Source organism: Papaver somniferum, chromosome 2, assembly GCF_003573695.1.
Source record: "Papaver somniferum cultivar HN1 chromosome 2, ASM357369v1, whole genome shotgun sequence".
NCBI classification, from domain to species: domain Eukaryota; kingdom Viridiplantae; phylum Streptophyta; class Magnoliopsida; order Ranunculales; family Papaveraceae; genus Papaver; species Papaver somniferum.
Window position 1 is genome coordinate 200731730 of NC_039359.1, and position 72089 is coordinate 200803818.

General features: G+C 35.1%; 3 protein-coding genes and 1 pseudogene across 3 annotated transcripts; 3 read left to right on the plus strand and 1 right to left on the minus strand.

Annotated features, from left to right (window-relative positions):
* The first annotated feature begins 5406 nt into the window (after positions 1 to 5406).
* Positions 5407 to 6373, plus strand: LOC113350217 (monothiol glutaredoxin-S9-like). Its single transcript, XM_026594322.1, has one exon. It carries the CDS (start codon positions 5873 to 5875, stop codon positions 6176 to 6178), a length of 306 nt encoding a protein of 101 aa, XP_026450107.1. The 5' UTR covers positions 5407 to 5872; the 3' UTR covers positions 6179 to 6373.
* Positions 6374 to 17384: 11011 nt separating this feature from the next.
* Positions 17385 to 18242, plus strand: LOC113354381 (monothiol glutaredoxin-S10-like). The gene has a single exon (XM_026597728.1). It carries the CDS (start codon positions 17550 to 17552, stop codon positions 17856 to 17858), a length of 309 nt encoding a protein of 102 aa, XP_026453513.1. The 5' UTR covers positions 17385 to 17549; the 3' UTR covers positions 17859 to 18242.
* Positions 18243 to 36226: 17984 nt separating this feature from the next.
* LOC113352580 lies at positions 36227 to 37406 on the plus strand. The gene is made up of 2 exons (XM_026596389.1): positions 36227 to 36968; positions 37354 to 37406. Exons 1-2 carry the CDS (start codon positions 36227 to 36229, stop codon positions 37404 to 37406), a joined length of 795 nt encoding a protein of 264 aa, XP_026452174.1.
* An 18433-nt stretch (positions 37407 to 55839) lies between these two features.
* Positions 55840 to 55939, minus strand: LOC113354748 (annotated as a pseudogene).
* Positions 55940 to 72089: the final 16150 nt, after the last annotated feature.

A 72089-nucleotide genomic window follows, 5' to 3' on the forward strand; every position in this document is an offset into this window, starting at 1 on the left:
GTGTTGAACGAGTTTTCCTGCTCTGATACCAATTGAAAAAGCGGGATTCTAACAACACCTCCCAATATTTCGCTTAGAAATCTGTATTGACCAACTCCGAAATACTTTCTAGAGAATCAACTAGATAGTCATACTCAATCTAGGTAAAAGTATCTCAAGGAGTTAATATCTTTCTCTTGTTTTGATTTACTCAAGCTAATAGAAATCAGCGAGTCTTTAATCAAACATAAGGAATAACTTGGATGGTACCAAAGACCAATATCCAAGGATCAATCAATGAAAATCAACAACCAAAGGTTGGATTACTCTAATTGATGATCTAACGCACAACCTGTATTATTTCAATTATAAAGATAAAACAATATAATGCGGAAATTGAAATAACACAGACACCAGAAATTTTGTTAACGAGGAAACCGCAAATGCAGAAAAACCCCGGGACCTAGTCCAGATTGAACACACACTGTATTAAGCCGCTACAGAAACTAGCCTACTCCAAGATAACCTTGAACTGGAATGTAGTTGAACCCAATCAATCTCCCACTGATCCAAGGTACAGTTATGCTCCTACGCCTCTGATCCCAGCAAGATACTGCGCACTTGATTCCCTTAGCTGATCTCACCCACAACTGAGAGTTGGTACGACCCAAAATCGCAGGCTTTGATAATAAACAAATCTGTCTCACACAGACAAGTCTATCAAAGGATCAATATGTCTCCCACAGATAAACCCTAAAGGTTTTGTTCCGTCTTTTGATAATAATCAAGGTGAAAACATGAACCAATTGATAATCCGGTCTTATATTCCCGAAGAACATCATAGAGTTATCAATCAACTCACAACAATCTTAATCGTATGGTAGCGAAACAAGATGTTGCGGAATCACAAACAATGAGACGAAGATGTTTGTGACTACTTTTTATATCTTGCCTATCGGAGATATCAATTTAAATCCAATCAATATTATTGTACTCGTATGATATAAGATGCAAGATCAGATCACACAACTACGATAAAGTAGTATCGGTCTGGCTTCACAATCCCAATGAAGTCTTTAAGTCTTTAACCTGGTTTTAGAAGAAGAAAACCTAAGGTTAAAGGAGAATCGACTCTAGCACGCAAACTAGTATCACACGTAAGGTGTTGGGATTGGTTTTGTATAATACTAGATGTCTCTTTTATATAGTCTTTAAAATCAGGGTTTGCAATCAATGTTAGCTTAGTAATAAAGCATTCAATATTAACCGTTAGATGGAAACCTGATTTAGATTCAAGCTAATATTTCTCAACCGTTAGATCGAAAACTTAGCTTGTTACACACACTTGAAAATGCACGCTTCTAGGTTTGTTAACCGTACCCAAACGTATGCACTTGTTGGTTCAACAATAGTTAACCAAAAGGTTAGCCATATGAGCATTTCATATCAACCATGTTCTTCTTCCCCATAACTAGTTCAAATGACTTCAAATGAACTAGTTAGAGAGTTGTTAAATTGCAAGAAAATATTATGTACTACACAAGACACAATTGAAGCAAAGATGATTCGATTCACTTGAATCGGTTCATGAACTTTTATAGCCACGGTTTGCAAACTGCATTCCTTAGTCTTTTTAAGTTTAAGTTCAGAAATCATCTTCATATATATAACCTTCTCAAGTTCGCAGACTAGGTTCGCGGACTTAAGTTACCGGGCAGAGTTTACAAACTCCAGCAGAAATTCTCGGGTATGAGAACTTCGCCGGTTCACAGAATGGGTTCGCGGACTTAGCTTCACGCAAGTAGTTTTTCAACTCCAGCAGAAATTCTCGGGATTGAGAACTTTGGTAGTTCGCGGACTGAGTTCGCGGACTTGGCTCACGCCATTCTTCCGGTTCTCTTGATCAACAAATTTCGCAAACTTTGGTTCAAGGAATAGGATTTATACATAAATGTGTTTCCACAACAATGCTTATGTCCACCATTGGTTATGTAATCTAAACTCTCATTTCAATCATTGAAACATTCTTAGAGGATGTTATATAGTTGTTACACCATTTCTCGTCAAAGAAATTTTCAAGAAGATTGAAACATATCATAAATTTCGTCACATGGTAAAGATAAACTTGATCGAAGCGAAAAGCTTACCAACACATATTTCGATATATAGATAGGCGAGGTATACTCGGCTCGAAATACCAAATTTGTATAATCCAAGTCTATATATAGCATACGACTTCTTGTCTCAAAGAGTAGGAGATAGAGTAGATAGACTTTTGAGTGATAGATAAGTTCAAGTCTTCACATACTTTTTTGTCGATAAGTTCCAATGGTTCCTTCAGTAGTTCTTCTACTTGTATGATGAATCGCCATGAAGTCCTTGAGCTCAACTACACTTTCTATCCTAGTCCGAGACTTAGCTATAATAGACTAGAAATTAAGACTTATAGTTTTGATCACTAACATTGACAAACATGCTTGAGATAGCAACGCATGCGAGTTCGACCGAGCAATGCTCTAACAGTTACCTTTGCTCGGATCTGAGCAGATTTCTTCACTATTCCTTATTTTTTAGGTTAGTTAATAGTTTTAACTTAATTTTTATCATGTTTTCTACTTATCTACACCATTATGGTGGTTTTAATTTTTATCTACTCTTTTGAGATTCAATGGTGATTCTTGGTTATTGAGTTTGGTTTTAAGATCAATAGTGATGCTCTCAAACGATGAAATCTTCATCTTTGTTGTCTCCAGCGATGGAATCTTCATCGGTGATTTTGTTGACGTCGGAAGCTTAATCACTAGTTACAAGAGATTTGAGAAAACCACTCCTATTTTGCGAGCACATCTTTCTAAAAAAGAAAAAAAAGCTGCACGGTTGGGTTTTAATTACGAGAAAAACCATTCTTCCTCCATTTAATCGAATCGTATTAATACTTGTCTTAGTCCGATAATCTTTCTCTTTCTCTTGTCAGATTTCTCGGTATTGCACTTTTACAGTATGTTCTTGTTACTTTGTATTCTCTTATTTTCGATCTTAAAATCATTATAACCTCGAATTTCCATTACTGAAAAGGTTCCTTATTTATCAAAAAAAAAAAAACTGAATCAAAACCGACTTCTCCAAACTTTTTGAAGTTTAGAGTCTATGTTAAGAACCAATTCTTTGCCAGAAAACAACCTTGCATTTCTTTCCAACCGGATGGTCCAAAAAATCATTGCAGGAATCATATGCCATAGGTCTTGTTGATGTTTATCCAGCACTTTTTGATGCCACGACTTAGTGAGATTCTTTGCAGTGAGAGTCAAAGGAAAAACCAACCAAGTTCATTCCTAAAGAAATTCTAAAGGCCTTTAGAAACTTGGAATGAATGAGAAAGTGATCCAAAGTTTCAGGATGATTGCAGAAAGCACACGTCCCGGGTGATTTTCATACCTCTATATCCATAAAATGAAACCCGTTGTTCAATTTTTCATTAAAAATTTATTTAGCTTATTTCCATTAGCACACTCTTCGATGGATTTATTGTGCTTAGTTTTCCGTTACGGCAAAAGTGTTATATTAAGAGAGAAAGAAATATCTTCTTCTTCCTTTACTCAGATCTAGTCCTTTAGGTGCTAGATCTGAAAAAAGATTTCATTTTCTAAGTAATATCAGATATAGTTGATTTCGTTTTTGGAATTATTTTTGTTTTTTTCAATAATTTCTTCGCTATTAAAGTGGTTTTTATCTTCGTTATTTGGACGATTTTATCTACACTTTTATAGTGTTTCTTTCTAACGATTTGTTCGTGTTTGGTTTTCTTGATAAAAGTACATCGGTGATCGGCACGGGCAAAGATCAAGTTTTTCTTCACCAAAAAAGTAAATCTAGAGTTTCGGGTTAGTCATTGCACATGAAGATTTTTTGGAAAAATCATTCTTCTATCATAGGAGCATCTCTTTTCCAAGAAAAAAATCTATCAAAATGGTCGAATTATAATTTCGAATACCATTTCTTCTCAAATCTCAAAGTACAAGATTTGGGTGTTATCGTGGTAAATCGTTCTTTCTCTTCGCTATTTATTTACGTTTTGTATCTTTCTTTGTATTTGTTTCATGTATGATGCACTTGTTTCTCTTTAAAACCATCATGTAAACGTTTCTTGTCGAATGAAATACTTATATATGTTTCTCTTTGGCAATTTGGAAATATATGCCTGTTTTTTTTCTGCGTTTTTGAATATAGCCCCGTTTTTTGAACTTTTCGAATATAGGCTTGTTTTGATTCCATCCAGCTAAGTACAAGTTGGCAGTTATCTCACCAATTAAAAAGTCTTATTTACCCCTGAACTACATCTCCTTTGTGCAAGATCGATTTTCCACCAACTAAAAACCTTGAATACTATAACTTGAGAATGTTGAACCCTAAAACTTGGGAACCGTGAACCGTAAACTTGGCAATGATGAACCCTGAATTAAAAATCATGAACCCTAAACCATTAACCTTGAACTTACGAATGATGAACCCTTTTGGGGAATGATGTAACGAACCTGAAAATGGTGAAACGATCTTGAACTGACCTTAAAAGTGATGAAGAAGGTCGACGTGGCAATGAGTAAAGGGTAAATAAGTAAAAATATAATGGGACTTAACCAAAATTAATGAAAAATTTGAGACATGCCTATATTTGAAAAGTTGAATAAAACGGGTCTACATTTATAAACTTAGTTTCAAATAGGCCTATATTTCTCAATTTCTTAAAGAAATATAAGAATGAAAGAGCTAGAATTCGATCTCGGTTAAATAATTATCTGATTAATATAATTAGTAAATGAGAAGCTAGATGGCATCTTCCTAACATGAAATTGTGAACAATGGAGGCTTGTCACTTGTGCATGCCCTTAGTTCTATCTTGGCGGATCATAAACCAGAAAAAGATTCAAACTAATCGAAGATTTCCACTTTTTCTCAGACAAAAGAATTCTTACACGGATTGTGAGTAATCGTAAACACGTTAGTATTTGATTGGTAAATGAAAAAGAAACGCAGAGATAAATAAGGTGTGGTACCACAGAGAATAATGCACAACCGAAAGCTCGTTCCATTACAGAAGGTTATGCATATATCTTAACGATTACATTGGGAGAAGATAGATATTCCTTGTGAGTTTTGTGCATTCGCTATATTCTTAAGCAGAGTATCCACAAAAGAAGTAAAGTCAAATATATATATGGCTTCCAACCTAAACACGTCTAGAGAAATAAGCTTCGATTCTGTTCTACCACTACCACGCGTTTTAATCACTTAAAAACAAGAGTTGAGCGGGTTTATTTAAAGAGTTAAGATCATTAAGTCGTTTTAAACCAATAAGTTCAGCATAAAGATTCTGCTTAAAGTGAATCACAACATGGTCACATGGATAGACCTTCTCAACTTGTTGGTCTGTAAATTGTGAAACACAAGAGTCTCCATCATAAAGAAGAATCAATGGGTCTTTATGGGGGATCAGTTTGAAGCACATTCTCTTTTCCAACCCTTCTTGTATTATTGTTTAAGCATGTTTAGTTTTTCTGCCATTAATACAGTGTCTCTATAAATAAGTTGTCCAACAGAACTCAAATTCCTCACATCAGAATAGCTCAGTTTCTTTCTGTTTCCCGTTGTTCTTTACTTGTATTTTCATTTAAGTTCAAAAACTTCTCTACCATCGGATCGGAATTCGACTTAGAATTCGGTCCGATTGGTTTCGAGATTTTACGTAAAAGATGATTAATTAGTTCTGTTTCTGTTTCTGCTTTTGTTATTGTTATTGATTGTGTTAATTGGGTTTCTCTCTTTTGTCGGATTTCAGAAACATATAATACTCTATCAGCTTTTCTTTGGTCATATTAGCAGTTTGAAATTCAGAAAAATGGAAGCTATAATGAGGGTGGCATCAAAGAAAGGAGTTGTAATCTTTAGTAAGAGTTCGTGTTGTATGTGTTATGCTGTCAAGATTCTATTTCACGAGCTCGGCGTGAACCCGCTGATCCATGAACTTGATCAAGACCCCGAAGGAAGAGAAATGGAGAAAGCACTTATGAGGATGGGATGTAATACACCAGTACCATCCGTTTTCATTAATGGTGAATTTGTAGGATCCACCAATGAAGTTATGTCTCTTCACCTCGGAGGTTCATTGCTTCCGTTGCTTAGACCATATCAAGCTTTACCTTGATCAGTATACCAGCACTCCGATCACCATGTTTGAAGAATAAGCTTGGTTTAACACTACAAACCCATATTAGTCCTTCTTTCGATATCTATGTAATAGTAATTTAACTCGTATGTTTGCTTTCGAGTATTTTATGCGTGTATTATCTCCTATTTCCTAATGAAGTTGCATTGGTAGTTTACCTATCACTTCTGTTTCCAACTGTCCAGCTTTCAAGATTAGTTTTAAACTAACTCGAACTTCACATTTCCAACAGTGAAATAAATAAGTCTTACCAAGAACAACAGTACTAAGTTTCAATACTGTCTTTGAACTTAAGTAGCAGTTCAAACAGACATATAACGGTGACAGCCAAACTGGATTCAACGTGATACCTAACATTTATCGACTTCTAAATCTCGACATAAATAAAGCTATCGTTGCAGTAACACTGGTTGCACACTTCTCGTATTTCACAAATCTTTCTTCTTCTTTTTTTTCTTTTGAAAATTGCATTTCACAAAGCTGCATGTGATTCATCTTTCAAAGCTTTTATAGATAGTAATGTAGCATTTCGCTCAATGGTAAAATCGCTGGGTGATGATAATATCCGTGGGAGAAATTTTTTGTCTTTTTACCTAGCTAATTGGGCTTATAGGTAGCTGAAGAAAATATCTTTCAAAGCTTTGATCTGTTTATACTAAAAAATGAAGAACATCCAAAAATATGACAAGGATATACATCGATTATGAGCATTATGATTATAATACCCTATCAATTCTACTCTCGAAACTTCAAATGATTCAAGTACTAGCCGATAAGGGAAACTGATAAATAGCACAAATTGTATTCGCTGTACAAGATCACATTACTGTGATGGATATAAGAGATATTGGGACAACGTAATGCTCAAATAGATTGTTCTAGAATTGTTCCATACAAGTTCTAGAACTCTGCTATACATAGGAATTATTGCATCTTAGGAAACTTTGTAAAATAGGTAATACTTATGTTGTAAGTAGTTTAGAATTCTAAGAGAATGTAAAAGATATATATATAGCTCTCGTGTACACTCTGTAATATCATTCAAGGAATCAATTATTTATTCAAAATGTATTCTCGTCTCTTCTATACAGTATTCTAACCCTAACTTATTTTAAAACTCAACTTGGTATCATCCAGGTTTGATTCTCCATGTCTTCCGCAGCCTCCTTTATTTCTACTGTTTCAACCATCATTAGTTCTTCTCAATCCATGATGGCTTCATCTGTTTTCTCTCAACCTCATTACATCATAACATTCAAGCTTGATGAAACAAATTACTCTCTTTGGCGTGCTCAATTCTAACCCTGTGGTCTTGATGGTTTTTTTAATGGTGAAAACCCTGTCCTCCTGCAACTCTTGAAATTATCAAAACCCTAATCCTGAATATACTGCTTGGATGAAACAAGATAAAATTCTGCTTGCTTGGTTTCTTTCTTATCTTACCCCTGTTGTTCTTCGTCATGTTCATCGTCTCAAAACTTCAGAAGAAGTCTGGTCTTCTCTTGAGTCACTTTTTTGCTTCAAGTCGGATGCTCATATTCACCATCTCCAGTGTGAAATGCGTGCTTTGAAAAAGGGTTCTCTATCTAGGAGAGCTTATATTGATCGTGCTCGTGATATTTTTGACAATCTTGCTGCTGCTGATACAACTGTGACCAACACAGAATTGCGTCACTATATTCTTGCTGGTTTGGATTCTTCTTATGATGTTATAGTTACTTCTCTCACTACCTCCATGGGTACCATGAAACTTGAAGACTTTTATCACATACCTTCTCACTTTTCAGTTACATTTGGAACAACAGACCAAGTCTTTAACTTCTCAACATGTTGTTGCTGCTTCATCTCGTTCTTCTGCTTCAAATAATGGTCTTTTACCAAGACCTAATACTGGTAATTCACAGTTTTCTGCTGGTGGAAATAGACAAAGCACAATCTGTCAATTGTGTGACAAAGCTGGGAAGCTATCTCATCTATGTTGGAAACGTTTTGATCGCAACTTTCGTCCACAATCTCCACTTCGTTCTCAACCACAACAATAATCTGCTCCTCGTGCTTATGCTGCTGAAGCACAAAGGTCTTCCTATTTTTCTCCATGGATACCTGACAGTGGGGCTACTGATCACATCACGAATGATCTTGCCGAATTGCATCCTTATTCAGAATACACAAGACCTGATCAAGTGAAAATGGGTAATGGTTCTTTTATTCTAATTTCTCATGTTGGTTCCTCTATTTTGGGAACTCCTGATCGTAAGTTACATCTCAACAACACTTTGTTTTCTCCTCAAATTTCTCATAATTTATTATCAGTTTCATGCCTTGCCACTGATAATAATGTATTGTTTGAGTTTTATCCTGATTTTTGTCTTGTGAAGGATCGATGTACGGGGAAGGTACTTCTACGCGGCACTAGGGTTGGTGGTCTCTATGTTCTTGATGATTTAAAAACTTCTTCTACAAGTCTTGTTGGTGAACGTACTAGCTTAAAAAATTGGCACTCTAGATTAGGCCATCTCATGATGCGAACTGTGCGTCATGTCGTATCTAAGTTTTTTGTTCCTATTTCTAGTAGAAAAATTAGTTTATGTTCTTCTTGTCATGAACATCGAAGTCATCAGTTACTTTTCTCTTCTAGTAATACTATTTATTTGAATCCACTTGATTTAGTTGTCTCAGATGTTTGGGGTCCTTCTCACATTGTCTCTAATGAAGGTTATTGGTATTACATTATCATTATTGATGCATATTCTCGTTTTACATGGATGTTTCCTCTGAATCATAAATCAGATGTCTACAATATCTTTCTTGTTTTTCAAAAATATGTTAAAAATCTATTTAGTCGAATAATCAAAAAATTCCAATCTGATAATGCTCTTGAATACCATAAACTTACACCGTACCTTCAAAAAAATGGGATTTTTCATCGATTCTCTTGTCCTCACACATCTCAACATAATGGACTGGTTGAACGTAAGTAATAGACATATTTTTGTGTCTAATTTGTCCTCAATGTCCGTATTGTTGGAACTCTATTTTTGTACTAATATTGTGTTTTTATGTATTTTTAGGAAATAAACATTTTTGGAAAATTCGGCTCGAAAAGTTGATTTTGGCACCCGGAGGACAAGTGTTATTCGGACTCTCGCTTTTGGATAAGGGGTAACCTAATTACTAAGGGGCACCCCCAGGTCACCCCCAAGGAAGCTGCTATTCGCACCCCTACTCTGGATAGGGGGATACTAGTTTCTTCCCCATTTGAAACGATTTTGGCGGGAAATTTCTAAACAGTTCTGGAAGAATTTCGATCGTCAAAATGAAGGGGTTATGGGTCGATTCAATGGCTGAAATTTGGTATAGAGATGTGATATAGGTTAAGGAACATAGTATGGGTAACATGATCGATCAAATTTGGCTGGAATTTTCGGTATGATTCACACACCCAAAACAGAGCACGTGGACTGTAACACGAGCAAAATTGAAGTTCTTGTGTGCATGGGGGAGTTCCGATGGCGTTGGAAGAGTATTGAGGCGTGAATAAGTCGAATTGGAGCGTGCTGGACCAGAGAAAACGCGTGAAAAGCTAAAACAGGAAAGAAAATATCCGAAAATATTTTCTTTCACTGCCGAGGATTTGTGGAGTTATGGAGGAGATTCGATGCATGCTTCGGGTTTAAATAGAGTCCTTGGAGGTCAGAGAAAGGTTGTCGAGAGTTTGGGGTAGAGAGGAGGTCCAGAGAAGCAGAAATCAAGAGTTGATGAAACTCTGTTGCTGCTGCTGCTGCTGATGAATAACTCCAAGAACACGAAGAACGGGCTCGCGAGGACATTCGTTTTTCTACAGTAATAACGACTCACACCTGTGGGTCGTACATCAGGCAGTCTTATTTTCCACATAGTTTGTGACACAGCGGCAGCAGTCTTATTTTGTCACCGTGGGTCGTAGTTCTCTGGTTTTATTGTATTTCTCATATTCTCATCATTTGTAAACCATTTTGAGCCATAATAAATTATTTTGAGAGCATTTTTACTATGATGAGTTAAACCCCAACACTGGGACGACGGAGGAGGCCGTGCTTCATACATGGGTAATTTTATTAATTCTTTTCATGACTTTTGCATTAATTTTAATTGAAATTATGATTTAAATTAATTAGTTGTGATTTGATTTGATGGGTCATGCTTAGCTTAGATGATTTGATGTCCCATGCTTAACATTTACACCTAATATTTTGAGAATCTATCTTGGCAATAAATTAGAGTCGATATATTTAATATATTTTTCAAGCTATTATTGATAAAAGAATTATTATTTGAACCTTAAGAAATGAATTTGGCGGAATCCTAGTCCCAGTACCTCTCTACCAATTTGTCAATATTTTTGTATATATTTTTATTAAATCTAAAAATTTCATTTCCTTCACAAGTCTGAAACGAATCCTATTTACTACAACCCCACGAAAAATCTTTAATCAGTAAGCATCGTCACATTCGTGAAACAGGTCAAACATTATTATTTATGGTCTTTATACCATCTTCTTACTGGTATGATGCATATTTTTACTGCTTGTTATCTAATGAATAAAGTTCCTTCATATTCTCTAGACAAAACATCTCCGTATGAAGTTTTATTTGGGTCTTCACCTGATTACACCTCTCTTCGTGATTTTGGATGTCTTTGTTTTCCTCATTTTCGTCCTTATAGGTCTCACAGAATGGATCCATCATCCTATCCTTGTGTGTTCATTGGGTATAGTCCCCAACACAAAGGATATAAATGTCTTCATATCCCAATTGGTCGTATATATATAAGCAGGCATGTTGTATTTGATGAGACCATTTTTCCCTTTGCAGCGTCGGCAGCACCATCTCCGGCATCCACTTTTCCTGATCAGGTAATATCTCCTTTGCACATCATTCCTTCTATTCTGGTGTATATTAGTCCTACTCATGTACCTATACAGGACCAACCTTTATCAACCAATACTTTAGACATGGAATTAAATGATGTAAGCTCTCATCTGCAACAAGAGAAACTATATGAAGATAATACTTCTCAACCTACTTCTGGAGCAGTATCTTCATCAACTTGTGTTCAGGGAACTACTCAGACCCAGGGAGATTCTATATTGCCTACCAATTATAATTCACAACCTACTAATGCTCAAGTAATTGCATTTCACCATATGGTTACTCGAGCCAAAAGATGGAATTTTTAAGCCAAATACTTCCAAGTATGCTCTTATAAGTGATTCTCTTCTTGAACCAACATGTTATTCTCAAGCTCAAGATTATCCTAACTGGCGTAAAGCATCTGATGATGAGTACAATGCTTTACTTAAAAATGGTACGTGGATATTAGTACCTTATCATCCTTTCATGAATCTTGTTGGTTGTAAATGGTTATATCGAATTAAACGCAAGGCTGATGGCACAATTGAACAGTTTAAATCTCGTCTTGTGGATAAGGTGTATAATCAACAAGAAGGAGTTGATTACAGTGAAAATTATAGTCCAGTCGTGAAACCATACACTATTCGTATCATTCTTACTTTAGCATTATCACATAACTGGCATATTCATCAACTAGATGTTCAGAATGCATTTTTACATGAAAAACTTGAGAACGAAGTTCATATGAAACAACCACCAGGATACACTGATTCTAATTTTCCAACATACGTCTGAAAACTTCAAAAATCTCTTTAGGACTCAAACAGGTACCACGTACCTGGTATCATAGACTTAGTGCCTTTTTACTTCAACTTGGGTTCACTACTTCTAAGTGTGATTCTTCTTTATTTATTCGACGTGATGATACTGGAATTGTTTTCTTGTTTACGTTGACGATATCATACTCACTGGCTCAAATACTACAAGCTTGGATACTATTCGTACATCTTTACACAAGGAATTTGCAATTAAAGATCTTGGATATTTATCTTACTTCCTTGGAATTGAGGCAACTCGCAATTCTTCTGGTCTGTTTTTTACACATAAAAGGTATACTCATGATCTTCTCATTCGAGCAAAAATGGATGGTGTTAAACCAATCCAAACTCCAATTAGTATTACTGGAGACATGTCATCTGATCGTATTACATTGCTACAAGATGCTACAAGATATAGAAGTACTGTAGGGACGTTACAATACTTGACATTCACTCGTCATGACTTGGCTTATGTTGTGAATAAAGCTTGCCAATTTATGAATGCACCAACTGAATTTCATTGGGCATTGGTTAAACGCATATTGCGATATCTTAAACACACATCTACTTATTGAATTCTTCTTAAGCCAGCAGATAATCTACAATTATCATTCACTTCCTACACTGACTCAGATTGGGCAGGTTCTTTGGATGATCGTTGTTCAACCAGTAGATATTGTATCTATCTAGGTGGTATCATTGTTTTTTGGAGTGCTCGCAAACAGAAGACGGTATCTCGTTCTAGCACTGAAGCTGAGTATCGAGGTCTTGCAATTGCTACTGCTGAAATTATGTGGATTCAGTCTCTTCTTAAGGAACTACAAGTTTCTACTAAGTCTTTTCATGTTCTATGGTGTGACAATCTTGGTGCAACATATCTTATTGTCAATCCAGTTTTTCATGTACGCACGAAGCATATAGAAATTTATTATCACTTTGTTCGTGATCAGTTGCTTCTAAAATACTTGATGTTCGGTTCATATCTTCTAAAGATCAGATAGCATATATATCTATCAAACCACTTCCAAAAGATCGTTTTGCTTCACTAAGAACGAAGCGGTTCAATATGATCCGTTACGCTTGCGGGAGGGTATTAGGACAACTTAATGCTCAAGTAAATTGTTCTAGAACTATTCCTTACAAGTTGTAGAGCTCTGCTATACATAGGAATTATTGCATCTTAGGAAACTTTGTAAAATAGGTAATACTTATGTTGCATGTAAGAGAATGTAAAAGATATATATAGCTCTCGTGTACACTCTATAATATCATTCAAGGAATCAAATATTTAATCAAAACATATTCTTGTCTCTTCTCTTCTGTATTCTAACCCTAACCTATTCTAAAACTCAACTAGAGAGATATACAACGATCCATTATAACTACTTTTGTATTAACACAAAACTTCTAGTGTAATAATAAGATTTATCAACCATTAGTTCTTCCAAAAAAATCAAACTAAAGAGAAACAGTGGGAATATAATTGCAACTTTCACTTGGCACTGTAAAAGTGGGGAATATAAAAAGAAAAGATTAGAATCTTTAGCTTTTTCGGTAGATTTGTGAAACTCATTGCGATAATAAAAGCTTAAGATTCCATACTTTCATCTCTGTGACAATGAAAGCTTAAGATTCCGTAAGCTAGCTCATAAAAATCATACATGTATCAGTATCCATACGTGCATATGGAAGAACGAATCAACGGGTATATGTCTTGCAACCTATATATATATAGATGGTTTTGGAAGAACGAATCAACGGTTATATGTCTTGCAACGTGTATATAGATGGTTTTGGAACATGAATATTAACCAGTTAACTTTTGAACGTGTACGTACTTCCTAACCGATATCTGTAGGTATCATATTGATCCGATAAACACGAATATGATATGCCTAGTAACTGGCTTATCTTTTTATTTCTCTTGCTGTTCGATTGTCGATAAGTACTTGATAGATTTCATTTTGGAAAGATGATGTGCACGTACCTTGTTGTGTCCTGTTGTGTGTGTAAAACAGGTCAAAAGCTTTATGCAGAATTCCATTTTTTTCTTTTGTTTTTTTGTAAATATTCCATGATCGTTTACACACTTTATATCTACAAAATCTGATAGCCCATATCCTCCTTATACATATCATTCTAGTTATGTATGATCAAAACATGGCTACTGATATTTGCAAGAGCCAATTGATAAGGATTTTAATGCGACTCTAGCCAACTGATTTAATTTTGTGTAACTCATGAACCCAATTAATTTATTAGCTGAGTCATGGTTAATATGTACTGAAATTCGACTGAATCATTTCGAGGTATTTATGGCCTGAAAAAAAAAAAGAAAAAAAAAAGTAATGCTGCAGTAGCTAGGGATTCAGGTGACTTCTACAGGGTGCTTACTTTGAAAGGGTGAAGACGAAGACATTGGTCATTTTATTATTTGCTGCAAATTATCCTGGGCAGTTTGGAGCTATTGCGGTAGAGAAATTGGATTGAATATGGTGGTCAAGGTATTGAAAGTGTGAAGCTAAGCGTGAAGCGTTTTTCGTTTTTAGGAAGCGATGCGTTTGTCGAAGCGTGAAGCGTCGTTTCATGGTTGATGTTTGAAGCGGATATTTTCTTATAAATAAATTAGTCGTAACTAGTAATTATAAATTTATTAGGAAGATAATATCTATCTAAATTTTATATAAGTCTAATTTTTTTCAAAAACAAAGCGTGTGTACACCAGTTCAATCTAATCCAGATTTTCCTTTTAAAAGCTTTAAAAATTAGGCAAAAATTTTAAAGCTTCACGAAAAATTAGGGCTGAACATGGTTTCGGTTTTTTGTTGGAACCGGACCAAACCAGACCAATTAGGAAGAAACCAAACCGAACCATTTACTAATGGATTGGTTACGGTGTAGAAAGTGGAAAACCGATAGTGTTGGTTTTGGTTTGGTTTGACCTCTAAAACCGAACCAAAAACCATTAGAAAACCGATTAATTTTTAAACTTAGTTTCTACCGTTAATTTACAAGTAGTAGATTCTACCCATTGATTTAGAGGATAAATAGAAACCCTCTTTCTCTTTCTCCTTATCTCAGTCGCCTCCCTTTTCCACCCCCAACTACAGCCGCTGCTACTCGACTTTTTTCTTCCCGTCTTCCTTCTTTTTTATTTGTCAATAACTAAATTAAGATATATTATATATCTTCTTTTGTTCTCTAGAATTAGAGCAAGCTTTAACTATTCTTGATATTTTTTGTATTTTTTTTGTCTGTAAATTTGTGTAAACCAATAGTATCGGCAACTACGATTTTTTTATCTGTAATTTTTTTTTTTTTTTTGGTTTGACATAATTATTGGTTAACCAAAAACCACTGGGACAAACCGAAACCAACTGGAACCATTTGGAAACCAAACCAATGGTTAATGGATTGGTTTGGTTTAGTATTTTAGAAACCAATAGTATTGGTTTCGGTTTTGGTTTGGCTAGAAACCGAACCAAAACCGACCATGAACAGCCCTATGAAAGATGTCCTTCACATGACCGTTTCGGAACGAAATGCTGAAATTGGAAGCGAAGCGTACGCTTCATGAAAGATACGCTTCACATGACCGCTTTGGAGCGAAATACTGAAATTTGAAGCGAAGCGTACGCTCCGAAGCGTGAAGCATACGCTTTTAAAAACCATAATAGTGGTTGTAAATGGAGTTAAGAAGCTATTAGTTAGATGGTGGAAATGATAGGCGCAAGAAGCTCTTTAAACTCGTTTAATTGGGGGCCCCAAAAAACAATTAGGAGCCTCACCAATTTTATACCCACTCCAAATATTAAGGGGTCCAAAAAATGGTGAAAATACCATTTTACCCTTTGTACTTAAAAGCCTAATAACCCTAAACATAAGGCCCTCAATTCATTTTCAAAAACCAAAATCAGAAAACTCCTCCCTTCCCCTCCCAATTCAAGATAATCTCACCATCAACACAATGCATGTTTCTTATTTGAAGCTTCACCAAACATTATTTCCTCCACTAGAATCACTCATTTCAGATAACCCTAAATTTTCCCCCAAAAACTCAACTCTTCCTTCTCAACAACACAAAAACACAATTTTACTTTTATCGAAAAATTTATCCCTAAATATGATTTTAATCTAACTAAACTAATTAACAATTTAATTAACTTAATTAACACTAATGATTAAGAGGTAGTTTAGGCATTTAAAAAATTGGGATAAAGGATAACCACCAATTGCTATTTCATGACCCTTTTTGTCTTATAATGTGAGGCCCCTAATTGTTTTTTGGGGCCCCCAGTTAAATACTACCTCCGTCCCACTGTTAGTTGACCTAATAGCACAATTTAGAAATGATTTATCTCTCAAACTATACCACGGATATTCGTAAATTTTATACCATTGAAAAGCATGTTATAACACCTACATAACGAATATAAACATGAGTACCAAATTATATAAAATCAACTATTAATTGGACAAAATTAAAAAACAACTAGGTCATCTAATAGTGGGATGGAGGGAGTATTACTCTTTAAACTTATGCCATCATGTAGAAGTTGCGGAAAGAATGCTGCAGGGAGGTACAAAAGCGTCCAAGAGATCATCAGGAAGATCAAGAACTTGTTAATCCTTTGGGGTTTCGAGTGACAATTTGTTTGGTGGGTATTCTATTTTGCAAATTGTAAACTGGGAAGATGTTTCTAAATTGTGTTTTTAGGTTCTTTTCGATCATGTGGATGGTCGCTTGTAAATATGTTTCTTCTGAAGTAACATTTTTTTCCCAAGAAAAAAGAACAAAAGTCAAGAAGGATAGAGGAAATGATGGGTAACGTTCATGGCTCTAATGGGCTTTCAGGACAACAACATGGCTACAAACGAGAGAGGTAAAAGCAATTCTTACTACTCCTTACTTAGTGTTGCATAAACCTACGAGTACGAGTAAGTGTCCCAAAAGTAAAAACTATCAATTAGAAATAAAACAGATATAGATCCAGATTTAGATTTAGATTCGTTAATGGCAGAGTTACTAAGCTAGTAAAATGATTCAGTAGTGTGATATTTTACCATTGTTTTCATATCGAAATGCACATGTTCTTAAACACAAAGACACAATATAGAATGAAGAATGTACGTCACATATGTAACAGGTACAAAACCCATAAAAGGAAATCATTCATCGGCTAAAAAGCAAAAAGACAATATGATATTTGCAATACAAGGGGCCATTTTATCAATGTCTTTCGAAATCAACAGATTTCCGCGTAACCAAAAGGAAAAGTTGATTGATACCCATATTCTACAACTTGTTTAATCTTAAAAAAAACAAGGCCAGGGGTCACTTTAAGGGCATTTCTGGTATCCACCGAAATTTATCCAATCGGAACATTATCCTTTTTCGAAACATTATTGTGATTTAGATAAATGTAATCCCACCACCTTCACCCATTCACTATAAATAAGTGGCTATGGGGGAACACTTGAGTCATCAAACACACAGCTCACAATCACAAGTACCCTAACAACTTCATCATCTCCTATTTCCATCACATTTCTCTCTTTCAAGTTATATCTCAATATCCTCAAGCTTTTCGATCATCACGTCCATATCAGATCAGTAACTAGGTACATTTCGAATTGCAATGGACAAGGTAATGAAATTGGCGTCACAAAAGGCAGTGGTTATATTTAGTAAGAGTACATGTTGCATGTCTCATGCTATCAAGAGTCTTTTCTATGATCTTGGTGTGAGTCCAGCCATTTATGAATTAGATGAAGAATCAAGAGGGAGAGAAATGGAGAAAGCACTCCAAAGACTTGGATGTAACCCTACTGTACCAGCTGTGTTTATTGGAGGGAAACTAGTGAGCTCAACCAACACTATCATGTCCCTGCATCTCAGTGGCGCTTTAATCCCTATGCTCAAAGAAGCCGGAGCCATTTGGCTCTGACTGATTATCAAAGCAAATTTTCCTGCTCTTATACCAAGTTGACGGGGAAGATTGATAACTTCAAACGTCATGTGCCATGGGCTTTTTAATCAGTCTGTTTTGATCTAATTAATCGAGTAGCTAGCAAGTGCGGGAAAAGAGTTATATGAACAAAGTCTATAGAGCTTAACTAATAGTAACTATCAGTACGAATTTTGGTTATGCTTTGCTCGTATACCTACGACGAGTATATGTATTGTGTGTCTTCAATGGAACAATGTATTTGGTTTTTAAGTAACTAATGTTAAGGATGACGCTACTTGTTAAAGTAGTTTTTGGAAGTACTATTCCGACTTCCTGGATCATAAGCATGTTAAGGAATTTATCGATTTGAGTTTGTTGATCTTTTTCGAGAAAATTCATTTCAGCAACTTGCAAGATACTTCGCAACAAGACCGTATTTGCATATTTGCTTTAAACCAGTAAAATACATATTCCATATGCGGAAATTTAACCAAGATAATCATGCAAGACGGAGTCTGATATATTAGAACTATAATGAAGTGAATATGGACCAGGAGGACTGCAAATGTAATAATATTCATGGGCCATGGCCATATTCATTGAAAACGCTTACATGAAGACAACTAGACAAGTAGGGGTCGGCATGGGCCGGTATCGACCGATTTTCATCTCATCCGCATCCAATCCAATTCACTACGGATTTCAAATTTGACATCCGCATTCAATCCAACATCCAATGGATTTATGGATGGACGAAGTAGATGCGGATAATCCAACTGATTTGTTTTATAATTAAAATTTATGATAGATAAATAAAGTTAACAAATTTATGAATAGTTTTAGAAATAAGACTACATCACTTGAGGGCTTAATATTGGATCGAGTATAATGCTATGAATTTACTCAAAATTTGAAGAGGAAGAACAACCTGACCCCTTTAACATAAGATGTATTTGGTGTAGTATGTCCACGTATACATATATGTGTTTTGTATCTTGCAAGCTCATCAAAATATGAATATACTAACTTCGTATTTGTATCGAAGAAGTTTGATAGAAAATGAACGGGTATGGATGTCCAATGGATTTTCAAGGTTGTATCTGGGCCCAATTCATAATTACGTTGGATTTCAGATATTCTATCCGCATCCAACCCATTAACGAAACGGTTCGGATGCCCACCCATAAAAATACGGATAGTCCCGGATAAATCCGCGTATTTCCGACGGAATGCTCACCCCTAGGTCACAGAAGTCATGGTCACGGAATAGAATTAAGCAAAGTACAATCCCAAAACGACAAAGGAAGAACAAGTCCAACCAGCTCAACAGTCAAAACTCAAAACCACCACCCCACACCACATAGCATATTATGTTTCCAAATACAACCCAAAGGGTCTTTCGTGAAAAACGACCCATGAAGCCCACTCACTAACAAGCCCAAGACCCATTTCAGCTTGTATTAATTTAAAAATAATTGCTTTATGTGAACCAAGTCTAGTAAAATCTACCCACCCAAACCTTAAAATGTTTGACGAAGAACTGTTGTAACTTTGGCCACCACTAAAACTACCTTTCTAAGAAGACTAGTTTCTCATCCGTACGATGCACGGATCTGTTTATTGTTTATGGAATATTTAATATTTTTTTTAAATAGGAAATATATTACAAAATCAAATTGTGCAAGAAAATAAAATAAACAAAATTTCATAAGTTCTGATCAGAGTTATCTTTATTATAAGCTATTGTTAAACAAAAACAAAATTTAAAGCACAATTCAAAATTCTTGATAGTAATAAAAAATTATTATTTTTTTAGTTCTGCAAATAACAAAGAATTGATTGAAAATAGCAAGCAAGGTAAATTTAAACTGTTTGGTCGGGATTAAACTTCTTTTGGTTGATTGAATAAAACCATACCATTCGTATCAAACCGAAAATTCACACTTCTTTTGCCTATGGTTTCTTTGTTGTCTTTGTATGTCTCTTCTTTTCTTTTCTTTGTCTATGTGAAGTTCTTCAAGGTAGAGATAAGTTTACTTTGCCTTTTCATATTGTTCCGCTAGTCTTCTCTGTTCTTCTTTTTGTGAATTTGTTGTTTTCTGCCATTTTTGTTGTTCTTTTTTATTACCGTGTGTACGTAGTGATACTCGTACTTATATATTACGAAGCTCTTCTAGCTTTATCATTTTTTTTTTGGCTAAAGATAGCTTACACTTGGTTTTTATATACAGAAGATAATTCGGTTCTAATGTTTTTTTTCTCTCCATATTTTGTTTCCATATTTTATTTAATTTTTGGTTAAATTCTAAAGATATCTTTCGTGTTTATTTAGGGTTTCTAAATAGACATGGTTTATTTAGGGTAAGAAAGATATCGTTTTACACGTGGTTTATTTTATCCTAATCTAGAATGTAGCTGTTGAAATTAATTTACTACTTGATTTACTATTTAAAATTTATGGCAGTAAAGATCTAAACTCATGTGATAATTATCCCACACCATGTAAAGGATGATGGGAAAATTGATTACCCTACGATCAGTTTGTAAATATTCTGGAGAAAACTAATAAATTAAGGGTCAATGCGTTGGGAGGACTTCTGAGAAGCGTCATTGTTTGGCAATTCAGTCCATAAATAACAGAGAATATCTTCTATTACACGAAAAACTACTTCACAATAACGTTTCAAGTAAAATAATTTATTCTCTATTCTGAAAATGGTAGCATAAGAGCAAAACTATAAGAACTATAACATTTACAAAAAGGAAAACCATAACAAAGTTGAAATTCTTTGTGATTTCTAAAAATCCCATTTAAAAAAATCTATTCCAAAGAAAAATAAAAGCAAAACTCATTCCTAAGAAAAAATAAAATAAAATCTTTAATTAAGTACCTAAATCACTTTAACCTTTTATTCATGATTCTCATTCCTATAGGTCACTGCTTGGAGAATAATATGGTTTATAGACCCGGTATTTTCACGAATGTGTTGATGGACAATAGTTTTGGTATATCCATCTTGTAAATCATTCTTTCCATGCCACCAAAGAAGCAAAGTTTTCTTTTATTTGCATTCTACAAAACAGTGCCAAATTCTTGAATTGATTTGCAACAGATTTCAGAAAATAAACGTACAGTGGAATGAGAAAAACCAAAAATCTTAAAAATCAACAGAAATCAAGATATTTCTAATAGATTACATACCCGATAGCAGCAGCGGGCAAAAAAGAAGCAACACTAGCTGGACAAAAAAAAAAGCAATCGAATACATTTTTGAATGATACTTGCTAAAAAAAAATAGTAACAAACATCAGATGACAAAAAAAAATTGCTTCAGAAATAAAAATAAGATGACAAAACCCTAAAAGAAAATACAAAAAAAAAAGTAAAGCGAAAACAGGCACAAAACAAAAAGAGTACCATGCGCGAAAATATATTAGGAATCCCATTAGAATGACATTTGCAGCGCCAAGATTTCAAGGATACCTGCAAATTACTAGATGGCCGATTAAACAACAAAATAACATATTTGAAAAGAAAAAAAAAAAAACAAAAAACGAAGTCGTCATAGGAAGTGAGAAGCAGCATTGAAGATGCTGCTTGGCTTATGCTCTAATAATTTATATAAAGACACTTCCCATAAATAAAAGGATTTTGTTTTGAAATGAATACTAATCAATATCTAAATATATTTGAGATTTTTTTTTATTTTTGGCTAGATAATCTTTTTCCCATATTGTGTACTTTTGATTACATTTGGCAAGTTCAGACTATAAAAATCAGAGTTTACCTAATTTATGTAATATTTTATTTCCATAACTAAGTAAGTAAATATTATTTTTGGATAGTTATATCTTGTCTGAGTATTTATTTTCCAATTTTGAGTATCTTCTAGACGTCCAAAAATTCTATACCTACCAGATTCCATCTTAGACAAAAAATGCAATTTCCTAAATTTCATTTTTCCTGATAAAGTTGACGAAACAGCTTTCCTAATTTGTGGGTTTGAGAATCCTTTAGCCGTCTGTTTTGTATTTTTTTTCCTCTGTGCAAATTTTATTTTCTGGTGATTTTTATTCCTAATGATGTTGTATTATTTTTATCTATATAGGATTAAAAGAACCCTCGAAAGAATATTTCTTGACTCATGTGTGACATCCACAAATCAATTATTTTCTATTAGTCATCAATATAAATTTTGTATTTTCTTTTAATACCAACTGAAAGTGTAATTGAAATTAGTACGTTAAAAACTATAAATATTCTTATAAGGTTTATTTTGCAGGCCTGATGGAATCTCTCTCTGCAATGAGAATAGTTCCCTCTTCAAAGGAAGAGGGGCAAGATATTTTTAATAATCTTGCAGATAATCACAAGGCGATTAACATTGTATAAATTTAATGTGATTCTTTTTCTCATATCTAGCGTTAATTTGTGGACTTGCATTTTGTTTTTGTATTTGGATGTGGTGTCTCAAGTTTTTGTTGCTCCTGAGATACCATGTCCTGCAAGTTAGCTATCTTTTTTTTTTTTTGTGAGTGGGGTGGGGAGGATTTAGATGCAACCGCTTGCACTGGTCTTTTTGTTTTTCAATCTAATTATATGTAAAGAAAAAAAATACAGCTACAAATTCTTATTTTCAAAAGAAAATGATGGATTTTCTTATGAGTGGAAGAGAATAACAAAAACACCACGCACACTGCCTCCCTCCAAAAGTCAATCACGAGTATGCAAATGCGGCACTCTACAAACCCAAATACATGCCCCTCTACAAACTCAACCAATATTGTAGTTCCATTTTTGTCATAATTAATTAAATTTCCAACAAACATAGATGATACAAAACATTGAACAAATAACTAATTAAGCATATACCAGGGAAAGGAAAAACAACCCGACTAACCGCCATAGTTGTAGATGATCCGGTTAACATACAAAAACTTAGCACCAGATGGAATCCAACTTAAATTATACCCTTGGTTCTCCACACGCCTAAAATATCATCAAGAATTGCGAAAAAAAAAACAAAAAGGATGACTTCATATTTTATTATCGCAAAATTATTAAAACATAACAAAATAATAGATGAGAAGAATATGCATGTATGTATATATTACCAGCCATTATCGCACGGAGATAATGTATATGCTAGATATATAACTATAAAAGGGCAAACTAAATTTTGCAACCATAATAGATGAGTCTTCTTCGCTGCTACTTCTATCTTTCTTACATGAATCAAGATCTATATAGTTACCTGTAATAACATAAAAAGGGAAAATAAACAAACAACAATCATATATACACGATCGATAATAAAATTGATCAAAAAGCCTTAATTTCCTGATGATTTAGCAACATGTAAAGAAGTAACAACCTAAATAAACAATGGCAAGAGAAAAACACGTTTTACGCCCAAAACATATGGTGTTTAGTTTGATATCGCAAAAATATTTGCAAGAATTAATAGGGGTATACCTTGATGTTGCTTCTTTAGTAACAACTGCAACAGGTGCATGATCGAGGATACCTACAAAACAAAATGACAAATGTCATTAAAAATCCTAAATCACAGGAAAAAGAAAAGAAATAACAACAAAATTTTAAAAAGCAATGTGGAAACAAAAGGGTTTGGCTAAAAATGGAGTTTGGGTTTGTTTTATTGCTTTATATAGAGACACCGGACCCAAAAATAAAATGATTTTATTTTTTATATAATATTAATTAATATCTAAAATTATCTGGAATTTCCTTTTTATTTTGAACATAATATTAAGCAATATATGCATTTTTCCCGATTATTTCCATCTATTGTAATATTTTTGGCAACCCCAAGCAAAGAAAACCGCAAATTTACCTATTGAAGTATATTTTTTTGCAAGTCGTAGTTGAAAGTATCTTTATTAGTGCATTTAATTTAATATTTTTCTGAATAAGTAATATTAAAAAGTATAGTAATAAAATCAGGATATTCGGAAGAAAAAAAAGATATTATTTCCGCACTTATGTGCAATTTCTTTTTTTGTAGTTTTTATACTTCGGATAGCCACTATTTTTGGATACTTGCGTGTACTTGTTGCAATTTTTGGGTCTAAAAGATAGTATTTGGCATATTCTACATCTCATAATGGATTTTTTTTTGTTTGTATTTACGGAATGAATAAAATTAATGTTAAAATCATTATTATTATCGCATTTTTCTACTAAAGCTTTTGTTTTTCTACTCTAAACTTTTTATTTGATATCATGTATTGATCATCACGATTTCCTATTAATTATTTTATATCTTTAATATCCTACAGGACCAACAATTAAATGTTTAGCAAATGGGAGGAAAATTCGAATTATTGGTATGTATCCACGACTATAAACATTTTTATTTTAAATTTGGGATATTGACTCATATTTGGTTCAAACATGATTTAGCTTCATTGTTGAATTGTTTTTGTAATTTCATTTGGAGTTGTAATTGTAAATTGCAATTAGAATTAGAATTTATTTAATTATGAGTAGTTTAGAATTATAATTAAAATTAGTTTCATTGGAATAAATGTAATGGAACAATGGACATTGGACTTTTTTTTTTGTATGATTGATTTAATTTGTGATGAAATCATGATTAATAATGCATATTTTTATGTGATTTTATTTTAATTTGTTTGTTAGACTAAATTAAAATAAAATATATTATGATTAATTTTTCAATATATTTTTGGTAATTTTATACGACTTTTTCAAGATTTAGCTGTTTTCGGAAATAATTTTTAATGAATGAGATAAAATATATTGTGGGGAAAATATATCTTCTTCAATTTTATTTCCAGAACTTTTTACAATTGCCATAAAAATAAAAATGGTGGGACCAGAATCAACCAGAAGTTCCGATTAACCACGTCGCTCGAAAAAAATTTATTTTTATATAAAGAACAGGTGTCGTGGTCATCTCTACTAATTTGTTATAGAACACTGTCGTGAACCACCTGCAATCCTTCATGATTCAACCAGAAAATCAGGACAAAAAACATTAACATTGTTACACAGATAATACTGATTACACCGCTTCACGAAAGAAAATGAAGTAACAAATATGCAAAAGAGATGAGACGCTAACTCACCATTAAAACCACCAGCAATGTACAAATATAAAGATTAGAACCACCTACAAAAACAACTTCAAGAGTTGAAACCCTAGCCACCTTGCTATAATGGACGCCACCATTGACGAACACAAAATTCTCATTAAATATAACCCCTCACAATAATTTGAATAAATATCTAATAGTTTGCATAATTATTATCAATACATGTCAGTACAAATAGTAGCGTTTACCTATTGAAGATGAAACACCGAAACAACATATCCAAACTCAAATTTGGAACCATCGTAGAAAACTTATAGACAAAAATAAACCAATGAGAAAACCCTTCTAAGTTATAATACCTACTAACATTAGAAAGGACTCTAATAACAAATATATTTTTTCCATCATTTGCAAAGGACCCTTTGTCCTTGCTACACGAGTTGGCTTTAGTTGCTTGTACCATTGAGGATGAATTACGGTATGTGCTTGATCCCTTCTCAGTAGGGTACATAGGCATCCTGTAATAAGTTGCGACATTGATGGTCCAGTATGTTGTCGCTCATATCATCTAATTGCGAGATGATTGTGACATTATGGAAACTCATATCATCTGGATCGGAAAGACGATGCAAGAGATGATTATTTCCATACTTCATGTGAGAAGTTGGATTACATTCATTGGATGCTCATACTTCCTATCAAGTCGTTCGACGTATATATGCATGTACCAATGGCACATTGGGAATGGTCGAAAAGTAACTTATACTAATGTGAAAGTTAGAGGATCTTGCATATTAAGCCATTGACATCATAAAGAATATAGATTGGATTGGATTGTACGTATCCAATCCGTCCATCCATTGGATACAAATCCGTTGGATGTTGGATTGGATGTAGATGCCAAATTTGATATCCGTAATGGATTGGTTGGATGCAGATGAGGTGAAACCAGGAAATACCATCCTAGACAGAACAGAAGTACGCAAAGTACAATCCCAAAATAATAAGAAAGAATAAGTCCAAACAACTCAAGAGTCAATCCCCAAACCCTACACAGTACAAAACATATTATGTACAAGCCCAAGACCCATGAAGCCTACTCATTTACCAGCCCAAGACCCATTTCAGTTTGCATAATTTAAAAATAATTGCTTTATGTGAACCAAGTCCAGTATAGTCTACCCACCCAAACCTTAAATTCTTTTTGATGAATAACTGTTGTAACTTTGGCCACCATAAATACTATCTTTCTAAGAAGACAGGTGTCATCATCATTTCTTCTAGTTTGTTGGAGAACACTGTCCTGAATCACCTGCGATTCTTTCTGATTCTATCAGCAAATCAGCATAAACAATATTAACACTCTTACACGTAGATAATGCTGATGTCACCACTTCAAGAAAGAAAATGAAGTAAGAAATATGCAAAAAAAAAAAATGAGACCTAAGATTTATCCGTGGTGTCTCACTATTAAAACCACTAGCAATGGACAAATATAATGATTATAACCGCCCCTAAAGATCATCCAAAAACATGGATGAACAAGGATATGGAAGACTGATAAAATGAGGAAAAGAAGAGAGAGAAAATATAATAAAATAAAAGGAAATCGTGCGAGACTGAGCCCACCGTCCGGACGCCAGTCCCATGGTCGGTCCCCCGCTCCCTTTTATTTTATTTATTGATATTTTATTGTTATATGGGTTTCCTCTTTCAAGGACTTCCTCTTTCAATCAAATTCTTTTGATTTTCCATATCTTATCAAATCTTGCTCTAGGACCATGTTGTTTGTAAAACAAGTGGTCCCGCACCATTATGACTTTCCACCACAAAAAATGTTAAAATAATATTGTTCTAATATTTCCAAATACTAGTCTTTCAAGAAAAAATCTACTTCATCCTTCAAGCAAAATCAAGAGTTTCAGTCAAGATCAGACTCTTCTGGAAATACAAAATAATGCTTGACTGACCATCAGAAAATACCAAAATTCTCAGGATTGGTCCACGAATGACAAAGTGGCACAAGCACTACCATGGCAGGCCATGGTCGGTTCTTGGATATCAAAAGGTCAGTCTCATCTCCTTCATTGATTAATCACCTAATTAATCCTATGAAGTCCATATTTGGTTTAAACTCTCTTCAAAAACTTGGACCATCATCCATGCACCACTAGCTGGTCCCACTAACACCAATGGCCGGTTCTGACACCCCTTAGTCAGTCCCTCTTTCTACCATAATTAGGTTTTACTACCTAATGCTCTGCAGAGCTCAATTTTAATTATGGTTAGACACTAATTAATCATCCTTGCACCAAATGCCGGTAATTGAGTTTGATGAATGCTCAATAAAGCACTTGATATGGTCGGTGCATCACCACCAATGAAGGTTCCCCTTTCATCCGTTGGTTGATTCTGACTCAATCATTCATGAACCATCCATTGATTAAAATTAGGGTTTTGAACCTAATGCTCCACGGAGCATAATTCTGAACAGGTTCAAACATCAATAATTTTTATATTGATCCAGCAATCAATATTTTAATTAATCATTTAATTTTGTGTCCAACTACCAATACTTTATTAATATTTTAACTGATATTTTATTAATTCAACTATCAATCGCTACGCAAAGAAATATTTCCCAAATTGATTCAACTATCAATATTCGAGGAAGTTGTATTTAATACTGATCCAACTATTAGTATTTAATTGGTTCATCAATCAAAAGTTTGTTTATCAAACCAACACCTAGTTGGTTCATCTTAACCATTATTTTAATATTATAATCTCTCTGTTTGTCATTACTTACTCATTACATGTGGATCGAGGATGAATATTATGTGATCATTCAACAATAATCATGTTCATATGACTTCCTGTCAAATGCTTGACACATCAACATGATGGTTTATGATCGATCCAGTAATCTCATCAAACCAATGCTTGTCAATCCAAGCCGGCCTAATATTGTTGTTGCTCTGTCTGGCACTAGCACAATGATATGTTACTCATTAGTGACCCATCAGACTCAACGTATATATACCACAAAGCATGTTGTTATTTCAGCAGGCACTTCATGCTTCATCCATCATTATTATGAAATATGAATTACGTTCAAATCATCAGTTAAGACTCATAGTCTAAGTAGTCAACGGTTGACCATATAAAATACGTCTACGATGTGGTCTTCTGCACGTCAAAATTAATGTTACTTTCTCACTACTTATAATTTATTATGAAGAAAGGGTAAGAAATGATCGTTCCCACATAGAGGTTTAGGTTGCTATATGTTTCGATTACTTATATAAAACCGGGGGAATTTTCTGATTTTTATTAAACTAAAACTAATTTATAATCAAACCATGCAAGCAAAACAAGCAAATCAATTATATGAAAGTATTGGCCAAGGATTTCGTTTTCATTCACAAACATGTTCTTGACTTAATAATTAGAATTGATATTTAATCTCTCACTATCAAAAGCCCTATCATACCTGGATCGCAAGAATATCTCGAAAATTTCCTCTTGTCATCAACAAACACATCAAAATATGTGAATATGAATTATACCAAGAAAAAAAACCTAAGTGTAAAAGCACTACACAAGTTTAATTCTCGAGGAGCATTAAGATTTATGAAACTAGGCTAATAAATGCAACCGAACATGGAAAGCGCACTAATCTAATTTAACAAAATTTAGGGTTCACATATGATTACAAGGATATATCACTACAAGCTATAACTATACTTATGCTACTTGTATTCAAGGTGTATCATTTTTGCGTATAATAAACCATAAACTAGCAATAGATGTGAATGCATGCCACTAAACAAAACAAGAAAAATCATGTTATGAGACAAAACTAATTTATCTAAACAAAATCATGTTATATGAAATCATACTAATCTTTAACCAATAATAATAAAATTAACTACTCATATTCTTGGAGTTCCTAACAAGAAGAATGAGAAAAAATTTCATGTCAAAATCCTAGAATAAAAGTAGAGAAGAATATATCTCCGAGAGAAAAGGTCTCGTCTCTTTTATAAACTTTCTCTTGTTTTCTAATTTCTAAATCTCGGTTAAAGTTGTCCGCCTATACAATCCATAAAATGTTAAGCTCGGTTATTATTTGGTCTGTCAGTTTCAGAGAACTGACATCCTATTTTCTTTCTTGCTCAGCTGTCAGTTATAGGGAAAGGACATTTCATTTTTCACCTTCTTCCCTGCATAACCTAACATAATCTAGCATTCAAACTTCACTACATATTAATCTTCATTTTTTTTCCTGACTCTTACCATATGTTTTGGATCCGGTGAAAATGTCCAACATGTCTCGTGCAACAAGAGAGAAACATGTGAGACACGATAAAAATCATGATATTATCTTCGCAACTGCATATCTGGAAGACGACAGTACGCGACTGCACCACTGGTTCAGACAATAAGTACTTTAACATCGTATAAACGACATAAGAAGAAAGTTGGATGATACTACTTTTGACGTTGAAAATGCAGGGGTACCAAGTACACACCCAACTTTTTTGTTCGGCAACCTGTATGGACAAAATTTAATACAATTACAAGTATAAAAACTGAATGATCCTTGATAATATGTATATAGAGTTTATATCTCTAACCTCTACTCAATCAGTATGTCTATAGACACAAGGTCCGTGAACCTGATTGTTAAGAAGAGTCCTTAGACGATCTCAAAAATCAATATCCAAAATAAATATGGGAGTATCCAAATAATTCAATCGCAATTCTGCCAAGTAATTAAACTTGTTATCTATTTTTCAAGATACGAATTATATAAGAAACTAGTCTCGTAATCGATTACAACTAAGAGGACGTATCTACTTAGATTGAATGCGTACAAAGCTGTGTGAATCCAATTATAAAGATAAACGGTATAATACAGAAAATGAAAAACAAGGCACCAGAAGTTTTGTTAACGAGGAAACCGCAATAGAAGAAAAACCCCGGGACCTCGTCCAAATTAGAACACCAAACTGTACTAAGCCGCTACAGACACTGGCCTACTATCATACTTCGGACTGGAATGTAGTTGAGACCGAATCCACCCTTCAAGAGATTCAGTTACAGTCGCGCTCCTTACGTCTCTTTAACCTTGCAAGGGTCTACGCAAATGAATCCCTTAGTTGGCGTCCTTTATAGCCTAAGAGTTGCTTCAACCTAAGTGAAGAATTTTGATATTAATCTGCCTCTAACAGATAAGCCTATTTGATTTCCATTTAGATCAAAAAATCAAGGTGAGAAAATATGTTTGCAATAGACAAAGCTAGCAAACCTCATAAATCCGTAACTTACTTCCCTCGAAGAGCATCCTAGATTTTTAACCTCTCAAGAACAATCTTAAAAAGATCAATTAAGATCAGTTTTCATATATCTATCTTGAGGAATCACAAAGTCTGAGATGAAGAGAACTTTGTGATTACTCTCTATCTTGTCTGAAAGAGATTACGAAAACCTCGATTACATTTAATCAAGATTGGGACACACAAACTATCAAGGTAAAGATAGTACGACCTGGCTTCACGAATCCTCAAAGCGACGTCTTTTAGTCGTATACCTAATTATGTTTCTCAGAGAAAACCTAGGTTTATAGAGGACGACTCTAGAATCAACTAGGACACAAAGTGTCAGGGATTGATTTTCTCAGTTGAAAGAGTATCTCTAATTATTGATTTTCAACGACCATGGGTTGCTTAGAATTCAACCTAAGATAACTTGAGAATCAGACAAACACTTTAGGTCTTGAATATACAATAGAAAAATGTACACTAGCAACCGGTTCTGGAACAATATATAATGATTTTTCGGTTTGGCAGATATACCAAAGAATTAAATCAATTTGATGTTCATTTAAACACCTAAGAATTTAATAATAATGCATACACATGAGTGTTTGAGTGATCAATTAAGTCTTGGAAGTGTCTGAGAGAGTTCTAGTAATTCTAAACATATTTAAAAAAAAAAATAAGTCTTTGAGCATATACTAAAATCTTAAATGCGTACAAAGGTTCTTGAACCGTTAGGCTTGTTCACGAGTCAGGGTGCAACAGTTCGTGAACCGGGTTCCCCAACCCTACAAGACTACTGAACTCAGTTAACCACGTCTCTTGAACCGGCTTCGTCAACCGCTAGCCTTTAAAACCAACTTTGATGATTTCAGTTCATACCAGTCCGTGAACAGTCCCCAATTGAACTTGAGGTTTGTGAACTGGTTCATATCTCATATGCGTCCAATCCAATACATGGAAGATATTAAAATTGAAGTTGCATCCATTCCAACATCCAATGGATGCACGGATGGACGGATTGGATGCAGATGATCAATTAGATTTCCTATATAGTTAGAACTTTAAAACAAAAAAATAAACAACCAAAAATGTCTTGAATAATGACCAATCAAGAAAAAATAAATTCTTGATCTTTCGTTCTTCTTTCTTTTCTCTTCCCTTCACAAAAAAAAAAAACAAACCCTAGAGTCGTTTCATCTTTCTTGCTCAGAGTTCGTCCTTTTTCCAGGTCTGAGCAAGGATTTCTTTTTCTTTTCTAGTTTTAGGTAATAGTTTATTGAATAAGATGTTTTTACATCATTTTTTGTGTCTTTTGACATGTTTTTTCGTCATTTTGGGGCGAGTTCTTCAATCTTTGATGGATGGTTCGTGGCTTGTTACTCTCGATTTAAAATCACCGATGATTCAACATGAAATCGCGTTGAATCGATACTCTAGGAATTTAGGGCATCCAAGTTCATTTGGATCTACAAGTTTATGGAAAAAATACTCCTTCCTTTCAGGAACATCTCTTATCATGGAAGAATACAATCAAATCAAATGGTCCGAATAATTTCCGGAATACACCATCATCTCTCCCTTATACATAATCAAAAATTGGGTATCTCTGCAATTTATTGCTCTTTCTCTTCACAATCTACTTGTAGTTGATATCCTTATTTGTATTAGGATTTTGATTATCTTGATGTTTTTGTTAATCTTGTAAGCGAACATGTAATCACTATTTTGATTTGAATGAACTGAAACTTGTTGATTGACCAAAAAAAAAAGAATCCTAAAAGTTTGATGGAAGAAAATGATGAGGAGATAAGTTGATTATGTAGTGGACTACTAAAATTATCAAACTAACCCTGTATTTTATAACACAAATATCCTTAATTTAACGGGTGTGGATGTCCAGTGAATTTATAAGACTGCAACTGCATCCAATTCAACTTTGTTGCATCCCAAAAATTACATCCAAGTCCAATCCATTAGTGAATAGTTAGGATACCCACAAATATGATTAAACCAGATTTAATCCCCATATTTATGGCCAAATGCTCACTCCTACTTTTGAGGGGAAAATGGAGCATTATGGTGTTCGCATTATTCAGGTGTGTGATAACAAAATTATTATTATTGATATTTATTTTCTTTCGAGCCTCACCATAGGTGCAGATTGTGCAGAATCCATTGCCATGATAGAAGCAATTAGAGGGGTTACTGAGATCGGGAAAAACTATAGATATTCAAAGTAATTGTAAAGGGTAATCCAATTTACGGAGGGAGAGACTTCGAGTTGCTTGTAGAAAACAAAAGCTATTTTGTATGACCCTAGAAATGTGATGAGGAATTTTAGTAGTTACAACATAATTTATGTTTGATGTGTAATGAAAGGAAAGAAACGAATATTTTTTTCCTCCACTACAAAGAAGCTACAGAGTTATGGAATTATTTGTTTGACAATTTTGGCTTAAAATGGGTTTTGACTAGCGGTGTTAAACTAACACTTTGAGAAATGGCTAAATAAAAAGGGTTGTATAATGTCAAAAAAAGGAAACAAAAAACTCTGGAGTCTCATTCCTTTTACAATTTGATGGACAATTTGGAAGGAAAAAAATGATCAGTTTTATGGAGGGAAAAAAAAAACAGAAAATGAAAACAGTAGATAATTTCTATCAAATGTACTTTTTTCAATTGGGCTTTACCTTATAAGCTTTTGATGACTACTCTTTAAAGAATCTAATTAGTAATTGGGATGCTATAATTGCCAATAATTAATTTGTGTTTGAATTTTTTTGTATCTTTGGTAGCGGTCACTGTTCTGTTGACTATTATCGTTCTCAATATAATTGAATTTATGTTAAATAGAAGGTTGAATACTACTGCTGTCAATCTTGCCAAGTGGGCTAGGGAGAATAAGTTAGCTTTTGTAATTCAAAGTCTACTTCTTCTCAAGCGGATCTTTAGAAAGTGGGAATGTTATTTATACCCATATTATCCATGGGCTTAGCACAAATATACTTCAAGGGCATCTTTACAACAGGCTGAATATCCTTTAATGTCTAAAGCCCGGTTTTAACCTCCAAAATATTTATTGTGTCGGAACATTAATTAGATTTCGTTTATTCCGTTTTCTCGAAAATAAAAAAAAATTAGAGAGAAGAGAATTTGTAGAGAGAGCTCTCGGAGCTGAGAACTGAAACCATCTTGAATCTCCATTGAATTAATCGACATTAATTTTAAACTCAAGCTCAGATTAGAGTAAGATTTTTTTTCTCCATTGAATCGAAATCGGTGAAGCAGTTTCAGTTTATTCTCCATTGAAGAAGAAGTTTCTGATAATTGTTCTTCAATTCAACTGAAATCAGAGTTGTTTTGCATATTCGAATCATTGAATCTGAAGATCTATTTCAGATTTCGATTGCATCATCGATTATTTGAGTCTGAAGATCTACTTCAGTAAACTTCTTTCATTATTTGAGTTTGATTGAATCATCGATTGCAGATATCTACTTCAGTAAAAGAACATTTTGATTTCTTCTCGTTAACAGGTAAAATTTGCTATAATCTTTGTTTTGTTTTAACATTTTGTTTTAACATTTTGTTTTAAGATTTTAATTTACTAATTGTTTGTTGTGTTCATACCGTGCATTTGATAGGTTTGTACCTTTTGAATGAATAAATCGTTTTTTCAGTCCATGATTATCATTTTGAATCAAAATGAAATTGTTAACAATTATTCATAAATTGTTAATAAACAAATCTCATGTAGTTTCAGGTCATATTGTTTCTGAAACTGAATATTAGTTCATATTATTAGTTTTTGATGTGTATTGTTGGTGTTTCAATGTAGTTGTTGAACTTGTTACATGTTGAATCACATATCCACTAACAACAATGTAGTTTATGATGTGTATACTTCATCTTTTTCCACTGACTACACTGAACACTAGTAGAAAAATGATGATCCGTAACATTTAAAAACTGTTATTGTATTATTTCCGTAACAGTTTTATTTTTTTCTGCGGTGTTACTAAAGCCCCTATTACGGAAAGTTTATAAACCTGTTACGGAAAGGCTATTGAAAAATGACTCATAAATTCTAAAACTATTACTGTTGGTAGTTTTCAGCAACACTTTATAAAATATATGTTACTGAATAATTTCTACTGTAACTATTTTACATAAAACTGTTACCATTAGCAGTTTATTGTAACATGTTTGGGAACAAACTGTTGCCATTGTTTGAGTAACCGTAACAGTTTTTATTGAAACTGTCATAAAAACTGACAGTTTTTACTGACTACCATCACCTTCACCACTAGCGCCACCACTACCTCCACCACCAGCACTGGCACAACCATCAACACTAGCATCTCCACAACCGTCACCACCATGTCCACCGCGTCCACTACCATGATTTGGTCTTCTTGGACATGAAATATAAATTCTATAAAAGTACACTTCACAAGATTCGACCTTGAGACCTATTGCATTAATTATAACTCTTGAACCACTCTTCCATGTTTTCCTTTTGTTTAATGTTATCCAAATAAAATATTTACTCTCATTAGATAGTAAACTATACCTCCACCACCTTGTCGTCACACCACGCAACTACAACACAATTTATATTTTTAATATCCCTACATATTTTTACAACTTGTTTATTATTTTGTATTATATTCGATTTTTTCTCAAACCTTAGGTAACCATCAGTACGAGCCATGGCTAGCTCTTGTGCTTAGAACTAAATCAAGATGTTAAATTAATGTCAGTCCATAAGTAGTTATTTTTTTGAACCCGATACCCAAAAACTAGTTATACAAATAAATAATTTACAAAAATGTCACGATAATGTCAACTATGGTAACATATTAAACATGTTGCAGTAACATAGATATATAGTAACATTTAGTTTAGAAAATGTTACGATAATGCCAACTATGGTGACATATTAAATATGTTAAGGTAACATAGGTATATAATAACAGTTGGTTTGAAGAACTGTAATGGTAATGTCGACATACGAAATATGTTACAGTAACATGGGTATATAGTAACACTTACTATAAAAACAGTTACAGTATACAACCTGGATGACATTATGTAACAGTTCTTACGAAAAGTGTTACTGTTATTTAACTATCTAACATTTAGTAACAGGCATTTTACGAACTGTTACTTTATAAAAGTTTGAACTGTTACTAAATGTCACTTTTCTACTAGTGGAATATACTTATCACGAGGGGCGCAGCCCCGAGTGATTTGCGTCATGACCATATTTTAAGCTACAGGACATGCTGAATCACATATTCAATCTCAGGACATGCTATAGGCTATAATGTAGCTTGTCAACCTTCTAATATAGAATGTTGTTGTTAGTGAAAACACATATTGAATCCCAGGACAAATTGACCAAGTTTTTTCAAATTTTGAAATCAACTTGTGGTAGTTGCTTCTAGTTGTGGAAACAACTTGGGTTGGTTGCTTTCAATACTTTCTCTAAACAACCTGTGGTAATTGCTTCTAGTTGTGGAAACAACTTTGGTTGGTTTCTTTCAACTTGTATCTTATTATCCTTTGCAATTTACTGATTTTCTTCTTTTGCCAGGTAAATATGGTTGTCACAGAGATCAACTTTTGCAACTTAAGCATATCTCATGTTATCTACGAATCAACTACCTTCAAGGATATGCAAAGTCCTGTGTTACGTTCTTGGAGTATTCTTTCTAAAGTCCCTTTTGTGATTCTTTCTGATGTTAATGGTGTACTTCAAACCGTTCGGCCTGATTTAGATTTGAATTTTCTTGTTATATACTGCCAAGCTAAGGGAATATAAGTTTTGAAGTTCAATGTTCAATTCGAAACTCCTTCTTCTTCTTCCTCATGTGTTGCTTCTTCTTCATCCTCTTCAAGTTGTGTTCAACTGAATATTTGGCTATTGTTGAAGACACGACTGATGATGTTTCAATGAATCAATTATCCATAAGAGAACCAAAAAAGTGTGATGCTTGGGCTGGAATTCTTAACGGTGTTGGTCAGATGTTTGAGGGAGGGAAAGAGGAAGTTGTTGATGTCATGTTGAAGTATCAAGTGGAGAGTAGGTACAAAGTCAAGCCTGAGAAGACTGATCGGAATCGTTATACAGTTCATTGCCTTTTCAAAGAAGAAAAAGGATGTAAGTGGAGGTTCCACTCATCTTTGGCAGTCAAAGACGGCCATGCTTTTAAGTGCAAGACTTTTATATCGGAGCATTCTTGTGGTTTGGCTTGCTCTGATCCTTCAAAGCTTCGAATGACGAAGAATTTCATCAAGAACATTATAAAAGACGATATTAGAGTTTCAAGTAAGCAGAAAACATCCGCGGACATTCAAGATTTGTTTTTCAGGAAGTATCAAGTTGACCTCACCTACCATCAAGCATATCGTGGACTGAAATTTTGCAAAGAATGTATTTGGGGAGACGATATTAAGTCGCATTCTGATTTCTTGTGGTATGAAGAAGCATTCAAGCGTCATAATCCAGGAAGTGTCATTAAATTTGAGTTTAATGCTAAAAACCGACAGTTTGAGAGTTTTTTCATTTCTTTCGAAGCTTGCATCACAGGGTTCAACAAGTATTGCCGTCCTATGTTGATTATTGATGCTACGGTTCTTACTGGAAAGTTTAGGGGTGGTCTTATGGTAGCTTATGGGAAAACTGGAAACCAAGGTATTATGCATCTTCTTTACTCTTTTCTTTTTATGATGTCTTGTTTTATGACAAACATTTCGGTAGAAAACTTTGTAGCCAACTGTATGTAATTGCACAACCTCAACAAACCTTTTAGGTTTAGATTTTTGTGAACAACCTCAACAACTTGAACAATTTGGTTCCATATTTTTGGAGGCAATTTGTGCTAGTTGTTTTCATTCTTGTGGTTTGGCTTTTATATTTTGGAGGCAACTTGGTCAAGTTGCTTCCATATTATGGAGACAACTTGTTCTAGTTGATTCCATTTTTCTGGAGACAACTTGTCGTGGTTTCTTCTATTTTGTAATTCGAAACATGGTACCCATTTTTTGTATTAAATTATTTTGTTACTTTTACTTTGCAGAGATATTTCCACTTGCATTTGGGCTTGTATCTGGTGAGAATGGTGATAATTGACACTGGTTTCTGGAAAATTTGAAGGGAATTGTTGATGCTGATCGTCCATTAACCATCATATATGACCGTGGAACTGGACTTTTGAACAATGTCCTCTTGTGTTCCCGAATGCTTTTCATTCATATTTCTCGTACCATATGAAAGTTAATATTCCAGTTAGCAAGGGCAAGAGTAGACAAACTGCTATTAAGTTGTTTGAGCAATGTTATAGTGTTGTCACGAAGGAGAAATTTTTGAAGGCAGTGTCAAGCGTGCACAACTTAGTTTTTTTCTGTTATTGAGTGGATGAAGAAGATACCACTGAATAATTGGGTTGCTCATGAGTTTGAACGGGAAAGGTTTGGAGATCTTAATCCTGTTGCAACTGTAACAATAAAACACTCAAAGAAAGATGTTAGAAGCAAAATTTCTGGAAGGTAAATAAACACTCAAAAGGACGGCAAACAGAGGACAGAGTCATGTGTTCAACACGCTTTCCTTAACACAATAATTGACCGGTACGCCTCAAGAATGAGTGATGCCTATACCATGTGGTCAAGTTGTATCCAGGATAAAACTGCCTGTTGCAAGTATTGTTAGCACTACAATACTTTCCCACTCGTACAAACTCAACAACAAAGCACAGAAGAAAATAAAAAGACCACACAGAGGGAGAGAGACGAAAAGAAGAGGATAATAGCTCTTCTGGACACAAATGAAAATGAAAGTTTCGAATTCTTTTTATAGGCAAACAAAAAGGGTGAAATCAATGCATATTAATATGCAAATCAATACTGCATGCGACATAATGCTGCCATGATGTCGACATAATTATGTCATCAACATTCAAAAACCGGTAAGAAAATGTCGTCATCCATGCAAATAAATCCATTAAGAAAAATGTTTTTGGTAAGAGAATAAATTCACCCGGGTCACACGCCCCCATATTTAAGACATAATTTATTTCAAAATGATTAGGAAATAAATCAAAAGAAATTTTTCCAATAAAGGAAAGTCTTGATTGACCAAAGTCCATGCGCAAGCACGATCTCGAGCCCTAATCCCAAGCCCTTAGTGGAAAAAAAAATATTTCGCCCTACCCGTTCCACCCACATTGTTTTACTAACTATCCATAAAGGAATAGCTATATAGTGGAACTCCTCTTTAGTCATGCCCAATGTGGGACTAAAGGACCTATTTCATTCACTCATAGAAAATGAGTAAGAGCTCTTAGAGACCCAAAGGTCCTAAGTTCCATTCCCACCAAGACCATAAAATCAAAAAATTAAAATCTTATTTTCTCCAACAATCCCCCACATGAATGAAATACCGATACAAAAATCAGAAAACGGAAAGCGAGAAATACCACTTAGGCAAGAGGTGTCCATGAGGTCTTGAACCTTTGCTTAGTGAGAAATTGCCGGATTAACTTGATGGATAGTGAACGCGATGTCTTGAACTGCCATCGTGTGGTGTAATCCGCGATAATAACCACGTGTGATATCTCTCTAGGTGCTGTCAAGTTCGTGCCGTTGTGTCCTTTTTGGCTCTGGACAAATCCCGTTTCTCAAAATGCTCTAGAGAATCAACTTAATTCTCATAGGAAGCGACCCACTTCCACATTCAGGTAGGTGAGTTCCGTCAAGAGTGTTTACTGCTACACCCCACTTCAATATTAAATTGAAACTATAGAACTCATTAAGACTTAGTTAAAAGTCATCATTCACATGCAGTCACACTATCACGTCTACACCATAAGGAAGGGGCAGAGAATGAAATTATCTGATAGTGTTTACCGACCCGCCGCAAATTAGTTGTCTCATTCAAAACCTTGATCTTGGGATCTCCAGTCAGCAAGGTTGAGTATCCTTCATGGAAAGTTTATTTAATGAGCCTAAGCCCCATCCCTTTAGATGCATTACTAACTATCTCCTTGGACAGACCTTTCGTCAAAGGGTCCGCGATATTCTCCTTGGACTTAACCCAATCAATGGAAATAACGCCTTTCGAGATTAGCTTTTTCAGGGTATCGTGTCTTCTATTTATAGACTTTCCATTATAGTAGTTGTTTATAGCATTAGCTATTGCAGATTGATTATCACAATGTATAAATATAGCTGGCACAGGCCTATGCTAGAGAGGAATGTCTTCTAAAAATCATCTTAGCCAAGCGGCTTCCTTTCATGCTTTATCTAACGCAATAAACTCGGATTCCATAGTGGATCGAGCTATGCAGGTCTGTTTGGAACTCTTCCAAGAAACATCCCTACCTGCTACAGTGAAAACATATCCACTCGTAGACTTGGACTCCTCTGAGTCTGATATCCAGTTTGCATCACAAAATCCCTCAAGGACGGCAGGATACCTTTCATAATTCAAATAAAAGGTCAAAGTGTATTTCAAATACCTCAACACTCTAAAAAGTGCATCCCAATGTTCCTGCCCTAGATTACAAGTATACCTACTTAACCTACTCACAACATAAGAAATGTCTGGCCTAGTACAGTTCATCAAATACATCAGACTTCCTATAACTCGTGAGTATTCAAGTTGTGATACTCCATTACTCCTATTTTATTTGAGTTTACAATAAGGATCATACGGAGTATAAGCAGGGTTACAATCAAAATGATTGAATTTTCTAAGCAAAGATTCCACATAATGAGATTGACTAAGACTATAACCGTTATAATTTCTTCTAATTTTCATCCCTAAAATTACATCTGCGGGGCCTAAGTCTTTCATGTCTAATATGTCTCATTTGTATGTATTGTTAGTGCTCGATTTTGTATTTATTTTGTTATTTTATGTCTTTGTAGGAAATTTTAGAGAAATAAGCCCTTGCGGCGAAATGGGCTTAAAAAGTGGTGTTTTACACCCCAAGATAAAGTGTTAAAGGCACCCCAGAAATACGCTAAAAGCACCCGGAGGAGTTGTTAAAAACACCCCAAAAAATTATTATTTCCGCCTCAATTGCTAAAGGGACCCCAGGAATGGATAAAGGGGAGGTCCCTTTCTTCCAAAATTTGAAATCATAAAAAGGCGGGAAAAATGATGCATGCAACTGGCAGAAGTTTGATCGGACATTTGGACGTGATTTTGTGCGATTCAATCGCTGAAACTTTGTGGAAAGATGTGATATATCATAATAAAGATGGTATGGGTGTTTGGTTCGACCATAATTGGCTTGAATTGGCTAGGCAATCCACGAGCTGGAAAAAGGGGAATACGTGCAGGGAAGAGTTGTTCACGGGATTCAGCGTGTTTGTACGTGTTTGGATGGAGTTGGGATGCTGTAGAAACTTGTTTGGAGTGTGTTCCACATCAACAGAAGCGCGGAAGAGGAATTAAAGGAAAGAAAATCCCGTATTTCTTTGAAAAAGGAAAGAAAATATCCCGAGTAAAAGAAGATTATTTGGGATTAATTGAGGACATTCAACGCGTGTTTTTGGTTTAAATAGGTTCCATGGGAGTCCTAGAGGGGGTGTCGAGAGTTGGAGGTCGAGAGGATAGCTCAGGAGCAAGAAATCACGAGTTGATCAAACTCTGTTTCTGCTGCTGCTGATGATGAAGAACACCAAGAACACGAAGAACAGACTGGCGTAGACAGTCGTTAATCAACAGTGTCTAAGACGCACACTGGAGGATCGCAGTGCAGTCTCAACATCAACAGCACCTGTCTCTTATCGTTCTTTTTGTGACGCCTTCTGTGGGTCGTACATTCACTGTTTTACTCATTTTTATCATTTTAATCAACTTTTGAGCAACAAACATGTATTTTGAGCAAGTGATTAATATGAGAAGCTAAATCCCAACACTGGGACGACGGATGGAGCCCTATTTCACGCATGTGGTAATTTTAATAATTCTTTTTATGACTTTTGCACTTGTTTTTAATTGATTTATGGTTCGAATTAATTAGTTATCATTTTATTTGATGGGTCATGCTTGCTTAAATGTTTGATGTTCCATGCTTACGATTTATAACTAATATTTTGAGAATCTATATTGGCAAAGAATAAGAGTCCATATTTTTAATATTTGGGCTATAATTGCCTGGAATTATTATTTGAATCACATGAATGGAATTTGGTGAAATTCTTAGTCCCAGTACCTCTCACCATTGTTAATATTTTTTTTTGTATATAATTTTATTAAACCTTTAAATTTAATCTTCACAAATCTTTGAGTTCGAATCCTATTTACAACAATCACAATCAAAAATATTAATCATTTTGGCGCCGCTGCCGTGGAACGAACCGGGGTCACCCGGGTGACAGGCGAGAATACTTACCACTATTTACTACAACAACGACTCTCAAAAACTTTAATCATTTTGGCGCCGCCGACACGGATTTGTGCTTAGGTAGAATTTTTAGGTTTTTTATTATTCCATTTGTTCTTTTTACGTCTCTTTGGTTGTGTCTTTGTATTACAGGTTTGAAGTTGGATACTAAAGACCTTGGAATCAAAGCTTAAAGCTAAAAGAGAAGGAAAAAAGACAAAGCAAAAAAAAATAAACAAAAAAGGAGAGAGAATTATTATTTTATTTTTTTAAGAGACTTTCCATTTTTTTTGTAATTATTATTATTATTTTTTTTTCTTTTCTTTGGACTGGACTGGACTTTGGACAATTTATTTTAATTTTAAACCCTATGGAAGGGTTATAAAAAAAAATTAAATATAAAATGTTTGCAGGGAAGGACGACGATTACAATATCGTCTCGGCCCCTCGGGTTCGCACACTGACACCGGAGTCAGTGGCCCGAGTCGACTACAGCGGTTCTTCGCCCGTTGGTACGAGAGGTAAACTTCTAAACACCCGCGAATCTCCTGTCAGCGGGTTTACTGTCTGCCTTAAGGTGATTATATGTTGAGGACTGAACCGGCTGCTTTAATTTCCTAGTAAAGGGCAAGAACTGGCCATATAAGATAAGGGTTCGGATTTCATCACCAAGAGGGGGTGTCGAGAGTTGGAGGTCGAGAGGATAGCTCAGGAGCAAGAAATCACGAGTTGATCAAACTCTGTTTCTGCTGCTGCTGATGATGAAGAACACCAAGAACACGAAGAACAGACTGGCGTAGACAGTCGTTAATCAACAGTGTCTAAGACGCACACTGGAGGATCGCAGTGCAGTCTCAACATCAACAGCACCTGTCTCTTATCGTTCTTTTTGTGACGCCTTCTGTGGGTCGTACATTCACTGTTTTACTCATTTTTATCATTTTAATCAACTTTTGAGCAACAAACATGTATTTTGAGCAAGTGATTAATATGAGAAGCTAAATCCCAACACTGGGACGACGGATGGAGCCCTATTTCACGCATGTGGTAATTTTAATAATTCTTTTTATGACTTTTGCACTTGTTTTTAATTGATTTATGGTTCGAATTAATTAGTTATCATTTTATTTGATGGGTCATGCTTGCTTAAATGTTTGATGTTCCATGCTTACGATTTATAACTAATATTTTGAGAATCTATATTGGCAAAGAATAAGAGTCCATATTTTTAATATTTGGGCTATAATTGCCTGGAATTATTATTTGAATCACATGAATGGAATTTGGTGAAATTCTTAGTCCCAGTACCTCTCACCATTGTTAATATTTTTTTTTGTATATAATTTTATTAAACCTTTAAATTTAATCTTCACAAATCTTTGAGTTCGAATCCTATTTACAACAATCACAATCAAAAATATTAATCATTTTGGCGCCGCTGCCGTGGAACGAACCGGGGTCACCCGGGTGACAGGCGAGAATACTTACCACTATTTACTACAACAACGACTCTCAAAAACTTTAATCATTTTGGCGCCGCCGACACGGATTTGTGCTTAGGTAGAATTTTTAGGTTTTTTATTATTCCATTTGTTCTTTTTACGTCTCTTTGGTTGTGTCTTTGTATTACAGGTTTGAAGTTGGATACTAAAGACCTTGGAATCAAAGCTTAAAGCTAAAAGAGAAGGAAAAAAGACAAAGCAAAAAAAAATAAACAAAAAAGGAGAGAGAATTATTATTTTATTTTTTTAAGAGACTTTCCATTTTTTTTTGTAATTATTATTATTATTTTTTTTCTTTTCTTTGGACTGGACTGGACTTTGGACAATTTATTTTAATTTTAAACCCTATGGAAGGGTTATAAAAAAAAATTAAATATAAAATGTTTGCAGGGAAGGACGACGATTACAATATCGTCTCGGCCCCTCGGGTTCGCACACTGACACCGGAGTCAGTGGCCCGAGTCGACTACAGCGGTTCTTCGCCCGTTGGTACGGGAGGTAAACTTCTAAACACCCGCGAATCTCCTGTCAGCGGGTTTACTGTCTGCCTTAAGGTGATTATATGTTGAGGACTGAACCGGCTGCTTTAATTTCCTAGTAAAGGGCAAGAACTGGCCATATAAGATAAGGGTTCGGATTTCATCACTGTTCCCTTCTTGCCCGCCTTAGGTAAACGAAACCTAACGCGAACCCAAGCTTAAAATTTGATTAGAACGAGAAATAGGGTAACGAGCTTAGTAGGAAAGTCGTTCGAAAAATATTGGTTACTCTTTTAGCATACTTCGAAGTTCATGATGGTTTCTGTGAGTTGAATGCGTGACTGCGCCGCCTTGTGATAGCGGTGAGGCCTTGGGTATCAAATCTCCACTGAGCTTCCCTCGCCTCGATTCAACTTACATTAGCTCGGATTGATTCCAGAGGGGTGTGCTCAAATTGTAACGAATTCCTTTTCGAAGGAATAGAAGCTGGTCTAGAAAACAATCTAAGTGGAGCCATCATGCTTTTTGTTTACTAGATTCTATAGGTTTGATTTGGTCGAGTCAGCCTTGTTTGTGATTGTGTAGAATTCCCTTGCAATTAAGAATGTCGAACTGGTATGATAGAAGCCAATACAATGATTATCGATCTGAATTTGAATATGGACATCATCATTTTTATGACCATGGTGGAATAGTAGTTGGGAACGCCAACCTTTTCAAGGTTATGGTTCATACCATGGTGAGCCCAATTACTATCCACACGCGAATTGGTCTTACGAGCAATAAAATCAGGAACACTGTAGTACTGGTTACTCGTTTTTGGAAACTAGTCCTGATTATGATATTTCTGAACCTGTTCCATCTCTAGAAGAGACCCAACAACGGATTAAAAGGACGTATAAACGCTTAGTTGCAATGAATAGTTCAAAAGAAGAGTGTACACGATATTCTGAGATGATAAACGAGAGTGGTAAACGTATAAGTGTTATGCTCAGTGAAATTCAGGCACGTCTAGAGGCAGAAAATTAACAGTTGGCTAATGTTGCTCGAAATAATCTAAATTTCCAAAATAGGGTTTTTAATTCTACCCTTGATATCAATAGTGAATATTTGCCTAATTTAGAGGACGAGGCTAGAATAAAAGACACTACTTATTTAGATAAGGTTCAAAAATCTTTGTACTATTATGATGATGAGGATAGTAGTAATGAAGAATCTGAAATATGTAGGCATAGTAATCAGGAATCTATTAATCCAATTGAGCTTTATAATGATTATATTATTTCTAGTTCAAATCCAAATAATTTTTATGATTATTCACCTATTCAAAAGGACGAGGATTTTATTAGGGATACCACCGTTTTAGACGATGTAGTTTTTCCTTTTGATTACGAAGCCGATAGTGGTTTAGAGGAACGGGTTTATTCCGAAAATGTTGTTTTAGAGTCTAGCGACTTAGAAACAATAGTATTAGATGAAGAAGATATACCCGTAGAGATGAGTAAAGATGCACTACCTAATAATAAATTAGAAGAATCAATTGACCATTTTCAAGAATCTAATGATCCACAAATTAGGGAGATTGGTGATTATCACCTTCCTAGTGCCTTACCTTTAACTCTCAGAAAGTCCCTTCACTTAGGACTTGATATCTCTGCCTCGACAATTTTACAAGATTACCTTCATACTCGTTTTCCCGAACCGAATGATGTCCAGGAAGAAGTTCAGTCGTTAGAAACCCATCCTCTGGTTGATGTGGTTTGCCCAGGCTATGATCCCCAGATTGACTTTGTTTTCCCACCAAATAGTTTTCTTCCAACTGTGGGAACGTTTATATTCCAAATGTGTCGAATATTAAGTTGTGAGACTAAACCTAAATGCTTTAGGAAATTAGAATCAACACATTTGCTTAAGAATGACCACTACTCTCATTTTGGTCAATTATGTAAGTCAAATCTTATTGACTTAGAGGATCCTCAGTTATTTAGGTTATTATTGTGCGCTTCTAAGATCATATTTGAGTTTTTCCAGACTCTAGGACCTAATGATTCGGATCCCACCTATGAATAAACGCATCCAATGAAAATTTTCTATTTAGACCCTTTCATAGAACCTGAACCTGAACCACAATTAGATATAAATTTCTTAATCAGGAAACTAAGTAAGGGAATGCTAGTCTTGTTCACTTTCTTGGTTCATTGCAGTTTCCTTTGGTCAGCTCTATTTAGTTTTGAAGACCCACAGTTATTTCGACTGTTACTTTATGGTTCGAGTTGACTAATCCTTTCTTAAGTCCGGCTGAAGACTTTAAACTTAGTACTTCTTGGGAGGTATCCCATGCTCATGCAACACGGTAATATCTTTCCTTAACTCTTTCGCTTCAAATGGTAACAGTTTCTCCTTGTTCATGCTTTTAGTTTCATCTTTAGAACATTGAGGACAATGTTAGATTTAAGTCTGGGGGTATGGGAAAATCTTTTAGTTGCAATAAATAAATACGCTCCAGAACCTAGAGATTTATGCGTATTCAGGATGGCACTAACTAATCTAAGTGGATGGAAGCATCTTGGTTGTAGGAGTTGAGGAACCAATCTGATTAGATGGAAACATCTATAGAGTCTATTCATAAAAGCACAGAGCTCAGGTGTTAGAAATAACATGATAGTTGCACCATATCTGGTTGAGTCCTTTTCATTTTATTTTTTTTATTTTTTCTTTTTAAACTATGTTTCTCTAAGTGATTAGGTGGGGCACACGATTCAAGTTGTTACCACTGCTAGGGTGAATGAGAGTGACCGAGTTACTAAAAAAAAAAAAAAATAACCGGACCAGTTAGACCAATCGGAATAAGTATTAACACTTGGATAGCAATATGCGTGTGTTCTCCCTGTTTTCGTCGCCTAAGAAAGCGTGGAATGCAGGACCCGTGGGAACTATCGTGTAATATGCTGACAAGAAGCATGCGCTTGGATCAAAAAGATCTATTCATGCTGTTAAGTTAAAAAAAAAATGGTTATTGTTCTGTGTAGTCAACTGCTGGTTCCCTTGTATTTGCCAGTTTGTTGATCTAGATTTAAGTTATTGACCACTGGTTCCCTTGTATATGCCAGTTGTGTTGATATTAGTCAGACCGGTATCTCAGTCCATTAGGATAGGTTCATTCTGGCAGTGGCCTTCAGACAGATATGTGAAACATCGATCATTTGGTTAACATCAAAACCATCTAGATTTTTCTATTTCCATCTCCTTTTTATATCCATATGATTAGTTTGACTCCGAATATGATGTCCATAGTGCAACTATCTGAGTAGAGCTCTGTCACTTTATATGAATTTTAGTATGCTTGAGTGCAAACTCGTGTACAACAATTGGAATTTCGCATCAGGGTACTTCCTCCTATAGTCAATGATTGTATGCCAACCAAGGAGATTCTTTAGTGCCTTCCAAGGTTCTGCGTAAATAGCTAGGGTATGGAGTATTGGTTTTGTGGGTACACCTCTGGTAAACCCTCCCGAGATTAACTCGGTCACTAGGGACACCTAGTGAGTTAAGATTTTATTTTCCATATTAGTTTTGCTCGAGGACTAGTAAATAATAAGTTTGGGGGTGTTGATAGACGCATTTATGTGTCTAATATGTCTCATTTGTATGTATTGTTAGTGCTCGATTTTGTATTTATTGTGTTATTTTATGTCTTTGTAGGAAATTTTAGAGAAATAAGCCCTTGCGGCGAAATGGGCTTAAAAAGTGGTGTTTTACACCCCAGGATAAAGTGTTAAAGGCACCCCAGAAATACGCTAAAAGCACCCGGAGGAGTTGTTAAAAACACCCCAAAAAATTACTATTTCCGCCTCAATTGCTAAAGGGACCCCAGGAATGGATAAAGGGGAGGTCCCTTTCTTCCAAAATTTGAAATCATAAAAAGGCGGGAAAAATGATGCATGCAACTGACAGAAGTTTGATCGGACATTTGGACGTGATTTTGTGCGATTCAATCGCTGAAACTTTGTGGAAAGATGTGATATATCATAATAAAGATGGTATGGGTGTTTGGTTCGACCATAATTGGCTTGAATTGGCTAGGCAATCCACGAGCTGGAAAAAGGGGAATACGTGCAGGGAAGAGTTGTTCACGGGATTCAGCGTGTTTGTACGTGTTTGGATGGAGTTGGGATGCTGTAGAAACTTGTTTGGAGTGTGTTCCACATCAACAGAAGCGCGGAAGAGGAATTAAAGGAAAGAAAATCCCGTATTTCTTTGAAAAAGGAAAGAAAATATCCCGAGTAAAAGAAGATTATTTGGGATTAATTGAGGAGATTCAACGCGTGTTTTTGGTTTAAATAGGTTCCCTGGGAGTCCTAAAGGGGGTGTCGAGAGTTGGAGGTCGAGAGGATAGCTCAGGAGCAAGAAATCACGAGTTGATCAAACTCTGTTTCTGCTGCTGCTGCTGATGAAGAACACCAAGAACACGAAGAACAGACTGGCGTAGACAGTCGTTAATCAACAGTGTCTAAGACGCACACTGGAGGATCGCAGTGCAGTCTCAACATCAACAGCACCTGTCTCTTATCGTTCTTTTTGTGACGCCTTCTGTGGGTCGTACATTCACTGTTTTACTCATTTTTATCATTTTAATCAACTTTTGAGCAACAAACATGTATTTTGAGCAAGTGATTAATATGAGAAGCTAAATCCCAACACTGGGACGACGGATGGAGCCCTATTTCACGCATGTGGTAATTTTAATAATTATTTTTATGACTTTTGCACTTGTTTTTAATTGATTTATGGTTCGAATTAATTAGTTATCATTTTATTTGATGGGTCATGCTTGCTTAAATGTTTGATGTTCCATGCTTACGATTTATAACTAATATTTTGAGAATCTATATTGGCAAAGAATAAGAGTCCATATTTTTAATATTTGAGCTATAATTGGATGGAGTTATTATTTGAATCACATGAATGGAATTTGGTGAAATTCTTAGTCCCAGTACCTCTCAACATTGTTAATATTTTTTTTTGTATATAATTTTACTAAACCTTTAAATTTAATCTTCACAAATCTTTGAGTTTGAATCCTATTTACTACAATCACAATAAAAAATCTTAATCAAGCATACAATCACACAGGAATCATTCACAGGTTTTGTATAGACACACTTTTCAGATTCATTGATTTTAAAACCACTAGAAAACATTACATGATCAAATTTTCCATGCCATTGTTTAGGTGCTTGTTTCAATCCATACAAAGATTTTTTCAGTTTACAAACTTTTTTTCATAACCTTTCACTACAAAGCCCTCAGGTTGTTCCATGTAAATTTCTTCATCTAATTCACCATGTAGAAAAGCTGTTTTTACATCCATTTGACGTATCTCTAGGTTATGAACCGCATCTATAGCAATTAACATCCTAATGGAAGTAATTCTCGTAACGGTTGAGTAAGTATCAAAGAAATCTACACCTTCCTTTTGTTTGTAACCTTTAACTACTAACCTGGCCTTGTATTTTTGAATAGTTCCATCTATGTTACGTTTTCTCCTGAAGATCCATTTACATCCTATGGCCTTACACCCTGGAGGTAAATCTACTATCTCTCATGTATCATTTTCTTTGATGGATTCCATTTCACTAATAGAAGTCTCTTTCCACCACGGAGCTTCAGAAGAAGTCATGGCTTCTCTATAGGTCTGAGGATCAGACTTTGCTAGTGTTACGAAGTCAGGTCCAAAGGAGGTTTTGGTTCTAGACCTTATACTTATCCTAGGATCAATTTATACTTAATCTTCCTCCAAAGTTAAAGTCTGACTGGTTGAAGGGACATCTAGGGGATCAACACCTCTCTTACGAGAGTCATATTTTAATGGAAAAACATTTTCAAAAAACATAGCATCCCTAGACTCCATAATAGTATTCACACCAATTTCAAAAATATCAGAACTCACAACCATAAATCTATGTGCAGGTGTATGCTCAGGATACCCTATGAAGACACAGTCAACAGTTTTGGGTCCTATCTTGGTTGCTTTAGGTTTAGGGATCTGAACCTTAGCTAAACACCCCCACACTTTGAAGTATGTTAAAGAAGGTTGTCTACCTTTCCACAATTCATATGGAGTTTTATCTGATCCTTTAAAAGGTACTCTGTTCAGGATATAGAAGGCTGAGAGGACAGCTTCCCCCCACAAGTTCGAAGGTAATCCTGAACTAATTAACATGGCATTCATCATCTCCTTAAGGGTACGTTTCTTACATTCAGCTACACCATTCGACTGAGGTGAATAAGGAGGGGTAACTTCGTGTATTATGCCATGTTCTAGACAGAAATCTCCTATAGGAGTTATGTACTCACCACCACGGTCAGACCTAATGGTTTTAATGGTAGTATTAAATTGGTTTTAAACTTCTAGTTTATACCTCTTAAAGGCTTCTAAGGCATCATCCTTATCTCTAAGAAAATATATGTGACAATACCTAGTACAGTCGTCTATAAAAGTAACAAACCATTTCTTACCACCTCTAGTTTGAACCGATTTCATGTCAACTAGGTCTGAGTGAATTAATTCTAAGGGTTTAGAATTTCTATGAACATTTTTTCTAAAAAGGTTTTTCTAGCATATTTTGATTCTACGCAAATTTCAGATTTGTGTTCTTTTTCCAAACTAAATTTGGGTATGCATCCTACATTAGCTAGTTTATGCATTGACTTATAATTTAATCTAAGTCTACCATGCAAAACATTCAAACACACACAAAATATTAAAAATGTTCACTTCGTCAATTTTCCTTTAAGCTTATATAAATCCAAAGTTATATAACCGATGCCTGAAAAATCATTTCCCTTAGTTACGACAAGTTTTTTACTGATTCATTTAATATCTTAAATCTTTTACCATCTTCAGTAGAACAAGATACAAGATTCTAGATTGCATATGCCCGGAACATGAAAATTCATTCAATGTGAGAATGTTATAGATATGAGCTTCTGCTCGACCTTTCCCTTTTATGCAACCTCTGTCGCAAATGAGTTACTCATATAGAGTTTCTCAACATCCCTTATTCTCAGATAAGAAGTGAACAGATATTTGTTTTAACAAACATGCTTAGTGGATCAAGAGTCCACCCCAGTCTCTCACATAGGTTATCATGCCACTAAACTCGTTCTAGTTTGTTTCAACTAAATTAGCATTAACTTTCTGCTTATTAAGGTTTTATGTTGTCTACACATTAATGCCATTTGACCAGGAATTTTACAAACATAACAAACACCCTTAATTAAAGTAATGCTAGATTTAGGTCTATGAAACATACCTTTGTTACGAGAGCTATGCAAAGTGTTGCATTTTATCTTCTCACATTTGCCATCTTTGAAAGATTTATTTTCAGCCACATGCGCCTATTAGCCATGTCCCTTGTAGATGGAACCTTTATTCACAAACCACAATTCCGAATCAGAAAATAAAATACGAATTTTGAAGATAGCATCTAGATTTACAAACTTCGTTTGAACCACCATTTCAAAAAAACACTCATGGTTACCCCACAAAAACTAATATTATCAACAATAAATTTTTTTCGTCAGAATTTTTCAGGAACATTTCTCTGTTTTGTAAAATATCGAAAAAATACTGTTACAACTCCAAAAATTCTGAAATTTTACGTGGGTAACTATAAAGATGTCTACTACATAATGAAAAAAGGGTTTATCAAAATTCTTTTTAGGTTAAGAGATAAACTCGAAACTCTACAGCTGACCCAAAAATTCATTTTTTGCTTTTTCACTCCACAAATAACATCCATGATTGTTGGGTGCAATAATTAAATACAAGTAACAATCAAATAAACAAAAATTATTGATATTTATATCCTTTATAATTGAAGTGATCGGCTTGACAAAACGGATGAGCTCCCCAGAAATGTTTTCTGACCCATCAACATCGTTCTTACCCATTGTTACAGATAGAAAAAACTATTGTGTTAAGAATATTGCAACTGTAACAATAAACACTCAAAGAAAGATGTTAGAAGTAAAATTTCTGGAAGGTAAATAAATACTCAAAAGGACAGCAAACAGAGGACAGAGTCACGTATTCAACACGTTGTCCTTAACACAATAGTTGACTGGTACGCCTCAAGAATGAGTGATGCCTATACCCTGTGGTAAAGATGTATCCAGGATAAAACTGCCCGTTTCAAGTATTGTTAGCACTACAATACTTTCCCACTCATACTAACTCAACAGCAAAGCACAGAAGCAAAGAAAAAGACCACACAGAGGGAGAGAGACGGAAAGAAGAGGATAGTAGCTCTTCTGGACACAAATGAAAATGAAAGTTTCGAATTCTTTTTATAGGCAAACAAAAATGGTGAAATCAATGCACATTAATGTGCGAATCAAAACTGCATGTGAAATAATGCTGCCACGATGTCGACATAATTCTGTCATCAACATTCAAAAACCGGTAAAAAAATGTCGACATCCATGCAAATAAATCCGTTAAGAAAAATGTTTTTGGTAAAAGAATAAATTCACCCGGGTCACACGCCCACCATATTTAAGACATAATTTATTTTGATTTTCAAAATGATTAGGAAATAAATCAAAAAAAAAAAAATTCCAAAAAAGGAAAGTCTTGGTTGACCAAAGTCCATGGCGCAAGCACGAGCTCGAGCCCTAAGCCAAAGCCCTTAGTGGGAACAAAAATATTTCTCCCTACCCGTTCCACCCACATTTTTTTACTAACTAACCATAAAGGAATAGCTATATAGTGGAACTCCTTTTTAGTCACCCAATGTGGGACTAAAGAACCTATTTCATTCACTCATAGAAAATGAGTAAGAACTCTTAGAGACCCAAAAGTCCTAAGTTCCATTCCCACCAAGACCATAAAATCAAAAAATTAAAAACTCATTTTCTCCAACAAATCCAACATAGCTGAAAGCTTCATGATAGACACATTTTTGTGTCCAATTTGTCCTCAATGTTTCGTATTGTTAGTACTCGTTTTCGTACTTATTATGGTATTTTGTGTGTTTGTAGGTATTTTTTGGAAATAAATATTGTTGGAAAATTCGGCTCGAAAAATCACTCGGAGCACCCCCGGAGGACATTTGCTATACGGACCCCCACTTTTGCTAAGGAGCACCCGCGGCTATGTGTATCCCATTTGTCTATAGAACCCACTGGTTATTTGGCACCCAAGACGTTGGATAAGGGATAACCTCCTTCTTCGTTTGGATTAAGAAAAATGGCGGGAAAATTTTCACACCACTAACAAATTTTCAGTTCGTGATTTGGAGGGGTTATAGTGTGATTCAACGGCTAATTTTGATTGGGATGAACGTGATATTCCCAAACAATGATGGTATGGGTGTTCAAATGAGTTTACTTGGGCTGGATAATAGCTGGGAAGAAAACAGGGTATGTGTGCAGTTGAGATAATCACGGGATTTGCATGAGTTGGAGAGAGTTCTGCGCATGCTAGGAAAATTCTAACAACCATTTGGGTCGTGACAGAGATGAATAAGGAGAATTTGCAGCTGTATAACGCGTGCAGGAACAGAAAAGGGAAAGAATATTTTCCCGTGTCTGGCAGAGTTATTGAGAATTATCCTGGAGTTATTACAGCAATTCTTAGGCCATGATGAGTATATAAAGACTGTTCGGAGGTCATAGAATGGTTACAGAGAGATTGGGGAGAAAACAGAGCAAAGAAACGTAAGTTGGAGAGATCTGCTGCTGCTGCCATTGAAGAGAACACGAAGAACAATAGACTGTAGAAGACAGTCGTTGTGCTACAGTGACAACGACACTCTATTTCTGTCGTTCTCTGTAACAACTCGGTTTGTAACAGATATAAGTGTTACAAACCCGATTTTAATTTTTTTTCTCCCATTTCATTATTTGTAAACACCATTTGAGCAATGAAATCAACTTTTGAGCGTGTTTCCAACATGATAATGAACTAAATCTCCTACAACCAAGGCAATGAGGAAGCTATTTACGCATGAATAATTGGTAACTATTTTATTTTCTCTAATTTATAATTTATAATTCACTCAATCACTGCTTTTGCAAAGTTTTAAATTGTTTGCATAATTTTCTTAATAAGTTGTGATTCAATCTGATAGGTTATACTTTGTTTAGTCAATTGATAATCTATGCTTAGGGAATACAATTGATATTTGAAAATTTGCCTGATTATTTGTGAGTTAAGAAAATAAGGGACTTAAAAGATAATTAGAGTTTTGGGTTATTTACCATCATTCATTCATGCGTAATAGTGGAATCAGTGCCTTGGTTATTTTTAAATCTTGAAATTAATTTTGCAACAAGTTTTCTATTTTTAAGTTTTATAAGTCTAAAATCTTTTGCTTTCACAAATCTCAACGAACTTATTACTACAACAATCATTGAAAATACCATCAATTTTTGGCGCCGCCGACGCGGATTTGTCTTTAGGTTAGAGTTTTTAGATTTTCTTATTTTATTTTTTTTTATTTTTTTATTTTTTTTATTTTTTTTAGGTTTTTATTTGTTTGTTCTACTTTACGTTTATTTATTTTTGGGGTTTTTGTCTTTTTACTGCAGATTTTGGAATTTGGAGCGAGAAAAATTTGCCAAAGCTTTTGGTGAATACTTAAAGATTTGGAGTTACAGACAAAGTGAAAAGAGCGAAAAAAAAATAAAAAGAGAGCAAATTTTATTAGATTTTTTTTTATCTTTTTTAATTTATTTTAGTTTTTAGAATTTGTATTAGGACATTCTCTATTTTTGTAATTTTCTTTTTATTTTTACTTTTGAACTTCCCTATTTGGACTTTGGACTTGGATATTTGGACATTCTTTGATTTTTTTTAAACCCTACGGAATGGTAGTATTAAATACAAACTGTTTGCAGAGAAGGACGGCAATTACGATATCGCCTCGGCCCCTCGGGTTCGTACATGACATAGGAGTCGTGGCCCGAGTCGACTACAACGGTTCATCCCCCGTCTGGTATGGGAGGTAAGTTTGTCGAAACACTCGTGAATCCCCTGTCAGCGAGTTACTGTATTCCTTCGTTTGCATATATGCTGAGGATTTGAAAACGGCTGCTTTAATTTCCTAGTAAAGGGAAAGGACTGGCCATACAAGATAAGGGTTCGGATTTCATCACCGTTCCCTTCTTGCCCGCCTTAGGAAAACGAAACCAAACGCATACCTAAGCCTAAAATTTGACTAGAACGAGACCTATAGGATAACGAGCTTAATAGGAAAGTCATTCGAAAAATATTGGTTACTCTTTTAAGCATGCTTCAAAGTCCATGATGGTTTCTGTGAGTTGAATACGCCGCCTTGTAACGCCGGTGAGGCCTTGGGTATCAAAGCTCCATTGAGCTTCCCTCGTCTCGATTCAACTTACTTTAACTCGAATTGATTCCAGAGGGGTTTTCTTGAATTGTAACGAATTACCTTTCGAAGGATTAGAAGCTGGTCTAGAAACAATCTAAGTGGATCCATCATGCTTTTTGTTTGCTAGAAATCAGTAGGTTTGCTGTGGTGGAGTCATCCTTGTTTGTGTTTGCATAGAACCTCCCTTCCTTTTAGGATTTCTTTCTTTTTCTTTTGTTTTTCTAGTGTATGCCCGAGGTTATTAGAAAGCGGGCTTGGAAAAGAAATACTCTAGGTCGTTTGATTAGTGACAAACCTATTAGTTCTTCTTGTGAAGGCGGGGATCTCGAAGACTCTTCTTTTGAGAGCCCTGTCTTTGGAAATTTCAGCTTTCAAAACTTGACAATTAGTGAAGAAAGTACTCCTAGTCCTTTGGTAGTGCCATAAATGGCAACTTTGAAAGCTTTATTAAACCCAACTAGGACCTCTCGTCCGTCTTGTATCAAGTTAGCTGAAACCGAGGCAAATTATGAAATCAAACCTGGGACTTTACAGATGCTCCCAATCTTTTTAGGAAAAGAGAATGACAACCCCTATTTTCATGTTAGGGAATTTGAGGAAGTTTGTAGTACTCTAAATATTAAAAACCTTAGTGATGATGCGTTGAAACTTAGGTTATTCACCTTTCCTTAAAAGATAAAGCCAAATCTTGGTTGTATAGTTTGGCTTCTGAGTCAATTGAAACCTATGACCAACTTACATCTGCTTTTATACATAAGTTTTTCCCAAGGCACAAAACATCGTCTATTAGGACACAAATATGTACTTTTGCTCAACAAGAGGGAGAATCTTTATATAAGTATTTAGAAAGGTTCAATGACTTAATATCTCAATATCCTCATCATGGTTTAGAGATGGTTAGGTTAGTTCAGATCCTCTACGAGGGTTTAGATTATTCAACAACAACCATGGTTGAGTCATTATGCACAGGTGGGTTTGAGAATAAAACTGTTAATGAGGCGATGACATTTTTGAATGAAATCGCCGATAAGACCCAACAATGGGAAAATAGTAGGGAACACCAGAAAACAATTCTTCTAAGTAGAGGAAATGTCAATAGGGTAGAAGGATCCTATGAGTCAGATGCTAAAATAGCAGCCATAGCCAAAAGGTTAGAAGCCTTAGAATTAGGTCATTCTAGTGGTAATAGTGGTAGAATAGAGCCTTTTTGGGAAGGCCATACTGTTGAGGAGCAAGCCAATGCTCTTTATAACAACAATATATTCGATAACCGTCGGAAGTTTGACCCATATTCAGAAACCTATAACCCTGGATGGAGAAACCATCCCAACATTTCTTGGTCTAAGGGCCAGAATTAAGGTCAGTCTAGTAACTCTCAGGTTCCCCCAGGTTTTGGATATACTAAGAAACCTCAGCTCCGGCACAGTTTCAGAACCCTTCGGATAAGAAGATTATGAGTTTAGAAGAGTCTCTTGCTTTGTTAACTCGTAACACTGTGCAGTTTCAGCAATCTGTCGCTCAAGGTTTAGAAGAAAATAAGAGAATAGGTCAGGCTAACTCTCAGGCTATTTCCGAGTTGAAAACCCAGGTTAGTCAGATAAATGAGTCTTTAAGAGAAAGAGGTAAGTTTCCTAGTCAAACTCAACCCAACCCTAGAGGAATTAATGAAATAGGTGAAAGACCATCCGAACATGTAAATGTTATTAAAACCCTTAGGAGTGGTAGAGTGATATACAACAAGGTTTCCATGCCTGATAGTGAACATGCTGTAGTTCACCCTTCTGAACCAGAAACTGAGGAGATTGATAGAGTCTCTAAAGAGACCAATGAGGGTCATATTGAGACCGGCTTTGTTCCTAGATCCCCATTCCCACAGCTGCTAGTTCCAACTAAGAGGGAGTCTAACTTTAATGATATATTGGAGGTTTTTAAACAGGTAACTATCAACCTTCCATTATTAGATGCGATTAAGAAGATTCCCGCTTATGCCAAGTTTCTTAAGGATATGTGTACGCGAAAGCGAAAACTTAGTGTCCAGAAGAAAGCCTTCCTAGCTAGTCATGTGAGTTCTATTATTCAGAATACCACTACTCCTAAGTATAAAGACCCAGGGTCCCCTACTATTTCTTGCACAATAAGTAAATACCGTGTCGAGAAACCTTTGCTTGACTTAGGAGCCAGTGTGAACTTACTTCCATACCATGTGTACCTTAATCTAGGACTTGGTGAGATGAAACCTACCCAGATGACACTTCAGTTAGCTGATAGGTCCGTTAAAATTCCTCGTGGTGTGATCGAGGATGTTCTTATAGAGGTCGACAAGTTTATATATCTTGTGGATTTTTTTATCCTAGATACTCAACCTGTCCCTGACCCAGAGAACCAGATACCAGTGATTTAGGTCGCCCGTTTTTAGCTACATCCAATGCGATCATCAACTGTCGAAACGGTATTATGAATTATTTTTTTGGTAATATGACTATTGAGCTGAAATTTTTTAATATTAGTAAGCTACCCCCTGAACTAGATGACTCGAACATAAAAGAGGTGAACATGATAGGAACATTAGTCGAGGAGTCATTACCAAACACTTTGTTAGAAGATCCATTAGAAAAATGCCTAGCTCACTTTGGGATTGATTTTGATGATGATAATGTAATGAGGTAAATGCTCTGTTAGATCCAACCCCTTTGGTAATGGATGGAAACCTAAGTTCGAACCACTACTAGTTTCTAAGTATACCCTAGTTCCTTATTTAGAAGAGCCTCCTAAATTGGACCTTAAACCATTATCAAATACCCATGAAGTATGTGTTTTTAGGCCAATCTGAAACTTTACCTGTGATTATAGCATCCGACTTGGATAGTGATCAGGAAAGTAGGCTAGTAACCGTCCTTAAAAACAACAAGAAAGCTTTAGTGTGGACCATAGCAGACATTAAGGGTATAAGTCCTGCTGATTGTATGCATCATATCTATTTAGAGAGTGACACCAAACCTTCTATGGAGATGCAACGTCGACTGAACCCTAATATGAAAGAAGTAGGTCGAACCGAGGTTCCTAAGTTGTTAAATGCAGGCATTATCTACCCCATTTCACACAGTAAGTGGGTCATCCACGTTCAGGTTGTTCCTAAGATATCCAGTATTACTGTAGTCCAGAATGAGAATAACGAGTTAATCCCAACCCGGGTGACCACGGGTTGGCGTGTCTGTATTGACTATAGAAAATTGAACAAGGTCACTAGGAAGGACCACTTTCCCCTTCCCTTCATCGACCAAATGCTAGAGAGATTAGCTGGACGTAGCCATTATTGCTTTTTAGATGGATACTGCGGTTATAATCAGGTTGTTATTGCACCAGAAGACCAAGAGAAAACCACTTTTACCTGTCCCTTTGGTACCTTTGTGTATAGACGCATGCCTTTCGGGCTATGTAATGCCCCTGCGACCTTTCAGCGTTGTATGTTGAGCATATTTTCTGACATGGTAGAACGGTTCTTAGAGGTCTTTATGGATGATTTTTCAGTGTTTGGTTCGTCTTTCGATGAGTGCTTGCATCATTTGTCATTAGTTTTGATTAGGTGTAAGGAAAATAATTTAGTGCTTAATTGGGTGAAATGTCACTTCGTAGTTCGTTCAGGAATTGTTCTAGGGCATATCGTATCTTCGAAGGGTATAGAGGTAGATAGAGCCAAAGTTGACCTTATTAAAACTTTACAGGTACCAAAAACCGTAAGAGATATTAAGTCATTCTTAGGGCATGCAGGTTTTTATCGTCGATTCATTAAGAATTTTAGCTTGATTTCCAGACCCCTTTGCAATTTGCTTGCAAAAGACGTTAAGTTTGTCTTTGATGATGCTTATTTAGAGGCTTTTGAGAAGCTTAAGACTTTACTCACTACCTCCCCCATAGTCCAGGCACCCAATTGGAACCTACCCTTTGAGATCATGTGTGATGCTTCAGATTATGCCATTGTGTTTTCCTTAGACAAGTTTAGACCCTATCTCTTAGGTTCTAAGATCGTAATATATACTGATCATGCTTCTTTGAAATATCTTATGTCTAAGAAGGATACGAAACCTAGATTGATTAGGTGGATCCTTTTGTTGCAAGAGTTTTCTCCAGACATTAGAGACAAAAAGGCTGCCGAAAATGTAGTAGCAGACCACTTGTCTAGGATAGCTGTTGATTCCCCTGATGATCCCCTTCCTATAAGGGATAGCTTTCCTGATGAACAACTGTTCTTTGTTACCCAATTACCTTGGTATACGAATATAGTTAATCATCTTGTTACTGGTCGAATGCCCCATCATTGGGGTAAACAAGATCGTTCTAGGTTTTTAGCCGAGGTTAAGCACTTCTTTTGGGATGATCCTTATTTATTTAAGTATTGTACCGACCAGATTATTAGGAGATGTATACCTCGGAATGACCAGTCCAGTATTATTTCCTTTTGTCATGATCATGCTTGTGGGGGTCACTTTAGTGCTAAGAAGACTGCTGCTAAGATATTGCAGTGTGGATTCTGTTGGCCTGCGTTGTTTAAAGACTCCCACAGTTACTGTGTTACTTGTGAACGTTTCCAGAAATTAGGAACCATTTCCCGTAGGAACATGATGCCCTTGAACCCTATTTGATGTGTGGGGTATTGACTTTATGGGTCCGTTTCCTAATTCTTTCGGTAACTTATATATCCTTGTCTTTGTAGACTATGTCTCTAGGTGGACTGAGGCGGTTGCGTATAAGACTAATGACCATAGGGTTGTGATTGAGTTCTTGAAAGATGATATACTTACATGTTTTGGTACACCGCGAGCTATAATTAGTGATGGAGGGTCGGACTTTTGTAATGGACCTTTTAGGCTTTTGATGAAGAAATATGGTATTACACATAAGGTAGCTACCCCATATCATCCACAGACTAGTGGTCAGGTAGAGGTTTCCAATAGGGAGATAAAGTGTATATTAGAGAAAATATTTAATCCTAATCGGAAAGATTGGTCGTCTAGGCTTACTGATGCCCTATGGGCTTACCGTACTGTGTTTAAGACCCCCGTTAGAATGTCACCTTATCGACTTGTGAATGGCAAGGCATGTCACTTACCTATTGAGTTAGAACATAAAGCATATTGGGATGTTAAGCAGCTAAATTTTTCACTATACAAGGCAAGAGCCCTTAGGAAACTCCAGCTCAATGAGTTGGAAGAGATTCGTAGAGATGCATACGATAGTGCTAAGGAGTATAAGAACAAAATGAAACATGTGCATGATAAGAATATTTTAAGAAAGTCATTTTCTCCAGGTCAAAAAGTTCTTCTGTAGGATACCCGCTTGCATCTTTTCCCTTCGAAGTTACGTTCTCGGTGGACGGGTCCTTTTTATTGTTCGCACTGTGTTTCCTCATGGAGCTGTTGAGATCGAGACACCGGATGGTAGTAGTTCTTCGAAGGTTAACGTTCAGAGATTGAAACCATTTTTAGATCCCTTTCCTACAGGTGATCTTGAGGAGGTCCCTCTGGAGGACCATGTTTACCCTTGATTGACCATCGAGGCGATTGTATGTTGTATATTAGTTTTTGATTTTTTCTTCACCCAGGTACTATCTTTCCGACTTCTGTATTTACTGATTCCTCATGTTACTTTACTTTTTGGTATTTCTCTTTCATTATAAACATTGAGGACAATGTTAGATTTAAGTTTGGGGGTGGGGAACAAACTTTTTGTTAGCTTTTAGTTGCAATAAATAAACTCCAGAGCCTAGAAATTTATGCTTATTAAGGTTGGCACTAACCAATCTAAGTGGATGGGAACATCTTGGTTATAGGAGTTGAGGAACCAATCTGATTAGATAGAAACATCTAAAGAGTCTATTCATAAAAGCACAGAGCTCAGGTGTTAGAATTAAAATAAAAACATGGTAGTTTCGCCATATCTCGTTGAATCCTAATCCTTCTGTTTTTATTTTTTAAGTGACTTGGTGGGGCACACGATTCAAGTTGTTATGATTTCTAGGGTGAAATAGGGTGATTGAGATACAAAAAAAAATAAAAAATAATAATAATAATAAATTGAGAATTGAGACCAGACCATCAGACCAACCGGAATAAATTCAAATAAAGTCGACCATTGTGCCCTTGTATATACCAGTTGTGTTGACCTAGAGTTAGGTGTATCGACCACTGGTCCCCTTGTATATGCCAGTTGTGTTGATATTAGTCAGACCGGTATCTCAGTCTATTAGGATAGGTTCATCTTGGCAGAGGCCTTCAGACAGATATGGGAAACACCGTTCACTTTAAACCATCTATTTTTTCTCTTTATCCATGTTTTTAATCTTTCCATGTGATTGGTTGACTCCGGTTATGATGTCCAGAAACTATCTGAGTAGAGCTCTGTCACTTATATATGAATTTTAGTATACTGAGTGAAAACTCATGTACAACAATTGGAATTTCGCATCAAGGTACTTCCTCCTATAGTCAATGAGAGTATGCCAACCAAGGATATTCTTTAGTGCCTTCCAAGGTTCTACGTAGATAGCTGGGGTCTGGAGTAAAGGTTTTGTGGGTACACCTCTGGTAAACCCTCCCGAGACTATATCTCGGTCACTAGGGCCACCTAGTGAGTTAGGCTTTTATTTTTATTAGTTTTGCTCGAGGACTAACAAATAATAGGTTTGGGGGTATTTGATAGACATATTTTTGTGTTTAATTTGTCCTCAATGTTTCGTATTGTTAGTACTCGTTTTCGTACTTATTATGGTGTTTTGTGTGTTTGTAGGTATTTTTTGGAAATAAATATTGTTGGAAAATTCGGCTCGAAAAATCACTCGGAGCATCCCCGGAGGACATTTTCTATACGGACCCCTACTTTTGCTAAGGATCACCCGCGGCTATGTGTAGCCCATTTGTCTATAGAACCCACTGGTTATTTGGCACCCAAGACATTGGATAAGGGATAACCTCCTTCTTCGTTTGAATTAAGAAAATGGAGGGAAAATTTTCACACCACTAACAAATTTTCAGTTCGTGATTTGGAGGGGTTATAATGTGATTCAACGGCTGATTTCGATTGGGATGAACGTGATATTCCCAAACAATGCTGGTATGGGTGTTCAAATGAGTTTACTTGGGCTAGATAATCGTTGGGAAAAAAACAGGGTATGTGTGCAGTTGAGATAATCACGGGATTTGCATGAGTTGGAGAGAGTTCTGCGCATGCTAGGAAGATTCTAACAACCATTTGGGTCGTGACAGAGATAAATAAGGATAATTTGCAGTTGTATAACGCGTGCAGGAGCAGAAAAAGGAAAGAATATTTTCCCGTGTATGGAAGAGTTATTGAGAATTATCCTAGAGTTATTACAGCGATTCTTAGGCCATGTTGAGTATATAAAGACTGTTCGGAGGTCATAGAATGGTTACAGAGAGATTGGGGAGAAAACAGAGCAAAGAAACGTAAGTTGGAGAGATCTGCTGCTGCTGCCATTGAAGAGAACACGAAGAACATTAGATTGTAGAAGACAGTCGTTGTGCTACAGTGACAACGACACTCTATTTCTATCGTTCTCTGTAACAGCTCGGTTTGTAACAGATATAAGTGTTACAAACCTGATTTTAATCTTTTTTCTCCTATTTCATTATTTGTAAACACCATTTGAGCAATGAAATCAACTTTTGAGCGTGTTTCCAACATGATAATGAGCTAAATCTTCCACAACCAAGGCAATGAGGAAGCTATTTATGCATGAATAATTGGTAACTATTTTATTTTCTCTAATTTATAATTTATAATTCACTCAATCAATTCTTTTGCAGAGTTTAAAATTGTTTGCATAATTTTCTTAATTAGTTTTGATTCAATCTGATAGGTTATACTTTGTGTAGTCAATTGATAATCTATGCTTAAGGAATACAATTGATATTTGAGAATTTTCCTGATTATTTGTGAGTTAAGAAAATAAGGGACTTAAAAGATAATTAGAGTTTTGGGTTATTTACCATAATTCATTCATGCGCAATAGTGGAATCAGTGTCTTGGTTATTTTTAAATCTTGAAATTAATTTTGCAACAAGTTTTCTATTTTTTAGTTTTATAAGTCTAAAATCTTTTGCTTTCACAAATCTCAACGAACTTATTACTACAACAATCATTGAAAATACCATCACTTCAACAGCTTGATTAAGCATGAAAAGCGTCTTCAAGCTATTGAGTTGATTGAGTGTATTCGTGCTAGGACAATGGAGACAATTTGGAAGAGGAAGGTTGCAGCTAGCAAGTGGAATACAAGTCGTAAATACAAGGTCCGTAGAGCTAGTGAAAAGGTTTTTGAGATCATAACTAATACTGCGAAGAATACTATTGACTTGGACTCCCAAACTTGCACTTTTCACTGGTGGAAAAAACACAGCTTCCCCTGCAGTCATTCTGTGAAAGCTATGGTGCAGATTGGTGAGGAGGAGGTATACAAGCACATCTCACCTTTTTACACAGTCGAATACTACAGAGGTCTGTACTAAAAACCTATCTATCCCATTCCTGATGGTGACAAGCCGGATGAGATTTATCGTACCAAATACGTCATGCCTCCCCTTGTTGGACCACAAGTTGGAAGACCAAACTCTGCTCGTAAACGCAGTTATCGTGAGAAATTCCGCAAGAAGAGAAAGTGTGGTCGTTGTGGAATGCTTGTATACCATAATCGTAGAACCTGTCGTAGTACTCCATTGGCCTCTCGCCCACCAATATTCAAGAATCAGTCTAGGATTGGAAGGTTCTACAGGTTGATGTTCCTATGAAATCTCTCAACTGCATTAGACTTGTCAACTTTTTTCATTTGCTGCAGTTTGTTTTATGTTTTTATGAACCTTTGTTTTATGTTTTTCTGAACCTTTCATTTATGTTATTCTGAATTCTGATTCTGTTTTTGTGAACTTGGATGTCTTTTTAATTGATAATGGTACACTCTTAGTTATTCTGCAGTTGTTATGAAATCATTTTGGTTTGTAATTTTTTTTTGCTCTGTTGGTTATGTCCACAGATTTTGTAAGTTGCTTCCATATTATGGAGACAACTTGTTCTAGTTGATTCCATTTTGTGAAAAACTTCTGCAAGTTGCTTTAATATTATGGAGACAACCTCTGCAAGTTGCTTCCATTTATGCAAGTTGCTTTCATATTATGGAGACAACTTCTGCATGTTGCTTACATTTTATGGAGACAACTTGTTCAAGTTGCTTCAAATTTGGGAACAACTTCTGAAAGTTTCTTTAATATTATGGAGACAACTTCTGCAAGTTGCTTACATTTTTGCAAGTTTCTTTCATATTATGGAGACAACTTATGCAAGTTGCTTACATTTATGCAAGTTGCTTTCATATTATGGAGACAACTTCTGCAATTTTCTTACATTTTATGGAGACAACTTGTTCAAGTTGCTTCCATTTTTGGAACAACTTCTACAAGTTGTCTCTTTGTATTTTTTAACTATGCATACCTGCAACCATAAAGAAATATTGCAATACTGAATGTAATCAAGGAAAATAATCAAACAATAGTAAGAAGTCTACTTTAATTAGATAATAGCAACATAATGTTTACAACCAATAATACTAACAAGTTCAATCAGATAATACTAACAAATGTAGTTCAATCAGATAAATACTAACAAATTTAGTTCAATCAGATGATACTAACAAGTTTTCATTTTCAATTAGTACCCTATTGAGATTGTATTACCAACGGACCGAAACACGTTCCTTTCGCATGCTGCTTCCATTCATTTGTTTCCTTCAATATGCGGAACGCCAGCTTCACCCTCTTCTTGTTGAACTTTCTAATGTAAGCATCTGTTTCTCCTCCTTTTAGAAGTTCGAACAACTGGTATTTCACCAACGTTTTCATAAACCAGCAAACAAAAATTGCACAGTCTGGGTATGTTTCTTTTTGAAGCACTGGAACAATCTTCAACAATTAAACTATCAGTGCACCATCTTTGCCTTTGTGTCCCATATCATTAAGAACTTTACTTAGAGGCTTTGTCAAGGCATGAATTTGTTTTTTCTGGTCTATTTTGTGCTTCATTGAGTTGCAAACCTTCCATATTCCTTCATGTAGCACCCACAACACCCAGTGGTATGGCCTTCTGTCCTTGTACATGCACATTGGAATCAATAGCATTTTTTTCTTGGCATCCAATTGGTATTTTTCTCTTTCCAAAGCTGCAACATGGCTTGTCTCTATTGCAGTCTCATCCCCATTGTCCAAAGCAGATTGTGTGAGGCTCTGCATCAATGCATTTTCTATTTTCAGGTGGTGATACACAACATAAGTATTGATGATTTAATGTGACCATCAATAAGTTTTTTTATGAACACCTATGATACACAATCTGACTATCATTTCAGGTGGTGATACACAATATTGATTATCTAATTAGACTACCAATAAGTTTTTCTATGAACATCTATTTTCAGGTGGTGATACACAACATATGTATTGATGGTTTAATGAGACTAAATTAGTATCTCAATGAACACTTATGATATATCAAATGAAAATTTAAAAATTTACTTACCATAGAATTTGTATATATGATAACATGTTCTCCGTATCCATTTTCATGACCCTTTTTACATCTTTCTCTCTAGAATAGTTATGTAGTAATCAATGACATCACTATTGATGTATTCGTTATCCAGTAGGTTCTGGATAAACAATTTATCAGTGTGAAATTTATTATGCACTCCAGAATAATCAGTTTCCCTGCATAAACCAATAACCATCAACAACACAGCATAACACTTTAAAGCAATTAGTTAAGGCAACTTGAGGAAGTTGCTCCCATATTTTGGAGACAACTGAAAAAGTAGTTTCATATTTTCAATTCAAGTCTGTTCTTGGTTTTGAGATAAACATAAAATGCATTAAATGAACAGTAAATTGTTTTCATATATTACCTTTCTGTTGCATCCTTACAGAATTCTTTGAGAAATACTTTTTGCGCATCACTGCACGATTCCCAAAGGTCGAGACTTTCTGCATCCTTTAGTGGTATTGGTTCAGGTGGTGTTGGATCGATGTACTCTATTGAATCCAAATAAATAACTTCACTGCCCTGGTGTTTCTTGCTATTATTTTAGTGTAAACATGTTGCAGTGAATCCATCTTCCATTCCCTTCCTCTTCCTCTCCCTTGGACAGTTTTTCACTCCTCTGATAATAGAACCAACAGATGGTACTGGTGCTGCGGGAGATTCAAAATGCAAATCAAAAGATGGACATTCAAAGGATTGGTTTTGCACACATGCATAATTCTTTCTTGGTGAAGTGTATTCAACAACAACCATTTCATCTACTTTGTTCTTTCCATCCTCATTATCTTGTGTAGAATGTGCTACTTCCATGTAATTTCAGCAAAGCATGAAGGGAAGAAACATTTCATTTAAAACAAAACAAACTCAAAACAAGTATATGAGACAACTTGAGCAAGTTGCTTCCAACTTTTATAATGGAGACTACTTGAATCAAGTTGCTTCCACATATGGAGACAACTTGAAGCAAGTTGTTTCCATTCAAGAATTATTTACTACTAAGTTTAGCAATATACTCTTAAGAATGAATGAATTTACCTTTCTGTTGCATATTCTTGATCAACTGGAGTTGTCTTTTCTTTCTCGTCTCTAACTGGCTCTTCATCCATTGGAACTGTACTAGTTCTTTCAACTTTGTCTTCCTCCAGCGCAATTGGACTTGTCTTTTCTTAATCTTCCTCCATTGAAACTGTACATGTATTTTCATTGGAGTTTTCTTACCTGCAATTTCATTAAAAACTTCATTAAAAACACAGCAAACATTCTAAAGCAAGTGATTGATGCAACTTGAGAAAGTTGCTGCCAAATTCTGGAGACAACTAGGAAGCAAGTTTCTTCCAATATATTGATACAACTGAAAGCAACTTCATAAAGTTTCTTCCATAAGTTGATACAACTTGCATTCAAGAATAATCTACTCTAACAAGTAACATAAGAGTAAAGTAAGCGAATTAAAGTAAATGTATCTACCTTTCTGCTGCATTCTCTTTTGGTTCTTGTGTTTCTCTTTTTATTTGGTCTTGATCCATGTTAGCGAAATATTTTTCAACTATGTCGTCTATGTCCACCTTGTCCATAATATCATCCAAACTATCTGGCATGTCTACCTCTACCTCAGTTGGCTCTTTTCCTTCATTTGTTTGCTTTATTGTTGTTATTGGTGTTGCTGATTCAGCAACAGAAATTTCTTCGCTCATCTTCATTGTCTCGTCTGTATTTTCTGTCGCCTTGACTCCCTCATCAACATACTTTTCTGGTACGGGTTCTTCCTCATTTTCTGTTTGACTCATGTGCTGATGTTCATCTTCTTTCTCATCTTCTTCTTTCTCAGTTTCAGGTACATCATCTTTATCTTCTTTCTCATCTTCTTCTTTTTCATTTTCAGCTACATCATCATTCTCTTCTTTTTAATTTTCTTCTTTCTCAGTTTCAGATTCATCAACTTCAACTTCAGATTCTTCTTTTTCATTTTCTTCTTTCTCAGTTTCGCCTGTTGAGAACTGGTTGTTGGTTTTTTCACTATGAAACATTTTACTCCAGTCTTTGTATTTTTCTTCTCTTGATACGTTATGTGGTTGTTTTTTCAAATCCTCCCAATCCTTCAAGTTCTTATGAACCTGAGCCATGTCTTTCTCTTGAGTATCTGTCAACTTTATCTTATCCTTGTTTGCTGCATAAATGCTTCTGAGGAAGCAGTTTTCCGCGAGGAACTTTCTTAGGAACTGATCTCTCCCTTCAATCTTATAGTAAATCTCTTTCAATGCGACGTTCTCAGCTTCCATGAACTTTGCATTCAACCTCTCTTCTGCAAGGGTATCATATAGTAAGTTGTTGAAAGCTTTTCCTATTAGTAATTCCTCTTCCAATTCTTTAAGGTTTGTCAAACTTTGCTCTTCTGCTGTTACTTCTTCTCGGATTTCATCCTCAAACTGAAAAGTTGTATATTAGTCAGTATTTTCTTCTTCAAAATCAGTGGGAAGTTGAATAAATAATATATAAGGCTAACAAATGTCAAGTTTGCTCCATAAATGTTAAATTTGAATCCAAATGTGGAAGCAAGTATGTTAAGCATTTTGTAAACAGGAAAGACTGAAGTAACAAAACACTTTTTACTTACAATAAAGTTATCGGTTAACACCATTTTCCCGTGTTTATCATTCTTTCTAACGTCAACTTACTACAAAATTCCAGTTGGTTCCACCTAGTGAATCTCGGCGTAGATTGTTCAAATCCTTTTCTCTTCTTGTGGTAGTTGCTATGCTCCAAAAACCAATACTGCAAAGCACATTTGAAATGTTAATTAAGTTTCTCAAAACATTTAAGATATATAGTAACTTGTGAACAATTTTCATTTTTTTTTACCAACAAAAGTGGTGTGCACCCTGGTATACGTTTAAGACCATCCTTTCCTTTTGGTTTTATAATAGTATCCATCAAATATTTCACTACGTGGTCTGGCCACGACACACTATGCATGGAGAACAAGTATGGAAACCATTTCTGAGTAAAGTAATTTCGGCCAGTATCTGTGAAAAAGAACATGGTGCATAACCACATGCCAAAGAAAATTAGAAACAACTCAGGCTTCTTTCCATTTTTAGCTTCTTCTTTCATAACCATTTCAATTTGTTGCCTTGTAACTTTATACTCTTTGCCTTCTGGTGGTGGGAAATGCTTTTGTAAGAAGTTGATGTGTTCTGCAGTTACTTTACTTAATTTTTTCTCAAGTTCAACACATTCAACCATTCTTTGCACTTTGAAGAAAACAGCAAAGTCATCTGCTGTTGGAACAAAAACCTTCTTGTTAAACAAAAATCCAAATTCCATCTTATTCTTCACTATCATACCCTCATGGAAATTGAGAAGCATCTGCATTGCTTCAGGAATCTTAGTGTACACTTCTTTTTCAGCCGTTACGTCTTTTGAAGGCCTATCTTTTTGTTTCTGTCTAAAGAATGGTTCAACAAAACCCCAAAACGGAGACTCTTTCAATGCTTTCAGATTTTCTAGTTTGTCTTTACATACAACCCACAAATAGTGACCAATGTCTAACAAAGGTAATAATCCTGATTTATATGCTAATTGTTCCTTCTTCTTTTTACCTGCATCATGCAATCTATTCATTTAACATCTGTTACACAGGTATATATGGACAGTAAATTAAAATAAGATTTGTATGGTACTAGCATTATTACCTTTTTTGTCGTCAAGTTGATCAACATATTTTGCTGCTTCATTTCTAGGAGTGTTATCTGAAGTGTTGGTTGATTTGGCTCTCAGTCTTGGTGATCTTCTCATCATCTTTAAAAAAAATATGATGAGAAGATCACCAAGACTGAGAGCCAAATCAGACAAACACTTCAGATAACACAAATAGTTAGCATCAAACCACAATAGATATTGAGATATACTACCTTAAGTTGCTTTCAAATATGAGATAAACTAGCAAAAGTTTCTTTCAAATATAAAATAAACTAGCAAAAGTTGTTTCCATATCTGGTACCAACTAACTCTAGCACAAGGAGCCTCTAGGAGTGGAGCCAACTAACTCTAGTTGCTTCTGAATCTGAGAGCAACTGGCACAAGTTGTCTCATATTTTTCACATGAGAATAACACGCTCATGCACTCTTAGAGAGAATGGTGTTGCACCCTGAATATCAAAGCAGATACCAAATATTTTTCACATGTGTTCTATGAACGAACGCCAAAACATGATCAGTATGATTCTATGAAAGCATACAAAGTAACCTACTTCACTAGATTTAACGAACGCGAAAGCATGATCAGTATGATTATAAAAGCATTGAAGAAAGCACAATTACAAAAAGATTGTGCAATAACCAAATGAACATTCATAAACGTGGCATACTGAACATGTTTAGAACTCAGAGAATTGACAAATAACATGTTTCACTCATATAGAATACAAACATAGAGTTAAGTAGCACAATTTTTGTCTCTAAATATGAAGGCAACTAGTACAGGTTGCTTTCAAATATGGGAACAACTAGCATAAGTTTCCTCCCCAAATACAAAGACAACTAGTAAAGGTTGTTTCTCCAAAATCTGTAGTAAAATACCTTTTTCCTATACAATGTTTTGCAAGAGATAAGATGATGTTTACATACACACCATTAGAACCATTATGCAGAGATTCAAAATAAACTACAGTTCTAATTCAACATAATGAAACAAAGTAACTATGAAATAGAACAAAGAGAAACTAGCAAAAGTTGTTTCCACATCTGCGATCAACTTCATCAAGTTCCCTCTAGGAATGTAGTCAACTAACTCTAGTTGCTTCCGAATCTGGTAGAAAGGCACAAATTGTATAGATGAATGGAGCCAGAAAATTGACAAATAACATGTTATGTGACACTTATTGTGCAGTTGAAGTCCAAAAAATTACAGATTAAAACCAAACAGTCATACAAAACATCAAACCCTTATACAAGAGGCAAAAATCATATATGAAACAGTTATGCTTCAATAACTGAATCAACAACTGCTAATTCAAAACCCTAACTAATTCAAAATAACTTCTGAATCAAAATAACTTCAACAACCTAAAATCAGAAACAAGATAGAAAGAAAATAGACTACTAATCAGAAGCAAACAATCAAAATCGATGATAAAAGTTTGTTTTACCTTTCTGAATTCAAACTGGAAGACTTCTACTTATTTATCAGTAACAGAATCAGTCATTTAGTTGGTTTTTCATCACATGCAACATGAAATCGAAGCAAATTAATATTAATCAGTAATTGAGAAAATATAAATCGATTTTTTCAGTAATTTTTTTGAACAATTTCGTTTCCGAAACCCTAAAAAATCGAATTCATCTGATAACTAAACTAAATCAAACCCAAAATATATGTATTACCTTCGATTTTTTGCTGTTGTTGCTCACTGCATCTCTGAAACCTAATGAAATTGATTTTTTCATCTGTTTTCAGTTAAATTTCTTCTTCTAAATCAAAGAACACTTCATATCTACTGGTTTCTTTCGGATTTGAGTTGATTTTGCAAGTTTTCAGTGGTGATTTCAGGTTTTTTTCGGGTTTTTTTTCGTTTTCTCGTCTGAAATTGTGTAGAGAGAGAGAAAGAAATGAAATGAAATGAAATGGGAAATAGTCGGTGCTTTAATCCGCTGTAGTGGTTATTTGTATTTATTGAAGGCTATTTTAGTAATCTTACAATCCGGGTTTGGGTTTTTTCAAGCCTAGGGGTGTTTGTATAAGTTGATAAGGGTATTTTAAAAGGGACCCTATAGTAAGAGTATTTAAATAATGTTCCCCTTTAGAAATACAGGCTTATAGATGGGATTGTAATTGATAAAGACTTTGATGTATTTTCTCCTTATTGCAGTACATTGCTACTTTTATTTTTATCGTTATCTTTTAAAAAAATTACTTTGGGTCATAACAACAAATCAACGATTAGGGTGATGGTCTAATATAGAAACTTGTTATAGGGTTCCAAACTTTTGGTTTTTATGGCTCACAAGATGACAAAATAGAAAGTCAACCTATCAATTTTATTAATGGTAATATCTTCATTAGTTAGTGTTAATTAAAATCAAAATCAAAATTAAAATCTTTATGATTAGTTGTTATGATTAGTGATTAAGTTAGACTAATTTATAGTTAGGGTTTGAAAATCAAAATCAATATTTTTTTTTAATTTAACATACGTTTTGGAGTCTTCAATTTTCCCAACCGTAACTACCATGGTTAGGAGTCCTATCCATAAAAAAAAATCCAAGTTAAAATACGGATGGGAGTTTATATTTTCCCAACCATAATTACCTTATAGGGTTGGAACTCCCAATGGTAAAAAAAACTCAGGTTCAAATACGGTTGGGAGTTCATATTTTCATAACGGTATAATTGATTTACGGTTGGATAACATAAGTTTTCCCAACCGTGTGTAATTCTGAAACAA

Bases quoted from the DNA above. Each gene is read 5' to 3' on its own strand.
- LOC113350217 (XM_026594322.1), top strand. From the start codon at position 5,873: ATGGAAGCTATAATGAGGGTGGCATCAAAGAAAGGAGTTGTAATCTTT.
- LOC113354381 (XM_026597728.1), top strand. From the start codon at position 17,550: ATGGACAAGGTAATGAAATTGGCGTCACAAAAGGCAGTGGTTATATTT.
- LOC113352580 (XM_026596389.1), top strand. From the start codon at position 36,227: ATGAATCAATTATCCATAAGAGAACCAAAAAAGTGTGATGCTTGGGCT. The intron at 36,969-37,353 runs GTATTATGCATC...TTTACTTTGCAG, and splicing joins TGGGAAAACTGGAAACCAAG to AGATATTTCCACTTGCATTT.